At 34.3% G+C, this 72,089-nt stretch overlaps 1 protein-coding gene across 2 annotated transcripts; it reads left to right on the top strand.

The window, feature by feature from the left end:
• The first annotated feature begins 6,987 nt into the window (after nucleotides 1-6,987).
• LOC141400742 (paired box protein Pax-6-like) lies at nucleotides 6,988-34,577 on the top strand. Of its 2 annotated transcripts, none has more exons than XM_073980196.1 (5): nucleotides 6,988-7,768; nucleotides 21,272-21,469; nucleotides 31,903-32,043; nucleotides 32,622-33,151; nucleotides 33,221-34,577. In XM_073980196.1, exons 1-5 carry the CDS (start codon nucleotides 7,606-7,608, stop codon nucleotides 34,043-34,045), a joined length of 1,857 nt encoding a protein of 618 aa, XP_073836297.1. In that variant the 5' UTR covers nucleotides 6,988-7,605; the 3' UTR covers nucleotides 34,046-34,577. The 2 variants fall into 2 exon arrangements, with proteins under 2 accessions (XP_073836297.1, XP_073836298.1); XM_073980197.1 differs by lacking the exon at nucleotides 6,988-7,768 and adding an exon at nucleotides 20,492-20,608.
• Nucleotides 34,578-72,089: the final 37,512 nt, after the last annotated feature.

Here is a 72,089-nt window from a genome sequence, read left to right on the forward strand (position 1 = left end):
CAAAATTAAAACGAGATATGTCAAAAATCATAACGCTTGAAATAATTAAGCAAGGAAGGCCATTTACGGATGGACCTTATATCAAAAAAATTCTAACTAAAACAATGGAAACTCTCAAATATGGTGTAAAATTAATAGAATCTGTGCCATTATCTCGTTTCAGCGTAGCTCGTAACTGTCATCAACTAGGAGCAATTATAGCAAATGTGTTATTAGATAAAATAACACGCTGCGTATTTTATTCATTTGCAATTGACGAAAGCACAGATATAAATGATGTTTGTCAGTTGGTTATCTGTATCCGGTGCGTAGACAACGATTATAACGTCTTTGAATCTATGTTTACAATTGTTTCATTACGTTCTAATGTAACTGGAAAAGTAATTTTTGATATCGTAAATCAAAAACTAATTTCTGTTGTGGGTCCAAGTAAATTAGCTGGTGTTTGCACTGATGGTGCTCCTGTTATGTGTGGAAAAAAATGAGGGTTTAATCGGTAAATTGGCCAAACAAGGGTTACAATTCAACAGTTTCCACTGTATTATTCACCAGGTAGCCCTAGCATCGAAATTTATTTCAAACCACCACGCGATGAAGTCGGCTGAAAATATCATAAATACAGTTCGAGGCGGACATCAATCCTTAACACACCGTAAACTGGTGACATTCTTAAAAAATAAAGGATCACCTTATTGTGATTTAAAAATGTTCACAGATGTAAGGTGGTTAAGTCAAGGGGAATGTCTTAACCGGTTATTTGATATACGCGAAGACCTTATAGAATTTTTAGAAGCAGAAAAACTGGTCCAGCACGTAATACTTAAGGACCAAAGTTTTATTAGGGATTTAGCATTTTTAGCAGATATATCTGCCTGCTTGAATGTATTAAATTTAAAACTTCAAGGTAAAGATTCCAGTTTGACTAATCAATGGACCATTCTTGAAAACTAAACTATGTTTGTTGAAAGAAGAGTTGGAGTCAGGTTTGTTCAATAATTTTCCGAAAATTGCCCAACTTTATAACGAAGGTTGTTACATAAAAACCCAAGGACATATTTCCATTATTGAAAATCTTGTATATAATATGGAACAACGATTTCAAGATTTTGTACAAATAAAACCAATGCTGGACATTTATCAAAATCCTTTTAATTGCGATGTTTTACAGTACGAATTAGAAATTCAATCTGAATTAATATTAAGAAGTGAAATGGAGACACCACCACAAGTGGACCCTGCAATTTTTTGGAAAATCATAGATGGATCTGGGTTTCCAATTTTGAAGGAAATATCTTATAAATGTGTATCGTTCTTCGCTTCAACATATCTATTGAACAAATTTTTTCGGATATGAAGTATATATGTATGTTCGAAGGAGAGAAATTATTTAAGTCCTTCACAACTAAGGAGTATTTTATTAATTAGAAATACCAGCAAATGCATATCCATTGAGGCTCACTTTCCATGGTTTTCCAAAACTGTTCAGCTTGAAAATGTACAGGAACGGTTTTAAGCTTCACTAATGGTATTTCGTTGTATCATATAAAAATATACATATTCATGCTTTTATGTAAGAGCAGTTCACAACTTCACAAAATCAATATTAAAAATAGTGTACGAAAACAATAAAATATTTACATATATAACAAGTATATAATTTCTATTTTAATGAATGAATCGATTGAAACGATGAATTGATTTTTTAGTTCTTAATATTTTTTCAAATAATTTTTTTCAAAACCAATATTAAAAATAGTGTACGAAAACAATAAAATATTTACATACATATATGTATGTATAACAAGTATATAATTTCTATTTTAATGAATGAATCGATTGAAACGATGAATTGATTTTTTAGTTCTTAATATTTTTTTTTTAAATAATCTCTATATACGTTCATTTAAAAATTTTTCTAACTAATTTTTATCATTTTAATTTTTTTAATCAAAATATAAATAATATACAGTGAATCACAGTCAAAAGTATCCACTTCAATTTATTTCATAAAATTGCTAAGAGTTAATTAATGATAGCAATTTCATTCTTTTTTAAGTTTTTACATTAGGGTCTTAACTTAAATATAATACAATAAAATTAACGAAATTTGGGTAAATTTATATAAAAAAATAAAAATTGTTAAACAACATCGATTTCTACCTCACATCGATTTCTAAACTTTAAGAAATCCTTTTTGTTTCATAAAACTTTTAGAGTGGATAATTTTCACTGTGAGGTAGAAATCGATGTTGTTTAACAATTTTTATTTTTTATATAAATTTACCCAAATTTCGTTAATTTTATTGTATTATATTTAAGTTAAGACCCTAATGTAAAAACTTAAAAAAGAATGAAATTGCTATCACTAATTAACTCTTAGCAATTTTATGAAATAAATTGAAGTGGATACTTTTGACTGTGATTCACTGTATACTAAACCTCACTAAATGGTTCCAAAAATTTACGTAAAACTCGTGTATTTTCGCATAGCTTTTGTGGGTTTTTTGCATATTGTTATAGTATTGTCTGTTATCTGTCATCCCACGCCTATAAAGTTTCATTTGTCCTACGGATTTCCATGTATTTGGCTTAAAACTCACAATTTATTCAATAATATAAACACATAAATATTTATAAAAAGTAATATAAGAATATCCAAAGGTTTGCATTATTTATTAATATTTGTTTTATAAATTAATAATCATATTTTATTCGTTAAAGAAATGTCGCATTCATATCAACCACTACACTCTGGGAAAAGTTGCAACTTAAAAATAAGATCGAGCAATCTTAAATCTATAATGTTCAATGTAACAATGAAATAACATTGAAATACATTTAAAAGACAATTTTCAATCTTAAAATAATATTGTTTCTATTTATTTCTTGAATTTTAATGAAACAACATTGATTTAAAGTTGAAAAATGTTATTTTAAGTTGAAATTTAAGTTGAACAATATTAGATTAAATTGTTTCTACCCAGCAAACCAATCGTACCGACTTCGTAACGAAATCGGAACAAAATGTCGGACGTATCGTCCGAAATCGTAACGATATCTTAACGAAAGTTGTATGAAGTGGTTGACATAATTTCGGAACAAAATGTCGCAGCGACATCGGATCGATTTCGGTCCGATTTCGTAACGAAATCTGAAGAAAATCCTTAAGAAATTCGGAAAGGAAATTTCTATCCGACATTCGTTCCGAAATCTGAACGAAATCGGTACAAAATCTGAACTATTTCCTCTTCGAAAAATCGTTTAGAAATCGGAACGAAATCTGAACGACTTGGCTTCCGAAATTGTTCAGACGTGTCGGACATCAGACATTTGGTTCGCTGGGTATTTATTTCGCGGATTTCTTTGAATCAACATGAAATACACCTTAAATGAAGGACGTACATTGTTAAATCAACAAGGCAGCATTTTAAATAACTGTTCTTAGTTGATTTTTTTAAGTAGTTTGTGAAAATTCGTATTTTGTGGACGCTTAAAAAAAATGTCAGTGAAATTAAATTTAGTTAATGGTGTATTGTACTCAGAAAGTGGAGAAGATGTGACAATTGTAGATACTGAAACTACAAATAATGAGACATTAGTGTCTGAAAACATGGTCGTCCCGCAAAATGTGGATGTGCAAAGCATATGTACTGAAGCCGCTGTAAGTTTTGTGGAAAAAAGAGTATGAAACCAAACAAATTTTGCGAAAGCAACTGAAGATGAAGACACCAAAATATTCGTCGAGTGGCTGGAAGAGGACGGATTGTCCGAAGTATTCCCTTATTTAAAAGGTAAGTTTGATTTGTATCATCGCACAGACTCAAGTTTTAATATTCCTGAGTAGCTGCCAAGGTTACTTTTGATAGCTTGCAGTACTTAGACAGGGAGGATATAAAGGAGGCTATTCCAGCCATAGGAGGCCGTGCAAAGTTTCGCAGCAAGGTCTTCGCATGGAGAAAAGAAATGGTAGGTTTTGTTTTCAATATACTTAAAAAACTTTTCAAAAAATTGACTAATTTATTGTTTTTAATAATTTCCAGTTCTGAATAGAAGACGAAGCAGACGGGCTCAAGTCTGAAATCCGAAAACAGCAGCAACACTTCAGTGGCATCCCCTGTAGTTGAAGTATCACGTTGGAATGGCTGTCTCCAAAAAGTAAGTAAAATAAAAACAATTTTAATGTGTAATCTATGTTACTGTTGTATTTTTGTCTTGTTTAGGACTTGGCATCTTTATTGGAAGAAACATCGAAGGGAAGATCGTTACTGGAGTTTATTCTACAAAACAAAGTTTCCACAATTCTATACAAGAAGAATTCTGTGAAATAGATGATTCAGGTGCTTCATCACTTAAAGCATCGCTAAGCAGATACATGGAATTGGTGTGACGTTAAGGAGAAATGGCAAAAAACATTCAGTTTAGGCGCAAAGACCTGAAGAAGCTAAACAGTATTGCCTTTTTAAAAGCTTTGCCTATATATACCGATGCCAGAAGCCCAGACTTGGTAAGTTAGTTTTTATTTTTTAACGCCTTGCGGGCAACGTGTATCTTATATTTTAGATTAAACAAGACTTTGACAAATTATATCCAAAAAAGAACATATGCTGTATTATAAATGGGACAATTTTAAGAAAAAAAAAAAAATACAAAAATTTTATGAAACTGAACTGCGCAACGACTATTGCAAGGAACTTTTCCGGATAGCAAAATTTACGCAAAATAAAGGTAATTATTATTAACAGTAAATGTAACACATTTGTCTCCGAATTCGAATTTTGAAAACACAATTTTAAAACACATTGATCTTTTCGGATGCTCAAGATTTTATCATTGCATCATTGCTAAACTGAGTATTGCCTTATTCAGCACGATTCAAAAATAATTCCGGCTAATGTTGCAGAAAACCAACAATTACAGATGCACAGGAAAGTTTCGCAGTACGTTTATTATGCATCAACGATTACGAGAACACAATTGAAGAGCTCATAGCAAAATACTACTCCGCTGGACTAACCGTGCACCCATTCTTGCTAGTAGAAGGACATTCTGATGGAGAGGTAAAAGGGTTTTATATATACTTTGACAAAACGTTGTATAAATTTCACACTTTTCTTGAAAGCTTAGATACTTGCTTTAAATTATGTCATGCTCTAGATCTGAAGTATCCTGTAGCATCTGCTTTAACGTGGATTTTTATCCAGCAATATTTCTATAGTTTCCATACTACTTTTGACCTGAAATCGCCAAGTTTGGCATCTTTAACTAATTTCATTAAAAATATATAATTTCAAACGTATATTTGTTTTAAGTGCCACCGAGAATTTAAAGACCCAAGTACTCTAATCCAACATTTACGAAGTTGGATCTTCAATTGATTCTTAAGAAATAAAATTATTTTCAGATTTGAATTCTTCACCCCTTCATTTAATATCTACTATGTAATGGTAAAACATACGTTAGACAAAAATATGTATCTTAAGTGTATCTATTTATGTACATATGTATGTAGAATGATATTGATATATGTAAGTATTTTTTTTTAAATAAATATAGTAATACTGGATTAAATTTACATTTATTGTGTCCATTTATTACCTTTATCTAAAATATGGTAAGTTACTTTTTGCACCTAGTGTGAATATACAATTTCATAATAGTTCAATATAAAATCAAAGTAGAAAACCCTTGTTGTAAAATTGTTTCATTCTTAATTTGACATTATTTCAATGTTAATTATAAAATGAACTACCTTAAATTAATAACATTTTCACATCGAGTCAAGAAGAATTCAATGTTAATGCAAAGAGAATTCAATATTAAATCAACATGGATTCAATATTAATTCAACACCGAACAATGCTAATTCTAAGTTGTTTCCATATTAGATTTAACATTTTAAAATCAACATTTTTCAATATTGGAATAAGAATTTCCTACGTTGCTAGACTTTCATTAACGTTTCATCTTGATTTGACATCGTTTTTTTTTATTTTAAATTGTTTTTTCTCTGGGTGTAGCTTCTGATCAATTTCTTACATTGCAATGTTTGCTACTCTCACGCATACTCTCTCCGTCTGTGTTTTGATCAGCCCTGATGAAAAGTGTTCGTTTTCTCAGTTTGAAAACATTTCCTTGGCAAACTGTATGTACTAATTTATGATTCTATGATTCTATTATGTATGTACATAGGTAAATACATACTGTGAAGGGAGTTAAATTTGCTATAATCAGAATTATCGGGCGTTTTTGCAAAGTTTTTTTGTTTCTTGTACGTGTGCAGCGAAGTGAAGAATTTGCAAGTTAGTGTAACTTTAATTACCCATCCAATGTATCCGTCAATAGGCGAGCGGGAGGGCATAGGCATAGCGGTAAGTGTGCTTTATTTATTTGATTATATGCGATTCTTATGAAAGTATGAGCGAGCAAAAAGGTGAGACCAAATGATTGCGCGCACACACACTCATACATTCATTTACTTATTCATTCAGTCGTCATTCGTTTGCTCCCTCATTCGGTAATATTAATTCAGCGGCAAGCTTGCATACCACAGATCACACATTCAGCCACACTTCGAATCGATTTTGTTCTTCAGATTCTCGCACATTCTCATAAATATGTGAACAGAAAAGTGCTCACACTCGCACACACACCCAAGTCAAAATCAACACTTGGTGTTACTGGTGGGCTGCGGCGCATTGTTGACATTCAAAAAGTTAAGCATGTGCAACTGGCACTGCCCACAAGAGATATTACAACAGCGATAATTGTTACCCTAACATTTTGTGGGATGGGCTTCGGATAGTAAAAATAAACTAAAAGAAACTAGTTGTCTCTGTCTCCCTCTAGCTGATTCATAATGTTCGAGAAATGAATGGCCGCCATTACGGTTCTTGACTGGAGCTGAAACCAGAAAAGCGATTGTGTGTGTGTGTGTGCAGAACCAGTTGCTGTGTTATGACACTTGCTTTGTAAATGGGAAATTGAAATGAGTAAATGAGCATTCCCGAGTCACTCAAAACGTAATAAAGTCAACTTCAAAAGAAAACAGACGCACGCAGATGTGAGTGAAGAAGCGCCGGAATGCCTCAGTTGATAAACTGGTGGTTTCGTGTTTGGATCGTGATTGCGCTTCGATGAATTGAAGAGCGACGGCAAGTTGAAACAACGAAAAGCGGAAAAGTGAAGTAGTTTAACTTGAAAACGGGAAATGAAGAACATGTTTGACGTCTCGTTTCAGTCGGGCTGCTTCTGTGTTAATGACGATTTCAACAAATAAATGTGTCCCATAAATTAGTGAACGAACGATTGATTAACTAAATGCGAATACCTAGTGAATACAAAAAATTAATAATTTAATTCAAAACACAATCTTTTCATAGATAAATAGCAGGGAATAAGAAAACAACAAATCACCTATACTGTAATAGTTCGAATAAAAGAAAAGAACGGTGGCTTAGAAACTGTCAAAACCGTGAACTACATACCTAATATTCGTTTTAAGTATTTAAAAAAACGCTATAGGTAGAACAAAGATTTTCAAAATAAAAAGAACGCGACAAAAAAACATTGCGCTTTACATTAGAAAAGCGAAGTAAATAAATTGTCATGTTGATTGAATCGGGCATCAATCGAGACTTTGGATCTATAGCACCAACCAGTTTCAATATACCAGCACACTGGAAAATGGATCCTCCCAGAATTCCTGCTATGAATACACCCACAGCTGGTGGCATACCTCCCGGTACAATGCCACCACTACATCCAAGTGGTAAGTTAAATAAAACGGTCTGTGGAAGGAAAAACATTATCCGACGGTTTTTACATTCTTTCAATGGCAATCATTATTGGCCAAAATAGAGCTTTGCAAACAAATTAGTGAAATGCTTTTCGGGCTTGGTATTGTTTAGGTGGATGTGGATCCTCCAAATTGAAAACATGTATATTACTTAATATTTATTTCCGCCGCATGTTAGTGTTTCCCCCAATAATCCCAGTAGGTATGTACATATATCAAAATGCAGTCCGATTTTCAAAATTTTTGTTGAAATCGTTTTTTAGCCATAATCGGACCATAATTGTGTCATTTAGAGAATTCTCGTGAAATAGTACCTTTGGCCCAATACAAATTACTATGGAAACAGAGATCGCAAGTTTGGCACGGGTTAACCTTAACCGATCGCCATAAAATTTCATATGTACGGTTTTTGGATCAAATGGAAAAAATTTGGAGGGTAAGAAATCCAAAACAAAAAAAACACCATTCAATATGCCTGATGATCGGTCTAACCACCCGTGAAACGTAGCATAGTGGTTGAATGTGTGGGACTTCGGTGGATTCCTAATTTTTCAATGTACCTATTAGGTCTAAATAGCTCAACTCGAAAGAGAATTAATTCAAATATCACTCTAAAAATGACCTTCGCCTTAATAAGGCAAAACAAAAAAAAAAAAAGTGTTGTCAAAAAAATGTCACTCTGATGTACATATATGCATTTTTGGATGAGAATATGCATTTTTGTAAACATTTTTGGTCATGTTTGAGCAGTACATTTGTATTTGTAAGTGATTTTTATAACTTCACTCAATTTCGATCGTTATTTTTGTCCCAGGAAAAATTTTGGAGCCACGTGGGCCGAGCTCATTACAAAGTAATGAAACTAGCTACTTCCTGCATTACCAGTAGGTTGAATAATGGGTTAATTCTTAAAAAATTTACCAAGCAAACTACTTACTTTACTCCTTGCTAAGTAATGAGTACGGAGGCACAGAGCGTGTGTGTCCGAATACAAAACCGATTGTTGTGTGTTCAACACTCACCGTCGGCAAACAATTTTTTCTTTTCCAAAATTACGAAGAGTTTGCGGTGCACATGGAGCTGTTTCAACAATAATCAATGTTCATACGCGCTTCTCAGTAGAGTTGTGTCCAATGAACTATATGGAACTATGTATCTAGCTCAGTTCCAATGGCCCACATCATATGAACAAACGGCTTATAAGTAATATCACACTTTAGGTTTTATGACGATACTCCTACGTTTTGGAACTAGTACAGTCAACTAGGAACTTAATTACCCAACTCTATTGCACAGTGTGTAGTGTGTTTGACAACAAATCTAAAGTTCGCATGTCCAAATTCAGCAGAGAGAAAAAATAAAAATGTAAAATTGAACATAAATTCACCTCAACTGTACTAAAAATATAACATATTCGTCAATTACTCAAAGAGCGTTAAATTTCAAAAATTTAGTTCCGAGAAAACTTATTTTAAGTTGCCGTGTAAAAATATACTTCTCATGTTAAAAAAATTATTATACAAAAAAGAAGTATTTTGCAAAAAGCAATACTTTGAGTAAATGAGCGATATGTTTTTTAGCTTATTTTTCTACTTCTGGTCAAAGAATAACAAGTGAGCCAAGGCTAAAGTCGGGTCGGGGCCGACTATGTGATACCCTACACCACTACCCCTGTGCATAAGCCTTTGACTGGTAAAGTTAAAAAATTAAAATTGGGATAGCTTGGCGCTTTTGCTCCGAATGTCTTCATTAATACAGGTAAATTTTGTTGAAACGCATTTAAGTGCATCGTCAGTACAACTCAAATAGAAAAATGCAAAAGTGGGATGTACACCAACCATCAATAGGCTTCTTTCTCTGTGAGACCCGACCTGTATTGTGATTGCACAAAAAATGCAAAAAGGGATGCATTACCAACTATTACGATATCTCTGTTGTTTGAGCACCTATGACAACCTACTTCACATCGTTGTAAAGGTGATAATTTCTACTTTCCTTGCCAGGTTTTGCTACAAATTGCTTTGAAACAAAACGTTGGCCTTTCCTCACATTCCAACCCCTGAATAATATCCGACTATTACCAAAATCATTATGTTTTTTCCTCTGTGGGACCACCATTAACATCAAAAATTTCGTGATGATCCAATCAAAATTGCGAGGTGTAGCGTGATTACAAAAAAAATTAAAAAATGGGATGTATTACCGACTATTGTGATATCTCCGTTATTTGGCTACCTACGCCAACCTGCTTTATATTATTGTAAAGATGGGGTTTTCTACTTTCATAGCCAGACTTTGCTTGTAGAAGGTCCCATACCAAAGCTGTGATATTCGTCATTATTATTAAAATCGCAAAATTAAATTTTGTGTTCTATTAGCAGCTATTGCGATATCATCGCTGTTTGATCACCTACGACCACCTTCGTTATATAGTTGCAAAGGTGATATTTTCTACTTTCATTAGCATGTTTTGCTTTTGATATACCCCTTATAGAAGCGGAGATATTCGCTTTGAAATAAAACTCTTGAATTTTCTCCAAATAGGTTTTTTGCCCATTCCGACCCCTGTGTATTATCCGACCATCACTAAAATCAATAGGCTTCTTCCCCTGCGGATGTGCGTGAAGATAAAATCGATTTTGACTAGCAGAGACAAAAACCACATTGGTGGTGGTATAACAGTATAACAGTTGTATAGCAGATTCGTACGAAGGTAAAAACGATTTTGAAAAACGATTTTCAAGAATATATGTATGTTTTAGAATATTGCTCGGTATATAAAAAAAGATGAATGCATGCATAGCACTAAGTATTTCATTGTGGAAATTTTGAGAAAATCGGAAATTTTTAAAAAAAAAATATTACACAAGAAAGTTAAACAAATCGACCGATGATGAAAAGCCTCCATATATGGGATGGACCTATTGAGGGGCCTCCTAGGCGAAATCTGTGGGGGTAGAACATTTTGGCGTATGCAGCTAACTAGAGCATTGGCTTGGCTATCAGAATATGCTGATATCCAATGGATTCATTGTAGAAAGTTAAACAAAATCGACCGATTATGAAAGTCCTTCATATATGGGATGGACCCATTGAGGGGCCTCCTAGGCGAAATCTGTGGGGGGTAGGAATATTTGGCGTATGCAGCTATTTAGAGGATTGTGTCGGCTACTAGAAAGTGCTGATAGCTAATCATTTGATTGTAGAAAGTTAAACAAAATCGACCGATTATGAAAGTCCTTCATATATGGGATGGACCCATTGAGGGGCCTCCTAGGCGAAATCTGTGGGGGGTAGGAATATTTGGCGTATGCAGCTATTTAGAGGATTGGGTCGGCTACTAGAAAGTGTCGATTTTGTTTAACTTTCTACAATCAAATGATTAGCTATCAGCACTTTCTAGTAGCCGACCCAATCCTCTAAATAGCTGCATACGCCAAATATTCCTACCCCCCACAGATTTCGCCTAGGAGGCCCCTCAATGGGTCCATCCCATATATGAAGGACTTTCATAATCGGTCGATTTTGTTTAACTTTCTACAATCAAATGATTAGCTATCAGCACTTTCTAGTAGCCGACACAATCCTCTAAATAGCTGCATACGCCAAATATTCCTACCCCCCACAGATTTCGCCTAGGAGGCCCCTCAATGGGTCCATCCCATGTATGAAGGCATTTCGTAATCGGTCGATTTTGTTTAACTTTCTACAATCAAATGATTAGCTATCAGCACTTTCTAGTAGCCGACCCAATCCTCTAAATAGCTGCATACGCCAAATATTCCTACCCCCCACAGATTTCGCCTAGGGGGCCCCTCAATGGGTCCATCCCATATATGAAGGCATTTCGTAATCGGTCGATTTTGTTTAACTTTCTACAATCAAATGATTAGCTATCAGCACTTTCTAGTAGCCGACCCAATCCTCTAAATAGCTGCATACGCCAAATATTCCTACCCCCCACAGATTTCGCCTAGGAGGCCCCTCAATGGGTCCATCCCATATATGAAGGACTTTCATAATCGGTCGATTTTGTTTAACTTTCTACAATCAAATGATTAGCTATCAGCACTTTCTAGTAGCCGACACAATCCTCTAAATAGCTGCATACGCCAAATATTCCTACCCCCCACAGATTTCGCCTAGGAGGCCCCTCAATGGGTCCATCCCATGTATGAAGGCATTTCGTAATCGGTCGATTTTGTTTAACTTTCTACAATCAAATGATTAGCTATCAGCACTTTCTAGTAGCCGACCCAATCCTCTAAATAGCTGCATACGCCAAATATTCCTACCCCCCACAGATTTCGCCTAGGGGGCCCCTCAATGGGTCCATCCCATATATGAAGGCATTTCGTAATCGGTCGATTTTGTTTAACTTTCTACAATCAAATGATTAGCTATCAGCACTTTCTAGTAGCCGACCCAATCCTCTAAATAGCTGCATACGCCAAATATTCCTACCCCCCACAGATTTCGCCTAGGAGGCCCCTCAATGGGTCCATCCCATATATGAAGGACTTTCATAATCGGTCGATTTTGTTTAACTTTCTACAATCAAATGATTAGCTATCAGCACTTTCTAGTAGCCGACCCAATCCTCTAAATAGCTGCATACGCCAAATATTCCTACCCCCCACAGATTTCGCCTAGGAGGCCCCTCAATGGGTCCATCCCATATATGAAGGACTTTCATAATCGGTCGATTTTGTTTAACTTTCTACAATCAAATGATTAGCTATCAGCACTTTCTAGTAGCCGACCCAATCCTCTAAATAGCTGCATACGCCAAATATTCCTACCCCCACAGATTTCGCCTAGGAGGCCCCTCAATGGGTCCATCCCATATATGAAGGACTTTCATAATCGGTCGATTTTGTTTAACTTTCTACAATCAAATGATTAGCTATCACCACTTTCTAGTAGCCGACCCAATCCTCTAAATAGCTGCATACGCCAAATATTCCTACCCCCCACAGATTTCGCCTAGGAGGCCCCTCAATGGGTCCATCCCATATATGAAGGACTTTCATAATCGGTCGATTTTGTTTAACTTTCTACAATCAAATGATTAGCTATCAGCACTTTCTAGTAGCCGACCCAATCCTCTAAATAGCTGCATACGCCAAATATTCCTACCCCCCACAGATTTCGCCTAGGAGGCCCCTCAATGGGTCCATCCCATATATGAAGGACTTTCATAATCGGTCGATTTTGTTTAACTTTCTACAATCAAATGATTAGCTATCACCACTTTCTAGTAGCCGACCCAATCCTCTAAATAGCTGCATACGCCAAATATTCCTACCCCTCACAGATTTCGCCTAGGAGGCCCCTCAATGGGTCCATCCCATATATGAAGGACTTTCATAATCGGTCGATTTTGTTTAACTTTCTACAATGAATCCATTGGATATCAGCATATTCTGATAGCCAAGCCAATGCTCTAGTTAGCTGCATACGCCAAAATGTTCTACCCCCACAGATTTCGCCTAGGAGGCCCCTCAATAGGTCCATCCCATATATGGAGGCTTTTCATCATCGGTCGATTTGTTTAACTTTCTTGTGTAATAATATTTTTTTTTTAAAAAATTTCCGATTTTCTCAAAATTTCCACAATGAAATACTTAGTGCTATGCATGCATTCATCTTTTTTATATACCGAGCAATATTCTAAAACATACATATATTCTTGAAAATCGTTTTTCAAAATCGTTTTTACCTTCGTACGAATCTGCTATACAACTGTTATACTGTTATACCACCACCAATGTGGTTTTTGTCTCTGCTAGTCAAAATCGATTTTATCTTCACGCACATCCCCTGCGGGACCCCCATTAGATTACAAAAAATGGGATGTTTTACCGACTATTGCGATATATTCATTGGTTGACCACCTACGACAACCTACGTTACATCGTTGCAAAGGTGATATTTTCTACTTTCATTAGCAGGTTTTGCTTTTGATATACCCATACAGAAGCGGAGATATTCGCTTTGAAATAAAATGTTGACTTTTTCTCCAAATAAGTTTTTGCCCATTCCGACCCCTGAATATTATCCGACCATCACCATAATCAATAGGCTTCTTCCCCTCCGGGTCCTTCATCAACACCCAAAATTTGGTGACGATCGGATTAAATTGCGAACTGTGGCGTGATTACAAGATTTAGATGGACAGACGGACAGACACACATAGCCAAATCGACTCATCTCGTAGAGACATTCATTTTTGTATATATATATATGTATGGGTCTTCGACCATTATTTCGATGCGCTCCAAACTTTTTGGCCAAAACCAACTTATAATACCCTCCCCACATAGTGGTGTAGTATATAACTAGTTATTCAGTGCGTCGCTCCCTTGTTAAAATAAAAGGTTAGTAAGTTGATTTGTAAGTAAAGGATTTTTTGCTTGGGTTGAATCCTTCTCTAAAGACTCATTTTGATTTTTGATTTATTCGGTTATTTATTTTCAATTTATTACCAGACTCCACATTTTTATTTTGTCCTATGCCAGAATTAAACATGCGAACTTTTGGCTTGCAGCTAAATACACTACACACTGTGCCACACATACGAACATTAAGGGTTGTTGATATATCAACAAATTTTCGTATTTTGTTATTAAAATCTTGTTTACCGACGGTGAGGGTTGAACTCATTCTTGGTTTTGTAGTCGTGCACATACGCTTTCTGCCACTCAATCAGGCGATATTTGAGCAAAGCTGTCATTCAAAACTGACAATGTGTTCCGAGGTGTACCTTGCTGTATTACTGCAAACTTTCATCTTCTGAAAGCTATTTTTATAGCGATATTTAAGTGAGATGTTGTTACATTCATTTCTGTGTGTTAGATTTATTACACTCAAAAGGTAATCAAATCTAGCTTTGGAACATGTTGACGAAAAACTGTCGGCAACGTTGGTTGTATATCTTATGTAGTCAGTCTAATTGTCATAAATATAAACGAAAAATTCAAATTAAGCGGTAACCAAACCTAGTTTTGGACTTTGTTGACGATTTTCCAAATTTTATTGAAGATTTGACGATTTCCGATCAAAAAAAGTCGGGAACGCTGGTTACAGCTCATGTACTACGGGTTTGGCATAATTCAACAAAAAAGTTTTTAGAGTTTATGAAGCACTAAAACGCTTCAAGGCACTGATATCTGGAAAGCTCTTTGGAAAAGATGGTGAAACTAGTGGACCCGGCGAACTTAGTCTCGCAGACGTGGAATAATTTGAAGATTTGAGTTCAAATATCTATTCTTTGAGATCATGTTTCAGAGGTCAATAGCACTTCGGAATTGATTGCTTGATTTTAAATATTTATTTAGACGATGTAGAATATGCACTAAGAGATATTTCGAGTAAATTGTGCAGTATGAATTATGGTAATATCTTCTCGTCCCCCGTTTGTGTTTTGAAATGAAAATTAAAGCTTTGTTCAAGAACTAACAATTTTTTACAATTTTTACGACTTTTACACATTTTACCCGAAAACCCGTTCCCGTACACAAAAAAGTTGTAAAATGTCAACTTCTCTTTAAACAAAAATTGCGCCGAATGACGCCCTCTTTAAAAACTTTTTACTTGACAAATTTGAGCGTGTAAAAAATAGTAACATAGATGCCGGCGTCTGATTGGCGGGTAGCCGACTTTGACATTTGTTCCAGGTTTTTTAGGTTTTCTCCATTTTTGCGTTACCGAACTTTTTGAAAAAACTTTTGTGTGAGAACAATTTTTCTCTCTTTTACGAGTTTTACTATTAAAAAGTACGGGAACAAAGCTAAAGTTCGCAACATTTATAATAATTAATGCATAGAAATACCAAACAAAATTATTCATTCGCCGGGGTGAAATCATGATATTAGTAGCGATCAGTAAATTTTGCAGGCTGTCAGTGCGTTTTGTAAATATTACTCTCAAAGGTAATGGTGAAGTTAAGCTAATGGGGGAATACTCCAGACTTATGCAATCATATGATTGAATCTTCAACTAAAACAAAACAAACAATTATTCATAACAATTTTTTCACTTTCTCTTCGCTTGTTAGTTTGGTTAACTGTTACAAAATAAACGACTGTGGATGAATAAATCCCAACAACAACAAACAACGTAATACACGCGTTTGGCCGCATATCGCATACACAAACTTTTTCACCCTCCCATCGTCGCTCTACGTCAGAATTCGGCACCTCTTTACTCGCGAGCAAGCAAAGAGAGCTTCTGTCTCCACTCACTAATTGAAAAACCATGCACTGACAACAGTGTTTGCTCAAATTGTTGTTGTTGTGTGTCGAATGCTGCTCTACGTCTTCTATTGCACCATACACATAGCTCTTTATTATGAAATAAGCGAGAGCCCTGTTGTTACACTCTTTGATAAAAATGCTCTCTACACCCATAAAAAATAACATAAAAAATATGTTGGTACCCAAACAAATAAAATTGTGATATGTTATAAAATGTTGCAAGCATATATGTATATTGTTTGCAACCAGTCCCAAACATATATTTGTTTGGATCCAAACGTATGTCTAACATATATTTTTCTGCGTGCAGTGGTGAAAAAAACTTATCTACCAAAGACATACTCAGACAAAAATAATGACCAAATAATGGGTTTTATATTACAATACACCCTACTTATCCAATTTTTTAACAAGAGAATGTCGCACTGAATAGCCGCTAGAATAACTATAGTTATTCTATGACCACTAGAAGTTGAAAAATAAGCTAAAAATATATTCTCTATTTTCAAAACAGATGAGGTGAATTTGTTTTCAATTTTAACATACCCCATATTTTTATTTTCTTTATCATGGTCTCTACGGGTTTTGATCATTCGGTACAAACATCTAGGGTTGTTTAAACGCTTTCATGTGCACCACCAACTGTTAGTTATTTTATTAACTAAAAACTCCAACTCCGATGGTGAGCGTTGAGCGGTGGCTCTGTGCCACCGTACTCATTATTTGGTAATGAGTAAAATAAGTAAGCCTTGTAAATTTTTTAAGAAAGAACCCATTACTTCATCCTATTGGTAATGCAGAAAGTAGCTTGTTTACATTACTTGGTAATGGGTTATCCGGCTCATGTGGCTCTCACATTTTTGCTGGGTAGGTTCAGTTTTTCAGGTATTTTTAAGATGAAGTTTTTATATAATTTTTCGGTCCAATGTTGCTGTAATTGGGAATTAGGTTTCCCAGCGGTCGGAAAACTTTCCCACCATATGTTGTGTACGTTGGAACTTTCGTAACAGAAAGAAAACTAATTACAGGATAATGTCGATAATACGGAAAACCCATGTTTCGGCGGTGTCCGATTTGTATCCGAGTGTGTAAAAAATAGTGATGTCCGGATTATCGAGTAAAAAATCTATGAGAGAAAAACTCTTCGAAAGATCTATGGACTTATCTGTGTTGACGGTGAATATCGACGTCGTATGAAACACGAGTTCTATCTGCTATACAACGACATCTGTATAGATAAACGCATCGAGATGCAACGATTGCGTTGGCTAGGTCAAATCATAAGAATTAGCCAAGATGAACCCGCTAAAAAGGCGTATACAGTTCGACAACAAATTTATTGCAAAGGCCAAAATTGTAAAAATTTTCATATTAATTGTTCGCTTATGGCAACAAATTATGTAAAAACTATATGGTTTTTTGTTCACAACTCTGTTGCTGTTTGTCCTCAAAACAATAGTCCGTCGAAATATACAAAGTTTATAACAAATACGGATTAAATTAAGAATTACCTACTACTTTGAGGTGACAATAAATGTATTGCGTAGTGGCTTTGAGTTTAGTTGTATTACTTTAACAGATGTATCACAAAAGTGCTTTGCCATTTCATCCAGCGCTGTCGGATTCGACAACGTTCATACCAAATTTTTAATAATATTACTGCCAAAGATTTTACGCCACATTACACATATATTTAATACTGTACTCACCACGAGCCAATATCCAAGTGTCTGGAAACATGCTAAGCTAATTCCCGTGATCTTCCACAGCAACTCCAGTAGTCGCGCTTACACATGTACGCTGACGACGTCCAGGTTTACAATGACGCGATTTTAATAATAATGACGGATATCACACCTTTGGCTGGGGACCTTTTTAAAGCAAAGCCTGACTAAGAAAGTAGAAAATCCCATCTTTAAAATTATGCAAATTAGGTTGGCGTAGGTGACCAAATAACGGAGATATCGTAATAGTCGGTAATGCATCCCTTTTTTCCACTTTTTCTGCAATCAAACTACAGGTCGGAATTTTCATCGGATCATCACGAAATTTTCTCACAGAGATAGAAGCATATTGATATTGGTGATGTCGATAGTAGTCAAATATAAAATTAAATATTAATTATTTTGGTTCAGTTCGCCTTAAGTCATTTGGTATAAAATCCAGATAGGTGAAAAGTTTCGTATCTCCCTAAAATAAATGTTTTCAAGTAAAAAGATTATGCACAGAGGGAGTGGTGTAGGGTATCAAATAGTCGGCCCCGTACCGACTATAGCCTTTTCTCACTTGTTTTAATTTAGTTTTGCGTATTTGCCATATACCCTCGCTTTATTTGCCATATACCCTCGTTAATTCTTATTTTTGACCGTATTTTTATAAATCGCAAATAAACTTTGCATATTTTAACGGAATATTGTTTTGGGGACCAATAGCAAGAGATTTGGACAAAAAACCGTATAGTTTTTACATAATTTGTTGCCATAAACGAATAATTAATATGATTTTTTTTACAATGTTGACCTTTGCGATACATTTGTTGTCTAACTGTAAATACGTGCTACATGGCGGTGCAGAAAGTGAAGCAGCAAACTGAGAGGATTGGAGATCTTTTCTTAGTTCGGCTTATGGAACAAATGTTCTGTAATGGGCCAACTAAGTAAGTAAGCTATAATCCGAACTATTTCAGTGTTCTGATTACAGCGTTGTCCGTATTAACTAGTGCCCGGATCATCAAGACTATACTGTGTTCCATTTTAGTTTAGAATATTCCATGGTGGAGGGTATAAAAAGTTCGGTCCGGTCGATTTTGCCGCGTTTTTACTTCTTATAGTATCAATTTATAAATTCGTGGTAATTCCATAACCTTCAGAGTATTCTTATGGTATGCCAAATATAATAAAGGCACAGAGTAGGCGACGACCTTCAACTAGAGTCCGTTAAGGATTTAGAGACTTTCGGTGAGTTACTTCCGTCTTACAGCGTGTTTTTGTAAAAAGTTTTTGCCCATTCGTTAGTCGATTTTATAAACGAAGACACAATTTGGTTTTCATAGCGGTTGACATTTGTATTAGTGTGACAAACAAGTGAGAGCTTTTTATTTTCGTAATTTTTTTGGTTTTCGTAACAAAATCAGACGAACGAATACGTCAAAAATAAACGAATGGAAAAGACCCATCGTTTTGAATGAAAATTAAATAATTTGAGTAATAAATGGCACAAAACACACGAAAACTGGAAGGGAATGCAGTTTTATTTATTTCCATATATGTACATCCGTTTCTTCATAATATCTCAATTATTTTTGGACAAATTTGATTAAATTTTTTCCTTATTTTTTGTTTGTCATCTGTTTATCGTTTGTCATCATTTTACGTGCAGATGCCTATGCAAAATTCACAAAATAAGTATTAGCAAAATTTACGCTTCTAAGTCTCGGTCCACACAAGAGTGATTTCGTTGTAAAAGTTTCATGAAACTATGCGTTCTAAGATCAAGTTCCATACTAAAGTAATTTTATGAAATTACTGTATTGGGGAACTCGACCTAAGAACGACAAAATAATGGGAACATTTCGTACGAAAGTTTCAGCGTGTGGCTTTAGAGTATCTTGGAAAACCTGAAATATAAAAGCTTTTTATAAAATAGACAAAAGCTTTCAGATAAAAACGAATGGTTCGTAAAATTTTACAAGAACCAAATTTTGAACGTATACGTTTTAGTACGAACGGTTCGTGTGAAAGGCAAGCATTTTTACAAAAACACAAATACAAAGGAACTTCGATTATCCGTCATAGTCGGCAACCGGCGCATTAAATTTTATCGATTTCCGATCGAGTAACAGCGGAATCTCCAACCCTTTTAAACGATTTATATATAAGAGAGGTTCAACTGTATTAACATTTACGGGGAATCTTCAATGGAATTCACAATAACCCCCTGTTTTTGTAAAATTTTTTTGGTTGGTTCGTCTATATTCGTAATAATTAAGGCATCAATAGCTCTGCCCCCAGATGACATACAGACCTAATTTTTCGAAGATGCGTTCCGTATTTAGTAAAGAATTCCTCATTGAAAAATCAGCGCTCTACATTTTCTAGTAAACGGATCTACAAAATTTGACAATTCGTGTGAGAAGAATATTTTTTTTACAAAAATAGGGGGTTAATATCCGGTACACGACATAAGTCGATTTTTATTGCCGCAATACATTTCTAAAGAGTTTATTGAATATTTTGACTTCTTCATACATTATGACATAAACTTTATGAACATAATACAATACATATGTACATATATATGTATATATACATATGTATGTATGTACGTTCGTATTTTTCTTTTCATTTGTACTTCATTACAAATGACTCATTACATGGGGCATCTAGCTCGCAGTGTTAATTGTGGCTGTTTGTAAGTTTTTGTTTGATCAAAAATATTCAGTGAAAATGAGTGCCGACTCAGACAACCACGCGAATAGAGCGAAAGAATCGTTGTCGCTTGGAGTTGAGTGGAATCGATTTGACATAAATTATTTTGTGTGTGACACAAATTATAGGTATTCAATTAAGTAATTATTTATTGTAGTAATTTTATATACACATCCACATAACAACGCACACACATGAACACGCACATACTCGTACTGTAACACGCAACACAACTTTGCTTGTTTATTCATTATACCTACCCAGCAAACCAATCGTACCGACATCGTAACGAAATCGGAACAAAATTCGGACGATACATCCGAAATCTGATCCGAAATCGTAACGATATCTTAACGAAAGTTGTATGAAGTGGTTGACATAATTTCGGAACGAAATGTCGGAGCGACATCGGATCGATTTCGGTCCGATTTCGTAACGAAATCTGAAGAAAATCCTTGGGAAATTCGGAAAGGAAATTTCTTTCCGACATTCGTTCCGAAATCGGAACGAAATCTGTACAAAATCTGAACTATTTCCTGTCCGAAAAATCGTTTAGAAATCGTAACGAAATCTGAACGACTTTGCTTCCGAAATTGTTCAGACTTGTCGGACATCAGACATTTGGTTTGCTGGGTATGAGGGGATGGATACGTGTACGGGTATGAATGGCCAAGAGTGCTGTATACATTCCCGAATTGGAAACCGCGTTGTGTCAGGGCTGTGTGTGTTTCTGTGTGTAATGGCCCTAGGTAATGAGATTGTTTCATGTTTTTGTTTTTTTTCTTTTCCAGTGGGCATAGTTTCTTCCGGACAAATACCGGGATCTGCTATATTTACAGGCGGAGCCAATGGCCAACCATCCCCCAGCACTCTGAGCGCTCTGGTATCTCAACAACGTCTACTGGAGTTATCACGATTCAGTGGTTTGCGAGGATATGATATCGCCCAACACATGCTGACACAACAGGGTGCGGTATCAAAGCTATTGGGTAAGTTTGAGCGGTTACAGTAACCATTCCTGTTATTCGAATTTTTATTTATCTGGTCGTCAAACTGACTGTTACTCTAGCTAAAGAGAAACATAGTGGTGGTGGAAAGTTAAACAAGTTCGTAGACATTTTCCATTAGCATTAATTATGCATAACTCGAATGTCACTGGTTAAATGAACAAAATGGTGAACGAAGGATAGAGCTTGCAATTATTTTCCATGTCTACTTAATTTGTTTTGGATAAAAGTAAACCAATACAAATCCAAATCAAAAGGGCGTCGAAAATGCATTACGAAAAAATGGGACTAACTATTTTCAATAAAACAAGATGCTGTCTTGTCGGAGTCTTTAACCTGTGGTCTACAGAATACAATTTTAAGCTATTTTGTAAAGTATACAACAAAAGAAATTTGAGAAAAAATATGCGAATAAAAATAAGTAGTATCAACCATTCATTTTATTCATTACATCAGACAAGTTATTACAATTGCCCTGACGACTAATTCACAAGAACAGTTATTATTATTATATTTGAGAGGTCCCGCACAAACCAGTTTTAATTTTTATGATATATGAAATAAAGTTATATATAATATAAAATGATATATGTATGTATATGTAATAATACTATGACAAAATTAGTGAGAAACAAACGGTAATGTCATTTTAGTTATGTCATGTGCCCTTATACCTTGTTTTAGTTAAACATCTGTTTACGGGGACTTCAACAAATTTTTTAAAGTTCTGAAAAATAAAAATTTTAAAAACTTTTTGTGCGAAAGCTTTTTTATCGATTCAATTTATAATTAAGATTTTATGTAATCTTAGGTAAAAACTCATCAAAATATCATACAGGGATACGAGGTTGGAAAATGTCACCGAATATGCCAAATTACAATAAAGTCGGTCCAGATTTGGATATAGCTCGTATATATGTATGTATATGTTCGCCCGATTTCATGTATCTGGGTCACCAAACACCCACGTTCTGTCCAATATCAACGAATTCAAAATCGAAATTAGTTTGCCAAATTATATATAGTATAATCGGTTCATATTTGGATATAGTTCCCATATATATGAACGCCCGATTTCATGTAGTTTGTGTACCAAACACCCAAATTTGAAAAATGTCACCGAATTCAAACTAAAAACCAGTAAGGAAAGGATCAAAGTCGGGCGGGGCTGACTATATGATACCCTACACCACTGTGAATATGTAAAATATATATGGGAGCTATATCTAAATCTGAACCGATTTCGATATAATTAAGTACATTTATTTCTAGATCGAATGCAGCCACACATTCCAAATGTCATCGAAATCGGAAATTTATAGCGTGTTTGGTGCAGCAGATGCGTGAAATCGGTCTGAATATATATGTGGGAGCTATATCCAAATCTGAACCGTTTTTGATATAATTAGGTACATTTATTTCTAGACCGAATTCAGTAACACATTCCAAATTTCATCGAAATCGACCCCGCCCGGATAAAATTGGGATGCCTCTTATAAGACTGACATATTTAAACGCTGAAATGCGTATGAAGTCAATTACTCCGACTTTTCTTAAACCGATTATAAATAGAATGCGTTAGAGATGTGGATGTAGCAACGCGACGGTTTTCCATCATAAAAAAGGAATCAGTGGGCGGAAGAAACGCGGTATTCCACAAAATCCTCATCAAGAGAAAAGCAACCAATCACATTGTATTTCGTATGATTGGGAAGTGAAATGTAATAAACTCATAAAAAATCAGTATTCAATTTTTATTAACTTTTTTGGAATCATCATCACTTTAATAGACACCGACGATAAGTACCGCAAAGGTACATACATTTATAATATCGTAATTTTTAACCATAATTATACCATTTACGCTTGTAACACATACCCATCATTACAAGCCTTCTTTTGTTAAAGTTTGAATTTTACGAACAGATTTATAGCGTTCCGTTTAACTTAACTTAATTTTTAAGTTAAGTTGAAAGTGATCATTAAACTTAAGGAGGACCTTCTTGCTATTAACTTTTAATGTGAAACTTATATATTCAATGCCTCCAAATTTGTATATTTTGCGTTTTCAAATCCATCCAATAGTAAAAGAAAACATATATCAGCATAAAATTCCATGTGAATATAACCGTCTGTGGAAATCAAGACACAGCTCGCAATATTTATGATAGAGCTTAATAGGTTGGTACAGAAGTTTATATTACTCCTAGGATGTTCGATATTGCAAATGGGCTATACCGGTCCACGTTTTGATATAGCCACCAGAACGGTGCCTTTCGATTTTCGATATTTTGAAGGTTGTGGCCTCAATATCGCACCGAAATGACTGAAATTTGGCATTTGGTCTTCGTTGGCAGTATAAAACTTTCCACCAGAAATTTGGTCCACGTTTTCATATGCCCCCTATAGAACGATACCTCCCGTTTTTTCGATATTTTTAAGGTTTTAGCCGCATTATCTTACCGAAATGGCTGATATAGCACCCGTAGAACGGTAACTTATAATTTTCGATATTTTGGAGGTTTAGCCACATTAAAATTGGGATGTACTCTTATAAGGTGGTCATATTTAAACGTTGAAATGCGGATAAAGTCAATCAACTACTCCAATATTTTTTTGAAGTGATTATAAATAGAATGCGTTAGAGATGTAGATGTAGCAACGTGACGATTTTCCATCATAAAAAAGGAATCAGTCGGCGGAATAAACGCGATATTTTGAAGGTTTAGTCATATTATCTTACCGAAATTTCAGAAATTTGGTATTTTGTCTTCTTTGGGGCTACACAACTTTCCCCAGGAATTTTAATATAGCCCCATAGAACGGGGACGCTGATTTTCGATATTTTCTAGGATTAACCGCATTATTCTAGATGAATGGGTACAATTCTGTTTATAGTCTGCGGTGCAAATCGAGCCTCCCGATTTTGACTTGAATTTTTTATCAGGTTTTTGTTATTTTTTTATATTTTGGCATTGAGATTTTCGATCCAATACTAAGACGCAAATTGTAGCCAAGATAATAATTAAGAACTTTCTAGTACATCGCAAAAGCATTTTTGTTATTTTATTTTACTTCATTTTATTTTATTGTCGTATATTTATGAAATTCTGGAATTTTTTCCCCAACGGCGTATGATTTATAAAAATTATTTTATTTATGGTACCTCCTAGCGTACAACTATAATTAATTCATCTTACTTCAGAAGCACTTTCAATGATTTGCTTTTAACATTTATTGTCATCTTGACTTTGTAAACTTAGTATGTAACATAACATATCAAATTGTTATATTGTAATATTTTATTTAAACCGACGAAAAGAGATCCAGTTCTTCAAGTCAAAATCGGGAAGCTCGATTTTCACAATAGACATATGGTCTAGTGGACTTCTTTGCTTAATATTTCCAAAGTTTGAGCACAATTGGAAGATATTAACACGTGCCGCTGGGGCCTCAAAGTTTCCATAGTAATTTGCATGGAGCCGAAGGTGAGGTTTCACGCCACATTTATTGAGAATTTTTTTATCAGTTCATTGCTGCGACTAGAAAACGAATCCTATAAAAATTTATGAAAATCGGGTAAAATGTTGTTATTGCTCCAATAGTATATTTGGTCAATTTTAGGTAATTTGCGCCCTATAGTATAGTCTTATATTAAAATCAACAAAATTTTAAAATTTTTTGTAGGATTACTTTTTTAGGCACAGAAATGAAGTGGTAAAATGTTCTCATCGATTGGACAATAATTACGGCCTTTTAAGCAATTTCTTGAAAATTTACCGTTGGCCCCATACAAATTTCTGTGGAAACTATAAGCCCCCGGTGGCACGTGTTAATATCTTCCAATTGTGCTCAAACTATGGCAACCTAAAAAATCTAACAAAACTAAACATTTTATGGGGGAGCCGCCTAAAAAATCCGACATCGATTTTTTCCTTTGAGTTAAAACCAGCCTACTGCAACATGGTATTTCGATTGAGTGATATTCTTCAGGTAGCATATTCAATTTCTAGGAATAAGCTTAGACGTGGCGGATGAGCTTAATACTTTCATAAACGAAAATAAATTGTTATATTTAACTTCAATACAACTCATGGTGGAGGGTTGAAAAGTTCGGCCCGCAGTTTTTACTTATTTTATATCATATTTGTTAATTACTGTTTTAGTGGAATGAGTCAAAGTTGTTAGAAGGCAATTGTTAGAAAAATATAACGCGGGTAGATAGAAAGAAGAAGTATCCCCACTAGGGTTATGACTTTTTTACAACCTCATATCCCTGTATCATAGCGTGATGAGTTTTGCCACAAGATTACATAAAATCATAATTATAAGGTGATTCGGTGAAAAAACCTCACGCACAAAATGATTTTAAAATTTGAATTTATCAAAATTATGGACAATTTTTTGAAGTCACTGTAAGCAGATATACAATTGAAAATAAACTTTAGAGTCACATGAGATAATTAAACTGACATAATATTTATTTCTCACTAATTTTCTTCAATTCTGAGAATCGTAAAAATGTCGTAAACGCTTTTATTCAAAGATATAATTTTTTAACAAAAAACAAAAAATTTAAAATTTTTTCAAAGTGGTTTGTGCATGACCTTTTTCAATATTTGAATGAAATAAACATTATTATAGTTATTAGTAGGCTTATATTTATTCATTAGTGCAACAAAAAAAAAAAAAAAAAAAAATATTGAAATTTTTTTTTTCATTTCATACATTTTTTCAAAAAAATTTATTTTTAAAATCGATTTGTGCGTGAACTTTTTTTATATTTCAATGGAAAAAACGATAGCGTAGTGATTATTAGGCAAAAGTTCATTCATCCCTGCTACAGGAAATCATTTTTGAGAAAAAATGTCAAAAAGTCATAGCCCTAATCCCCACTTAAGATTGTTTTGCTATTCTATTTCATTATTTAAGCGGGATACTTCGAAGTTAGCAAAAGTAATCACTATAGAACGCATGTGGTTATTGGGGTAAAGAAAGTAACCAAGGTTACAAATATTAAATAAAGAAAGAAATAGGACGCGTGTCTTTAGATAGAGCAGAAACAATACTCCCATAATATAAAATTAAGGAAATAAACTATAATTATCCTCATAGTTAAAGCATCCAAATCTAATTAAACACTTTGAAGGGTTTATTAGGCTCAGGGGAGATGTACTTCAATCTGACGAATTAGTGTACCCGTCTTAGACTTTGATAACTGTGACCTAATTAGTTAGATACTTAAATACACAATTACAATTAATGTAATTAAAGTGCATTCATATATAAATATTCTTAGTCGGGGTTGGGAACCGGACCGGGTTCAGCTTGTTAATATATAAAATTTTTACCTTGTCTTAAATAATTTGGAAAGGGTGTTTCCTATGTTGGCTTGGTGTATGTGTATGTATGTACATAATTTTGAGTAATTGCTTTTGCAAGATCACGAGACACCAAATGATTTTTTATACTTTTAAGTGGCGATACATTTTGGAAAACCTGTATTTAACCAATCCACAGTTGTTTACCAAAAAACACACACACATGTATATACATGTATATGTATGTATGTGTCTTGTATTTAGATTATATATACCTTCATGTGAAGCGAATTGCATCCATTATCTTAATTGTGGGTTTTGTTTTCAAGCAACCAATCCAATTATTTACTCTCTTCATGCGGCGGTGTGGCAGTCTGTCCGACTTGTGTAAATGAATTATCACACAATGCTGATCATTTCAAAAAAGGAAGCGAGAAATTATCTTGTCTTCTCTACGGAAGTGCCAAAGGAAAAATAAACACAGTTTATGTACATATTTTAATTGTCATATATGAACTCTTCTTGTCAGCTTAACGAAGCGTTGCCGAAGGTATCACAGGAGTACGTTGGAAGATGCATCTACAAACTTTTGAAGTCGGCATACGAGCAAACATTCTACACACAGAGAAGGCATTTTCAAGAGCATTGCATGTACATATGTATGTATGTGGGCATTTGGACAGACAGTGGATTTAAAAACAAACACGTACCGCAATCGTTTATCAAAACTTAAATCATCATCTTCAATATCTGCGACTGGGATTGGTAGCCACAACTGCCCCTGCCGTTTGCAAATTGTCCAATGTAAAGAAGGAACGAAAAAAACAGTATTGCTAGCACTTCTTCTTTGCATAAAGGCGACGTGGTTGCAATGTTCATACATAAAAACATACATACATACGTATGCCAATTGTATGTTGGTACTTTAACTGTATCAGCGCCCTAATTTGAGGTGTGCGTTGACTGAAATACAACTGTTAGCGACGGGGAGTACGCAACAGAGTTGCTATACGAAGTCAGTGACTCTGTTATGGCTTAATAGTTTCTTACAGCATTGTTAGAGAAAAATATTTTTTTGAATTTCCAATGTACATACATATGTATATAGTAATAAATTGTAATAGAATAATGGTTTGTCATATCTTCCATTTGCAAATAAATGAAGCACACCATTCCACTTTACATCATTTCCTAATAAAGCACGTTTGAAATTTCGAAATTACATAAATATGGATATGGTGTTCATTTGTTTGGGTATACATTAGGGTTATGACTTTTTTACAACCTCATATCCCTGTATCATAGCGTGATGAGTTTTGCCACAAGATTACATAAATCATAATTATAGGGTGATTCGGTGAAAAAACCTCACGCACAAAATGATTTTAAAATTTGAATTTATCAAAATTATGGACAATTTTTTGAAGTCACTGTAAGCAGATATACAATTGAAAATAAACTTTAGAGTCACATGAGATAATTAAACTGACATAATATTTATTTCTCACTAATTTTCTTCAATTCTGAGAATCGTAAAAATGTCGTAAACGCTTTTATTTAAAGATATAATTTTTTAACAAAAAACAAAAAATTTAAAATTTTTTCAAAGTGGTTTGTGCATGACCTTTTTCAATATTTGAATGAAATAAACATTATTATAGTTATTAGTAGGCTTATATTTATTCATTAGTGCAACAAAAAAAAATTTATTGAAAAATTTTTTTTTCATTTCATACATTTTTTCAAAAAATTTTATTTTTAAAATCGATTTGTGCGTGAACTTTTTTTATATTTCAATGGAATAAACGATAGCGTAGTGATTATTAGGCAAAAGTTCATTCATCCCTGCTACAGGAAATCATTTTTGAGAAAAAATGTCAAAAAGTCATAGCCCTAGTATACATACCCAGCAAACCAATCGTACCGATATCGTAACGAAATCGGAACAAAATTCGGACGTTACGTCCGATATCTGATCCGAAATCGTAACGATATCTTAACGAAAGTTGTATGAAGTGGTTGACATAATTTCGGAACGAAATGTCGGAGCGAAATCGGATCGATTTCGATCAGAATTCGCTACGAAATCGGAAGAAAATCCTTGGGAAATTCGGAATTCGAATTTTTACCTCCGAATTTTCGTACAGATTTCTGAACGATTTCGGAATAATGTCGTATGAAAATCTGAGGTAACTTCCGAACTTTCGTAAAGATTTCTGAACGATTTTGGGATAATTTCGTATGATTATTGAAGGAAAAAATTTTTCTCTAATGCCTCTTTTTTATTGATAAATTTGCTTTGTTATGTTTTTTATTGGAAGATTATAATTTCAAAGATATGTAATGATTTTCACTGTTGTTATCATTTTGTACTTATAGTAGAACAATGCAAACTTTGTGTACGAATATGTTGAGTCTATCAGCACTAGCTTGAATTATTATATGTTGCATTTATATTTAAAATATTTAAAAAATGTATATGCGAATTTTATAACCAACAATTTTGTTTTTCGACAACAAACTAAAATGTTGCTTGTTAGATATATACAAAAGGTGGTTGTTGTGCGAAGGGAAATTTGTTTCCGACATATCGGAACGAAATCTGAACGAATTCCCCTACGAAAAATCGTATAGAAATCGATACGAAATCTGAACGATTTTGTTTCCGAAATTGTTCCGATATGTCGGACATCCGACATTTGGTTTGCTGGGTACATACATACGTATGGTTGCTGGAACATTTAAACGTCTTGTTCGCTACTAAGCGGCTAGAAGAAAGCATAAGGTCTTTGTGTACATTACGTACGAAAGACGGATGAGGTGTGCGCCGGCGCATCAATTTGCACATATTTTTGTGCAACACACAACACTGACTGGTGCAGATGACTGCAGTTCATTAATCAAAATGTTTGCTTTAAACGGATATGATTGTTAATACCCGATATTCGAATTGCTGTGTAAACACTTGATGACTGAATGTGGCTGCTTCTGAAATATACACTGAAAAATGTGAAAATTAGTAAATGAATATACCCACTATTGAAGATATAAATGCTATAGGTTGGGATCCAAACCGACTAGAATGTATGAGAACCCGTGTATGATATGATTCGAATTATAGCTATTAAAAATTCTGAGATTTTTCTTTCTAATTTAAAACTTGGAGGTACCGTTCTATGGGGGCTATATCAAAATGTGGTGCTATACTGAAAATTTTCTGAGGGAAAGTTTTGCAGCGAAAAAAAGACTAAATACCAATTTCAGACACTTTATTGTTATAATGAGGTTAAAACCTTCAAAATACCAAAAGAAGAGGTGCCGTTTTATGGGGGTTATATCAAAACGTAGACCTACGTACTGACAAATTTCTGGGGGATATTTGTGTAGCTTCGCAGAAGACTAAAAACCAAATTTCAGGCACTTCTGTGATATAATGTGGCTAAAACCTTCAAAATGCCGAATTTAGGGAGGTTAATTTTGACTAAAAAATATTTCTACAAAAAAAATTTGAAAATCGGATAATATTTTGATATAGCTAAATCAGCCAAATATGCATATTGGAGATATATCAAAATCCCATCCGATTTTCAAAATTTTTTGTAGAAATCGTTTTTAGCCACAATAACGAATTGGTAAGGTTTTTTCATCGATCTGACCGTAATTGTGGTATTTAGGGAATTTTGTTGAAGATGCGCCTTAGGCCCCATACAAATTAATATGAAAACAAAGATCGCTAGGTTGGCACGGGTTAACCTTAACCGATCGACATATAATTCATATATAAGTTTTTTGGATCAAATGAAAAACATTTGGGGGGTAAAAAAACCAAAAAAATGTTCTTTTGGGTCACTCTAGAGGACGTATACTGAAAAATGCCTGATGGAATGCTTATAGCATCAAAGAGGACTAAATAACAAATTTCAGACATTTCGATAAAGGCTAAAGCCTTCAAAATGCCGAAAATCGGCAGGTACAGTTAATGGGGGCTATACCGTGTTTTGGCCCAAACTTTGAAAATTAAGATTTGACGATTTAGGCCCTGAAATTTCGATTTTTCACGTTAGCCAAAATTGCACGAAATAAAACAAAATTTTAACCAAAATTTAATGAAATAAATAATAGAAATGGAGGGTCACGCTGTCAATCAGTGTATTTACACTGGCAGTGTATTTACCTTGCTGCATTGTTGCTCATCTCATCTGGTGAAAGCCTTTTGGTGGCGGTATTTAAGTGAGATTAAGTTAGCTTTACTGCTGTGGGTTGTATATCTTATGTAGTCAGTCTCATTGGCATAACTATAAGCGAAAATTCACATTAGTTTTGGACTATGTTGACGATTTTCCATTTTTGACGATTTCCGATAAAAAAAAAACTGTCGGCAACGCTGGGGCTATATCAAAACCTGGACCTATGTATACTGACAAATATCTGGTGCAAAGTGTTGGATTAGCGACTACTGCGATATCTCCGTTATTTGACCACCTACCATTGGAATACCCCTAATAGAAGCGGAGACATTCGCTGTGGAATAAAACATTGACTTTTTATCCAAATAAGTTTTTGGCCCATTCCGACCTCTAAATATTATTCGACCATCACCAAAATCAATAGCCTTCTTTCCCTCCAGAAGCCCCACCACATGCGACTTGTAGCGTGATTACACGGTTTAGATGAACAGACGCAGCTCGCTGAGACATTCTGTACAATGGTTACACCACACACTCTGTACATTGGTTGCTTTAACTTTCAGTTAAAACTTTAGAATTGCCATTTTTGACAGTGTGTTTCATGCTATTCAAGGTCCGTAAAACAACCTATCATAAATTTTCGACGCGTGGCAATTTGTTTTGTGCCAGATTTTTGATAAAGTTATTTTCGCAATAGGTCTGTAGGTGTATTGGCAGGGATAACAGCAATCAGCTTAATAATCGCTCACACCGGGCTGTGTATTTCATTCCCGTTTTAAAATTACACCCCATCGACTATACTGTTTGTTCTGTTTCAATGAAATACATACATATATTCATAACTACACGAACTACAAATATCTTATTAAATCAAAGAGATAAATTGATATAATTGCCTTTGTTGCAGGTTCCTTGCGACCACCTGGCCTAATTGGCGGCTCCAAGCCAAAAGTGGCCACTCCGACAGTGGTATCCAAAATCGAACAATACAAACGGGAGAATCCAACAATATTTGCATGGGAAATACGAGAACGTTTGATATCAGAAGGTAAGTTCTTTTTTTAAACCTCCATGTAAGATTTTAAGTCATGCCGCCACAATGCAGGCCAAAAATGGCAATAAATTAAAAGAAGCAAAATATAGAATAAAATATTCCCACACACTTGGAAACATTTCATGTTCCTTATCAGACATTGTAATCTTTTTAATACGTCTTTCTTGCTTATTTGTCCGTTTGATATGGTGATTGATCGCGGTCGATTAGTTGGAAGCTTCATTCAATTGAACTCACATCACACAACGTCACAATCATGAGCACTAATATACTAATATGCAAATGCCTGCCATGTAAGTTATATTTGTGTGTGTGTTTGTTTGTTTTGTGTGCATGAGCATTTGTTTTGCCGACAGATATTCTGTGATGTTCAACGTGCTTTGTGGCTTAACGTCGCCATTGATGAGATTTGAGATTATCCCAATAATCGCCTTAACGATTTATGACCTATTTGGTGGCGAACGCCTTCGTTTGGAAATATCGAAGAGCCTTTTTTATCTGGCCATTATCAATATGAATGAGCGGCATACTAATAGATATCTTTGTTTTGTTTGTATTGTGTAATTTTGCAGGTGTTTGCACCAATGCTACTGCTCCCTCGGTATCATCTATTAATCGAATTCTAAGAAATCGTGCAGCGGAGCGGGTTGCAAATGAATTTGCTCGCACCGCGGCCTATGGTCTTTATCCACCCCATCCCTATGGTGGTTTTTCCTGGCACCCGGCAGCAGCTGCAGCAGCGGCCTCAACCGGTGGATCGTCACCACACTTTTGGACTCCAGCTTTAAGTGCTGCAGCTCCTTTGACTACAATGCCGACAGTAAATCATGCAACGTCCGCCATAAATGCCAACAATACAAGTAGGGCAATTTCACCTAGTTCTGGTAGCCATGATACGCTTGAATCTCCGGATGATAGTCGTCACATTGATTCGGACTACTTGGACGATGACGACGAACCGAAATTCCGACGAAATCGCACAACATTCACCCCCGAACAACTAGAAGAATTGGAGAAAGAATTCGATAAAAGCCACTATCCATGCGTGAGTACTAGAGAACGCCTATCCAGCCGTACTTCGTTAAGTGAAGCCAGAGTACAGGTAAGATTTTACGGCGCTGTTGAAGATGCAGAAGAACTAAATTTTGTATTGTTTTCGCTGTTTACACAGGTTTGGTTTTCCAATAGAAGAGCGAAATGGCGTCGACATCAACGTATGAACCTTTTAAAACGACGTTCAAGCCCAACTGGTAATACATCGGCGGCACACTATTCCCAACAGTCGTTGGAGACATGCAGCAATCCTACCTCATCTTCTCCTACTCCTAGCACGAACAGTAATGCTTCAACTTGTCCCAATGACCAGTCATCAAATGTAACCCAGCAATCCCATTCAGCACCTCCATCTTCGGATTCTTCTGCACCGTCAGGTCATCAGTCTGGACCGTCAATGCAATCTCAGGCATCACTTCAAGCTCACCTGCCAAGTATGCATTCCCATCATGCTGATACTCAGTCAGCAGCCGCAGCTTTGATATTTAATCACTATCACCAACAACATCAACAATTAGCCAAAGGCCAATCACCCAGCTTGGCCATGTCATCGACATCGTTTGGCGTATTGGGCAGCGAGTCGCACCAACAATTAGCAGCGGCAATAGCAACGGGATCCCCCACTCTTTCTATGGGAGGAGAACACAGTGCTTTTCGATCTTTGGTTAACGGACCCTCGGCGGCTGCTTTTGCTCTTGGTTTAGCGCGACAATATGCCGTAGCTGCATCGTTATCGGCCGCTGATAACGGAAAACACTTGTCGGCTACCAGCGAACAAATATCCAAGCCGGTTTCGATCAATGACTCCGATTCAGACGACGAAGAAATAAATGTCCATGATGATTCGAATGATGCCGAGGCCAGTTTCTACTCAACGGTTTCGGGGTCAGATGCCAACCAACAACCTAGAGTTCCCATACAGCTGGTTAAACATGAACGCTGATTAAATCGTGCTACCAGTACAGCGAATCCTGGTGCTATTCACTCAGTTTAGACCCAATTGTCAATGTGCAATCATACGCTTATAAACGATATCTTTACCAAAGTTTTTTTTTGTCAAGACTTAACTCAAAAACCTTTCATACGACGGCGCGGGCTTCTGATAATTTATCGAAAACTCCCGATCCTGTCCTGCTTGCAAAGCCATCTCTACACATTTATTCAAGAATAGCTCACTCTATTAATTGTACATAGCCTCTCAAAATCAACAAAGCGATGATCAGAATGGTCAAAGATGTATGTATGTAGATGGCGATGTGGACAGCGAAGTAGGTATGGAAGCAATGGGAACTCTGCCTGAATTACTTAATATGACTTAGATGCAATCATATCAATGGTGTACAGTAGAATAAATATCTTTGCAACTTATAACTATTTAATAATTAAATAACTATTCGCTCTTTTCAATATCTTCTCATCCACATACGTATAAGTAGCAATTGAATAAATCCTATACTTTGAGAGAAAAATATAAATTAATGTGTATGTCTATTTGTTTGTATTAATTTTATATACACAGTAAGTACTGCTGTCCATTAGATAAAAAAACTTATGGGCATGCGCAGTTATTGATGCCGCATTGTTTTAGTTCTGAACCTAAATCTCTCTGTATGAATATATCATGGCTGGGGGGTCAATGTAACCAATCAAACGGCGCTGGGTCAGAATAGCAAAAATAATCATTAAAGATTCGCATATGACATGAATACGGCTATTAAACGAATTTTAACGATGCTTCGACGATGTTTTGTTGTGATTAACATTCTAAGATTGCCGTCTTATCTGGAGTTATGTTGGCAACAATGTTGACGTTTAGCCGTTGCTGTCGTTAAATGAAGATTTTTATGTTCGCACAGAGCAACTTTTATTGGCTTTGACCACATAAAACAGAGCAATATCACCAACTACTTCCCAAATGTAGTCATGTGGACTCGGACAATGGTATTTGTGATGGACCGTAAATGCAACATCCAATGCCCAGTGCCCAATTACTCAAACTGATTTGAAAAGTTTGAAGACATTGTTGCAGCGTTTTATGTTATGTGTGTTTACTGTGCAGCACCCACCCAGCGAAGAGATGTCGTGTAAGCAAAAAATAATACGATGGTGAAGTTGTAAAACCCCTTGCTGTTATATGACTCGGTTTAGCGCCGCTGTTGCGTTGAAGACTATGCATCTACTGAAAGAAACTAAAAGGAGAAAGAGTTTTTTAGGAATTTTACTGATGCCACAAATGGTAGCTGAGTGGTATGTACTTTACAAACAATCGAATAAATTTGTCGTCAGTCAGTTGACTGTTCAACAGTTGAAACTATGTTTTGCGATGTCTACTCTGGAGGCCGTATTTATATATAGTGGCGGCGTAGGAATATGCACTCGAAGTCAATAGACCACTTTTCGATCCGATTTCGATATTTCATTTAAGTGAAGAGTCGATTTTTCGATCTTTATCTTTCGACTTCTACCTTCAACTAAAAAATCAAACAGACCTATTGTTGTCAATAGATCATCGACGTAGCCAGAAGGACGGCCTGCAGAACCGTTAATTGCTTCAAAAATAAGAAAATCAAAATACTTAATGGTCAAAACATATGCAACTGAACCAAACCCTAAGTAAAAATCTTCAATATTTTGTACAATATACTTTTTTTTATAAGATTTACACAGTTAATATTTTTTTTCGAGGTTTAAAAAGTGAGTAATGTTAAAATTTATATCAGCCATACTTACTTCATCGGCAGTACGGGAGAAGCATGAACATGGGTCCAAGGATCAAAAAACTTAGAAGTAATGAAAAGTTCTTCATATTTCAGAATTCGATATAATAAAATGAAGAGTTCATAGTCCCGCTATATGGTTTATTTGCAAAAGCCAGAAGTCCGAGTGTCTAAAAACATATGATCGTGGGGATTATTAGAATGATGAGCGTTATTATTTGTGAAGAAATTAAATAAGACTAATTGCATTTTTTTTTTTTCCTTTATTATTCCACTTGGGAACATAGGGCTTCTATAATACATTTCCATCTTAATCTATCTTGACATATTAATTTTATTTCATCGAAAGATTTATTTATCTGGTTTAATTCAGTCTTTATGGTTCTCCTCCAAGTATTTTTTGGACGTCCGGGTCGACGGTTTCCCTGAGGGTTCCACTCCAAGGCTGTTCTGGTGATGCTGTTAATTGGTTTGCGCAATGTATGGCCAATCCATTTCCACTTTCGTCTTATAATCTGTTGCAGTATTGGATCTTCCTTTGTCTGTCTTAAGAGTTCGTCGTTTGATATGGTGTTTGGCCAAAACACTTTTAATATGATGCGCAAACATTTGTTTACAAATGTTTGTAATTTGTGTGCCACGCTTTTGGTCATTAGCCAAGTCTCGCTGCCATACAGTAATGTTGATTTTACACAACTGTTAAAAAGCCGAAGTTTCGTGTTCTTTGAAATGTGTGCTGATTTCCACGTTCTTCTCATGCGACCGAATGCTGATCTTGCTTTCTTGATCCGATTTTCAACATCGTCGCTTACTCCACCGTCTGCAGACATGATGCTACCGAGGTAGCAGAAGCTTTTTTCGTATTTTATAGGATTGTTGTCAATCATGAAGTTGTTTGCGTTGGTATTATTTATTCGCATCGCGTATGTTTTTGCTGTGTTTATTTCTAGACCCACAGTTTTTGCAATTTTTACTAAGTCGTCTAATTTGCTCTGCATTAGATTAAAGTTGTGTGACAGTAAGCATATATCGTCGGCATAATCAAGATCTTCCAAGTGTCGGTCAAAGGTCCAGTTAATACCTCTTTTTTTGGAACATACATTTACCATAATCTCATCCAAAACTGCTGCAAATAGAAGGGGGGAAAGGGGGCAACCTTGTTTAACTCCCGCATTTGTATGGAAGTGTTCACTTGTGAGGCCGCAGTGACGAACAGTGAGGGTGGTGCTCTCGTACATTGCCTTGATTATATTGATTATTTTTTGTGGCACCCCTTTCGCTGCTAGAGTTGCCCATATAGCTTCACGGTTTATTGAGTCGAAAGCTTTTTTGAAATCAATAAATATGAGATATAGTGGTGTTTTCCATTCTATAGATTGCTCTATTATTATACGTAGTGTGTTAATTTGATCTAAGCAGCTTCGGTTTGGTCGAAACCCTGCTTGTTCGTCACGCAGAGATTTCTCTATGCTTAGCAATCTATCATTTAGAAGAATGGACATTATTTTGTAAATAGTGTTTAATATAGTGATGCCTCTCCAGTTGTCGCATATAGTTAAATCATTTTTCTTTGGCAGTTTTATGATGGCTCCTTTTGACCATGTAGTTGGGAATTGCTCATTTATCCGTACGTCTTTCATATACGGTTCTAAGATTTTTGCTGATGCGGTGGGATTTGTTTGCAGTAGTTCGGGCGGTATGCCGTCTTCTCCTGGTGATTTATTGCGCTTCAGTTTTAATATGGCGTCTCTTATCTCTTCTACAGTAGGTATATGTACAGCTATCGACTCGTTAATGGGGGTATTCGTATTCAAATGAATATAGGAATTATGATTGTTGTCGTGCTCAATATTGCTTATACGTTCAAAGTGTTGTTTCCATAGATGGATTTGATCCTCCGGATTGGTGATTATTTCGCCGTTGAGATCTTTTAGCCCTCGGTTAGCTCGTAAGTTGTTGTTGCATAGTCGGCCTATTACCTGGTGCACTTTCCTGGCATCGTTCGCTCCTGCTGCTGCCTCTGCTTCTATGGCTATATTTTCAAGATATTTTCTTTTATCGGTTCAAAATTCAAAATTGCATTTTTACTTTCAAAAAATATTTTAAATAAAATGTTCTAAAATGTGCAATGTCACAACTGTACGTTAATAAGAGATTTTTCGGTATAACAATATATAAGGGGTTCAAAAATACGACTTAACTTATAACTTCTCATTATTAAGTAACTGGTAAATGGGAATTTCCGGGAATATGGGAAATATAATTAATTGGTGGGGTATATAATACTATATTTTGCATAATGCATATTTTGACTAATAGTATGTGTCACAGCTAAATTACTAACCAACCTTTATTAAAATTTACATGATTATAGGTAAACATTAAAAATCCAAAACGTACTTATTTGTTTGGCCTAGCAAATATAGGTCATTAACATAAATGTGACACAGAAACAAAATGTAACTAAATTTGTTCGTTTTTGCTTGTTGCATGAATGGTTATAAATAGGAGTTTTGAAATGTAATGGAGTACACATGTTTCTCGAGAAAAAAACTGATGGTGAAGCATAACTTCAAACATAGACTATGTTGTACTTATTATTTTGGGCATGACTGTAAGTGTTAAATTACATATATGGAGAATCAAGCCGCATAAATACATTATGAGGCGGATCGGCTAATTTAACTGTATGATAGGTATTTCCATAATCTTCCAGAACCGGGACTAATCCGGTTTTTTTGAATGTGGGCTTTCGGGTCAAATAACCGGATCCACCTTCCACGAAAATTATATATTTTCGCAATCAGCGCAATAAACCCAACAAAAATCGGAGAGTGATTTTTTTATTTTTGCCCCTAAGCTTGAATTGAAGCGGGGTTGTCCGCATACACTTCGGACTTTACATGTTACCACTAGAAAAAGTCTAACGGTGTGATCTTGGTGACCAATCGACCATCCCAAAACCTGAAATTGTCTGCTCATCGAAGTGTTCTCTTAATATATCCATTGATTGATTCCATGTGGGGAAGAACGAAACTGTTGTTTTTTCTGGATTAAGTTACATCTCTTGAAGCTCTTTAGGTAGCTCCTAACTTAAATGCGGCTACTTTCCTTGTTTACATAACCATTAAGCTAGAAATGGGCCTCATCGCTGAACAAAATTTGGCTCGAAACACATTCCTCAAAGAAAGCGAATTTTCGTAATAAAGTTGAACGATTTGCAAAGATTGTTCGATCGTCAGTCTTTACACGGTAAAATGCCAAACAATACTAAACAAAAATAACATCATACCATGACACGACTTACACATGACCAGTCAAAAACAGACTATTGGAAAAATTACCTCTAGTTGGATCACCCTTTATATATATATATATATATATATAATTGTTCCACAAACATCCTATACGGGACAAGGGAGACTTCTCTCATATCAATGAGTGCACCCCGATTCATATTAGCTCAATGATATGGGACCTACTGTTTATCGCCGAGTCCGAACGGCGTGTCTTAAGACACCACTTTGTAGAGAAGTTTTGCATGGCTGAAATACTCAGGAAATGTCGCCAACATTACTGAGGGGTATTTTGCCACCGTTGACAATTTTGATGTTGACTGGCCGGGGAATCGAACCCACGACCTTCAGCGTGCAAGGCGGGTGTGCATACCATTGCACCACGGTGGCACCCCCGGTGATCACCCTTTATAATGGTCCAATATTTTGTTCGACAGATAAAACAATCAACTTACCGGTTAATCAAAAACGATACAAAAATTGCTAAACCATTTTCAAAATCGAATTTCCCATATGTACTTTTAAGGTGTTGTGGAGACCTAGAGACTAGAGTTGTATAGTTCATGAACGAACTAGTTCAATTGAACGATTCATTGAAAAGAGCGTATGAACTAGATCAGTCGATATAGTTCATTATAGTTCAATAGCTCACTGAGCGCAGACCGAAAGATCCACAAAGAACGATCAACGAAGGAACGATTCACAAACTAGTTCAGCATTAGGGTTATGACTTTTTTACAACCTCATATCCCTGTATCATAGCGTGATGAGTTTTGCCACAAGATTACATAAAATCATAATTATAAGGTGATTCGGTGAAAAAACCTCAAGCACAAAATGATTTTAAAATTTGAATTTATCAAAATTATGGACAATTTTTTGAAGTCACTGTAAGCAGATATACAATTGAAAATAAACTTTAGAGTCACATGATATAATTAAACTGACATAATATTTATTTCTCACTAATTTTCTTCAATTCTGAGAATCGTAAAAATGTCGTAAACGCTTTTATTTAAAGATATAATTTTTTAACAAAAAACAAAAAATTTTAAATTTTTTCAAAGTGGTTTGTGCATGACCTTTTTCAATATTTGAATGAAATAAACATTATTATAGTTATTAGTAGGCTTATATTTATTCATTAGTGCAACAATAACAAGAAACAAACGTGAGTATATGAATAAACATAAATTGAACTTTTATTTAGGATTGAAATCAGAAGTGATTTGCATTTGTTTTTCATTTTGCCACTTTGATTTATCAAAGTCTTCACAATTTGCAATTGAAGAAAAAAAATATGATCGGGAACATTGTTTCGAGAATCAAAAAAAAAAATGCATTTCAATATCAACAACTTCTATAACTGTACAAAGAAAACCAGCTTTTCAAAACAATGGTTAGTTGTTTCCCTTTAGGAGGGCAGTTCGGAAACTTCCTAGCCTAGCACAAAAAGCGCGGTATAAACAGAAAAAAGTTAAGTGTTTTGGAAACTTCCATCTCTGTTATGAACACATGTTAAATTTTGTTTCGATCTGGCAACTCCTTCATATAGAAACAGGTGTTCATCCTCAATTTTTTTACAATGGAAAAATTAGAAAAGCGTGCTGTCATTAAATATTTACATAAAAAAGGTTTATCGGGACAAGAAATTCATAATGATATGGTGAATGTGTTAGGTGAAAGTGCTCTTTCATATGCAACAGTAAACAATTGGGTTGCTGAATTTGGTCGTACAAGCATTGAAGATGAACCACGTAGTGGACGTCCAAAAACAGCAACAACAACAGAAATTGTAGCCAAAGTGCATGATATGGTATTAAATGATCGACGAATAAAAGTGCGTGAAATTGCAAATATCATGGGCATCTCAAATGATCGAGTCCATTTAATTTAGCATGAAGAACTACAGATGAAAAAGCTTTCTGCAAGATGGGTGCCGCATTTATTAACAGACGATCAAAAACGCATAAGAATGAACATTTCTCAAGCTTGTTTGGATCGGTTTTAGGCGAAATAAAAAGGATTTTAAGCGTCGTTTCATAACTGTTGATGAGACATGGATCCACCACTATACTCCAGAGACAAAAAAACACTCCAAACAATGGATTGAAGCTGGAGGAAGTGCCACAAAGAAGGCAAAAACAATTCAATCGGCTGGTAAGGTTATGACAACGGTTTTTTGGGACTTCAAAGGTATTTTATTGATTGACGATCTGCAAAAGGGTAAAACAATAAATTCAGAGTACTATTGCAACCTTTTGGATCAATTCGAGAAAAACGTCCTGGCTTACAACACAAAAAAATAATTTTTCATCAAGACAACGCACCTGCGCACAAGAGTGTTTTAACAATGGCTAAAATCAACGAATTAAAGTACGAGTTGCTTGACCACCCACCTTATTCTCCTGATTTAGCTCCCAGTGACTTTTACTTGTTCCGAAATCTAAAAAAAATCCTTGCTGGCAAGCGTTTTACCTCAAATGAAGATGCAATTACAGTTGTAAACCACTATTTTGAAGACCTTGAGGAAAACTATTTTAATCAAGGGATAGAATTGCTAGAAAAGCGTTGGACTAAGTGTATTGAAGTTTCAGGAGATTATATTGAAAAATAAAAATATTTTTGAAAAACGAAACACATTCCTCAAAGAAAGCGAATTTTCGTAATAAAGTTGAACGATTTGCAAAGATTGTTCGATCGTCAGTCTTTACACGGTAAAATGCCAAACAATACTAAACAAAAATAACATCATACCATGACACGACTTACACATGACCAGTCAAAAACAGACTATTGGAAAAATTACCTCTAGTTGGATCACCCTTTATATATATATATATATATATATATATATATATATATATATATATATATATATATAATTGTTCCACAAACATCCTATACGGGACAAGGGAGACTTCTCTCATATCAATGAGTGCACCCCGATTCATATTAGCTCAATGATATGGGACCTACTGTTTATCGCCGAGTCCGAACGGCGTGTCTTAAGACACCACTTTGTAGAGAAGTTTTGCATGGCTGAAATACTCAGGAAATGTCGCCAACATTACTGAGGGGTATTTTGCCACCGTTGACAATTTTGATGTTGACTGGCCGGGGAATCGAACCCACGACCTTCAGCGTGCAAGGCGGGTGTGCATACCATTGCACCACGGTGGCACCCCCGGTGATCACCCTTTATAATGGTCCAATATTTTGTTCGACAGATAAAACAATCAACTTACCGGTTAATCAAAAAAGATACAAAAATTGCTAAACCATTTTCAAAATCGAATTTCCCATATGTACTTTTAAGGTGTTGTGGAGACCTAGAGACTAGAGTTGTATAGTTCATGAACGAACTAGTTCAATTGAACGATTCATTGAAAAGAGCGTATGAACTAGATCAGTCGATATAGTTCATTATAGTTCAATAGCTCACTGAGCGCAGACCGAAAGATCCACAAAGAACGATCAACGAAGGAACGATTCACAAACTAGTTCAGCATTAGGGTTATGACTTTTTTACAACCTCATATCCCTGTATCATAGCGTGATGAGTTTTGCCACAAGATTACATAAAATCATAATTATAAGGTGATTCGGTGAAAAAACCTCAAGCACAAAATGATTTTAAAATTTGAATTTATCAAAATTATGGACAATTTTTTGAAGTCACTGTAAGCAGATATACAATTGAAAATAAACTTTAGAGTCACATGATATAATTAAACTGACATAATATTTATTTCTCACTAATTTTCTTCAATTCTGAGAATCGTAAAAATGTCGTAAACGCTTTTATTTAAAGATATAATTTTTTAACAAAAAACAAAAAATTTTAAATTTTTTCAAAGTGGTTTGTGCATGACCTTTTTCAATATTTGAATGAAATAAACATTATTATAGTTATTAGTAGGCTTATATTTATTCATTAGTGCAACAATAACAAGAAACAAACGTGAGTATATGAATAAACATAAATTGAACTTTTATTTAGGATTGAAATCAGAAGTGATTTGCATTTGTTTTTCATTTTGCCACTTTGATTTATCAAAGTCTTCACAATTTGCAATTGAAGAAAAAAAATATGATCGGGAACATTGTTTCGAGAATCAAAAAAAAAAATGCATTTCAATATCAACAACTTCTATAACTGTACAAAGAAAACCAGCTTTTCAAAACAATGGTTAGTTGTTTCCCTTTAGGAGGGCAGTTCGGAAACTTCCTAGCCTAGCACAAAAAGCGCGGTATAAACAGAAAAAAGTTAAGTGTTTTGGAAACTTCCATCTCTGTTATGAACACATGTTAAATTTTGTTTCGATCTGGCAACTCCTTCATATAGAAACAGGTGTTCATCCTCAATTTTTTTACAATGGAAAAATTAGAAAAGCGTGCTGTCATTAAATATTTACATAAAAAAGGTTTATCGGGACAAGAAATTCATAATGATATGGTGAATGTGTTAGGTGAAAGTGCTCTTTCATATGCAACAGTAAACAATTGGGTTGCTGAATTTGGTCGTACAAGCATTGAAGATGAACCACGTAGTGGACGTCCAAAAACAGCAACAACAACAGAAATTGTAGCCAAAGTGCATGATATGGTATTAAATGATCGACGAATAAAAGTGCGTGAAATTGCAAATATCATGGGCATCTCAAATGATCGAGTCCATTTAATTTAGCATGAAGAACTACAGATGAAAAAGCTTTCTGCAAGATGGGTGCCGCATTTATTAACAGACGATCAAAAACGCATAAGAATGAACATTTCTCAAGCTTGTTTGGATCGGTTTTAGGCGAAATAAAAAGGATTTTAAGCGTCGTTTCATAACTGTTGATGAGACATGGATCCACCACTATACTCCAGAGACAAAAAAACACTCCAAACAATGGATTGAAGCTGGAGGAAGTGCCACAAAGAAGGCAAAAACAATTCAATCGGCTGGTAAGGTTATGACAACGGTTTTTTGGGACTTCAAAGGTATTTTATTGATTGACGATCTGCAAAAGGGTAAAACAATAAATTCAGAGTACTATTGCAACCTTTTGGATCAATTCGAGAAAAACGTCCTGGCTTACAACACAAAAAAATAATTTTTCATCAAGACAACGCACCTGCGCACAAGAGTGTTTTAACAATGGCTAAAATCAACGAATTAAAGTACGAGTTGCTTGACCACCCACCTTATTCTCCTGATTTAGCTCCCAGTGACTTTTACTTGTTCCGAAATCTAAAAAAAATCCTTGCTGGCAAGCGTTTTACCTCAAATGAAGATGCAATTACAGTTGTAAACCACTATTTTGAAGACCTTGAGGAAAACTATTTTAATCAAGGGATAGAATTGCTAGAAAAGCGTTGGACTAAGTGTATTGAAGTTTCAGGAGATTATATTGAAAAATAAAAATATTTTTGAAAAACTAACTATTCTCTTTCATTGATAGGCTAAGAAGTTTCCGAACCGCCCTCGTAGATGTCTAATTTCCGAGCAACTACACACTTATTTTGGAACAATTTTCGTTCTAAAAGCGCTGATAAATGAGTTTTGCTTCTACTTTTTAATGTTCACTTCAATAAAAAGAGCGTTATGAATTTGTTTCTCATTTATCAATAAGACAAAGTTTGACAAAAATCGTTATAGAGAGGTTATTTTGTGTGAGAATTCCCACTTTTGCAATAAAAACAATTCGTTATAGAGAAGTATTCGTTAAAGAGAAGTTCCTTATAGGTAGCTTAAAATATGTGAAAAATCGCTGGAAAAGCTGTGTTTTCAACTTTTCTTCGTTATAGAGAAAAATGCATTATAGGGAAGTTCCTTATAGAGAAGTTCGACTGTAATTAAATAAATACAAAAGGAGATATTCCTTTATGTGACGAAATTAGAAAAATTTGGACTTTCATTCGTCCATTCGTAGGTTGTTTCGAAAAACCATCGGCATCGTGTTTTTATGCAACCCGCATATTGATCGTGAGCTTAAGTTTTTTACTCTCCACCATAATATGGAGGGCATAATTAACTTTGTCATTCCGGTTGTAACAGATCGAAATATTCGATACAACCATGTACCATGTCAGCAGCATTGATCTGATTGAAAGCTATGGAAAGCGGAGTACATGGGAATGTTTTCTCAAAATCCCTGAATCGACGTACCTTCAACAAATTCTTTTCATTATTCACGTGCCTAATTACGTGATTCGATTCGATCGAGAATTTGCTCGTGAATACGTTTTCGACACGATAAAAAATGGCATGACAAGACTCGATCTAAAACGTTCATGCAATGTTATCGATTTTTTCGATAGTAACCTGTAATCGATCAGGTAATCTTCAGGGAATATTATGAAGGTAGACGCCAAAAATGTGTTTATTTTAAAACAAACTCTAAAAAACAAAATTATGAATGAAAAAATGTAAATATTTGTTGAATTTGCTGAATAAAACATTGAATAATAATTTCGGAATGAAGTAGTGGTAAGAAAATAAGAAAATTATCTATGTTTACAAAACCTTTCTGACATTGTTGTAACAGATTGCTAATACGAGTACACCTACATTAATAGTTCTCTCTCAAAATAAATGAGAGAGAATTTTGAGGGTTTTTTGCTTAGCCTCTCTGTGAGAGTCTTTCCTTTGGTAAACAACGGAGGATGTATTCTATTAAATGTTGTTCACCTATAAAAACGGCAATTAATATTAACTTTTTTTTCGCGAAAATGCTTACATTTTTCAAATTAGTTTGAAAGACTGCAAACAGTAAATTTTGGCTAATGAATGCATAAATTTGTATATTTATTTTAATTCTAATTTTATTACTATTTCTTAAACGAGTGCAAAACAATTTTTCCAATTTTTCTTCTTATTTTGTGTAAATAATGCTGAAATTTATTTTCTAATTTTATTTTTCTTTTATAAACCGACAACAAACAACAATTTTTACATTTTAAACAAAAAGACAACAAAAATCTTTTATTTTGTTAGCTTACGATAGGCAATTTAGCTACGAGTAATTTCTCGCAAATTTATGCTCAATAGCTCGATAATTTTACTCGATAACGAATATTGGCATCCCACATTTGAGTACTCGCTTCGAAACAACTCGATATCGAATCACATAATTAGGCCCCAGGTCTTTCATATCATCTGCATGCGATTTGTATATTAATTATCCGCCTTCATAACCATCTCGGTTTCGCATTTCGTTATTCCCCAGCAAAATGTTCGATGCCAAAGATGACATTCAATCATGGGTGCAAGTGATCTAGCATGTCATCTTTTTAGCATCTTCATCGATGAATTTTATATGAGCGTGGACCCCAAAAGATGACGTTCTTTTCTGGATCCTAAGCATGTCATTTTAACCAATGCGTTGACATGCCATTTCCACCAATGCTTTGGCATTTCATTTCCACCAATGATTTGACATGTCATTTTCACCAATGCTTTGACACGTCATTTTCACCCATGCTTTGACATGTCATTTTAACCAATGCTTTGGAATGTCATTTTCATGAAATTTTCATGTCTTGGCATGAAATTTTCATGTCTTGTTTGGAAAATGGAAATGCTGTATTAAAATATGGTTTTCATGAAAAACAAAACTCTTTATTAATTCAAACGAATTCATGAAATAGCTACAATTAATTTATCAGTTTAGTTTTTCAAAAGTTTACATCCAAAATTGCAATGTAATCACCACCGCTGCAACGCAAAAGATTACTTCCTCCGTTCTCCGCAACTGATATTCTTTCATCTTACAAAAGGTTTTTTCAATTATCTTCCCATCACCAGTTCAGATTTCGACATGGACTCCAAATGCACTCCTTTAAGTATTTTTATTTCGTAAATTACTTTTATTTTATAATTTCGTTATTTTATAACAACATTTTGGTAATTTATACTCTTTTGTCTAGTGACGGAAATATGTAGGGATCTACAACCCGGCTTGCTTTAGGGATCTCTAAGAACAAAATGTAACGAACGGGGAGGAGAGACTTTTTATGGAAAATACCATTTATGCTTAATTAATTTATTTTTAATTGTTTATTTCCAAAAGTAGTTTCTTCTTTATTTTCAGATTCTTGTTCCTTTTCGTTTCGGACTTTTTTTTCAAATTCCAAGAAGCGAGACTTGATTGATTTCATTCTATGTCAGATTTAGAACAGACAAGGGAACTTTTAAAATAGCAATGTGTGCAGTCCGATTCTATTTTTAGCTCGATGGTTGGGACTTCATATAATACCAATTGTTTAGAAGTTTTAGTTGTTTGATATGTAGGAAATGTAAGACAACATCACGACGACAGTTCTAACAACTTTGGTCTGTTCCAGAAACTGCAAGAATCTACTTATTTTTACTACGATAACAATTTTTCCTTTATGTTATCGGAAAAAATAGTAAAAATTAGTAGATTTTTGCAGTACTGGAACATACCAAAATGAAAATAAACAGGTGTGTAAATAAAAACACAAACATCATCTCTATTGGATCGATGGAATGGGTACAAATGCTGATGAAAAGATCGGATCTTTCACGACTTCCTTTGCATTGGTTCAAATCCTAATGAAAAGATCGGATCTTTCACGACTTCCTTTGAACCAATGCAAAAGATGACATGAAATCACGTCATCGCAAAGAACCCCTTCCGTCAAATTTTGCTGGGTCATATTAAAATAGGGATTCCTTTATTAGACACGAACTCGATGCAATGATGATAATAATGCAAGTTATTGAATTAATAAAGATAAAAGTGTAAGAAAAGATCCAATTCGATGTTGAATTCGGGCATGGGTCTGTAGGGTCGATATCAACATATACATACATATATCAATTTTAGTTTATCTAAACATGTAATAATAACGATATCAATAGAACAGCCAGGTAATGTCAGGTTTAATCCGCTTTCTTCAATAATCATTTGAAAGCTACCGTTATATTTTTAAGCGTTGGGTACACAATTAACTAAGTCTTGATTCCCCAAGGAATACAACGAGTTTGGCAACGTAATCCAGCCGTTCCCCCGTACGTATTTCCTGTTAGATTTTCCAAAAAACCATGCAGAAAATTTTAACACCGATTGAAGCTGCTAATTCCTCTTACAATTTCGACAAAATTCACATCCTTTAAACTATTTGTTTCGCAATTAAATTCCACAAAGAATTGTTTGAATAAAATGAAATCTAAAATTTGTTTAAATAAATAAAACAATTTTATAGATCTTTAAAAAAGTGATATAGAGATGCAAGAAAAAGTCAATGGCACTTAGTGCGTAAAAAATTTTCACCATAAGCGCCTCTACATAACACAAACGTCTTAGTGAAACAGACCATAAGTTTGTAATTTTCTATTCATCAATTTGAATTGCAATCCTCTTTGACTTTTATGCACATTGACGTGTCCCGAGAATTTGATTGTTTATCGCTTGGAATTGATGACGAATGACATTTTCTCTTCGCAATGCAGTAGAGGAATGGACCTAATTTAATAAATAATGAAATCTTTTTATATATGTAAGTACTCCTATTTTGTTGACTTTTATTTCGTCTTTTATATGGATTGCCTATATTTTTGAGTAAAAAGCACAGGCAACTGGATTGATTGACTGTTGTTAGTACTCAACGTATGTCGGGCCCTATGACTGCAGAATACACTACAGTGTAGCATAGCTTGTTGCTGTCACTCGCAATGGACTACGACAAGAGTATTATCGAAAGTGTCAAATATTAAATTATACCACAATTATACGAACGACTATGCGGCTAAAACAAACCTACGCGTATGCAGATCGGAGTGTTATTTTACTGCAGGACTGCTTCAATTTACAATTTGCAGTAAGTGTGAAAATCCAGATGTGCATTAATTATGGCCGCCCGACTGGTTGGCTAAAAGCCTAGATGTTTGAGCAGCCAACAGTCGTCAATTCACGCCTTGGAATCTGTGGCGGTATTTTTGCACACATGATGAACACTATGCCCGGCAAACAAACAAGCGAGATACTGCAACAGTCGAGGATCACAAGAGTTCGCCCTGTTTTCCAACATTCATTGCAAACGTGTATGTTTGCTATGCTGTGCTATGTGTTCGATAAGAGATAAATATAAAATTTATGCATCCATTTAGCATAAAGCTCGAACAAAGTAAGCCATTGGGGTCCTAATTTAATCGATCGATCGACAATCGCCGATGCGGTATCATAAAAATCGGTATTGCTATTTATTTCCGATACGCTTGCTCAACGAAACTTTTCTCATTTCCTTAGTTGTCTAACCAGAATGACGATGTTGCCATGTTGGGTTCTGAGTGGACAGCAACATCGTTTTATGTTGATCAAAACTCGGCATTCCATTAGTGGCTGACGCTGCCAACTATGCTGCTGCATGAACTAAACACAGCACATCTGGAGAATAATAATGGGTGTGACAAAATTTGCACAGATACTCGTGTGTAACCGTACGCAAACATAAACATAGACGCAGTGTTAATGAATACAGCCATCAACAAAAGTATTGATGAACTTGAATAAATATTATATTTAAAAGGACAACTACATATATACAAAAAACAAACAAATTTTTGGAACTCCTAATTTTTTCCAAATGATCCAAAAACCGAGCGATCTTTGTTTCCATAGTATGGGACCAAAGGTGCATTTTCACGAAAATTCTCTAAAGGCCGCAATTATGGTCCAATCGATGAAAAACTTTACCATCTCATTGTTGTGGCTAAATGGGATTTCTACAAAAATTTATGATTATCGGTTAACGATAAACCGTGGCCCTTACCGATCTTTATTTTATTGTGTGAGGGCCAAAGGCAACTTTCTGGAAACCGCTCTGCAGGACAGAATTTTTTTTCAATCGACGAAAAAATTTTACCACTTAATTTTTGTAATTAAAAGCGAATTTGAAATTTTGTAAATTTGATAAAAATCGGTCCAGATTTTCAGATTACCTGTAAAAAATATAAATTTTATGCTTATAAACTTATGATTTTTATGTTATGTGCTGTAGACTTCATTTTAACAGTTTTTGTGGTAGTATTTATTATCCATAGGTTTATTTTTTTATTATTAATTTCTAAGATCTCTCTGCGAAATTCGTTCACAATAGTTGGTAGAGCGACATCAAGCGAAAGTTTGCCATATTCAATTTAAATTTTGGTACTTTGTAGGGTTCTTCTAGTCGCCTCCTTGTGCTCTGTTGATGATTTATTTTACTTGCTATGTTATAGTCATTAGTGAATTCTCCAGCAACTCTCTGTTTTGTATGGCGTAATTCGAATAATTATGGGAGCGCACAGTGGTCGAAATCAAGGGTCTAGCGGCTCGAAAATAATAACTTGCAAACGAATGGAGATATGTTTCTGAAATTTTGCACAAACGTATGTGTCCATGGACTAAATATGAACAACATCGGCTATAGCCCCCATATAACGGTACCTCCTGATATTCGGTATTTGGTATTTGGAGATCCCATTTGCCACAAACATTCTCCAAAAAATTTGTTGACATATGTAGGTATACTGTTTGACATTGCCCCCATACAACGGTACCTCCCAATATTTTTGAGGATTTTGTCCACATTTTCAGACTAAATAAGCTGAGTTTTTGCATTGGAGCTTCTCGTTGGTTATACATCTTCTTGTGAATTGTGAAAATAGGTCAACGTTTTAACATAGCCCCCATATAACTGTACCGCTCGATTTGAGGATATAAGCTACATTTTCCATGCATTTATCAGCAAGATTTGCGGCTATTTGCAGCCAAAAGTTGATTGTTTGAAAGCTAGGAAGTCTAATTTAATTTGTCGAAAAAGAATTGGACTTGACATTAGAGAACTTTTGTAGTTACGTTCCATTTAGCAAAAGTATATTACACTAAAAAATACAAGAAAAATAATAATTTTTGAAGATTTATTGCTATATAACTGTAACTACAGGCCCCAAACAATTTTTTCCATTTAATTTACACCCACCTCTATTAATTAAAAATAAACTTTGTTTAGTTTTATTAAGAATTTATTTATTTAACAATTAAAAATATATGAAGTTAGATATTTTGCAACAATTTTCATAAAATCTGATGCACCAAAATTTCTTGCATTGGATAGTGAATAGATGAGAGAATATTTACAACAGCAACAAAGTAAAAACAAAATATTAGTCACCAAAGTGTCTGTAATAGATACAATGGAAAACATTTCTCAGTTATATATTTTGATTTTTTGACTTCCCCCGCTAGATCAGTAAATTCGACCGGTGTGGAGCGGTCCGATTTTTTATGAAGAAATTTAACGATGCGGTCTTGTGTTTCTTGTAGAGTTCTGCAACACCTCGCATTTCCCCAAGCTGTAATACCATGGCGCAGTCTGGATTCTACTAGCTTGTTTTAGTACGTAGTAGGGTACACAGTTTCCAAGATGGATGGCAAATGCCGATTTTCACAATTTATTCTTTAGATTTTTGATGTGGTTTTTCCATTTGAAGTTGTGGTCCAACTGAGTACCCAGGTATTTGTACTCTTCAACTATTTCTAACGTCGTCGTACATTTTTCTTGATATTGTTGTTCGTGAAGGCAGTTGTTGTCATGGAAAACAATCTGTATGTTGTGTCTTGGGACTCTTCTAGGCCTCATGTGCATAATCTTTGTTTTATTTGGATTTATTATGAGTCCGTAATCGTGGCACCATTTAGTGATTGTATTAAATTCCTGCTGCATTGTGGAAGTTGCTTCTGTAATCTCTTTGTGGTATACTATTATAGCAGTATCATCAGGATATGTGAATGAAGTACTGTGTATTATGTACAGTATTGGACCCAGTTTTGATCCCTGGGAGACTCCATATTGTGTGGGTAGCGTAACGCTGTTTATCTTGTCAATTCTGACGCAAATAGTTCTGTAGGTTAGATATTCTTGGAACCATTTTAGACAATTACCCTTATCCCTGTTTTTTGATGGGATAGTGTGCCGAAGGCTTTGCTAAAGTATATAAAGGGGGAAATGCAGTGTTGTTGTTGACTTAATTTTTTATTAACGTGGTTTGAGAAGTATCCTAATAGCTGATTTGTATTTATATTTTTGTTTTTGGAAACCATTAATAATTTTATATTTTATATTTTGTTAAAAACCCGGTCAGCCTTCTCACTATACCCTCTTCCAGATCCTTTTCTAATATTGGGAGAATTGAAATTGGTCTGCAGTTTGCATAATCTGCCCTGCTGTCTCCTTTGTGTATGGGTCTGATTATTGACTGTTCTGAGGTATTAAGGATTCATATATCCTCTGATTTATTAGTTTTGTGATTATTGGTGTGAGATATGTTGCATTATTTTTAATATCAATGGTCCTGATATTATTTATACCTTTATTAGTATTACATTTATCTTTACTTCGGTTGCATTATCAATGAAGATTGAGTTTAATGTTATTATGTCACCTTGGTGCATTATGTTCATAACATTTTGTCCAAAGTTTGTAGCAAAGTTATCAGCGATTTCTTTCATGTTTTTGCTAGCGAAACTGATCCTGATATGTTCATCAATATTTTTTGTTTTTCTTCCAATTATTTCATTAATTACCTGCCAGGTTCCCCAGATATTATGCTTGTTTTTAATGAACTCATTATATGTATGATCGTTTTTAGCTTTGATTATTATTTTATTATATAAAATCTTAATTGGTGATATACCATCGGATTTTCTAGTATCATCAGTCAGAATAAATGTTCCGTTCGGGGCTTCCGAATTTGAAATCAGTGCTCAATAACTGCGCCTCATCTACACCTCCCTCTGCGGAACTACATAGTACAGCTAGAATCATTGATTCGTCATATTTTTGTTTTGCCTTAATCCACATTTTACTCAATATGTATGTAATATGTTGTTGTTATAATTAATAATTGAATACCCAATCTGTAGCCGATAATATCCGATGACTAACCCGCCATGGTCCAGCCTATGGTGTGTACGAGCTCCCTTAGTATGAGAAGGTGGCCTCCTCGGTCGGCAGGGGCGGGTATGAGAGACGTGGGAACGAACAACAAATACCTGTAATTGGCCATATACACATATTGGAGCAATATCATAATCTGACCCGATTTTCATACATTTTTGTAGAATTCGTTTTTAGTCACAACAATGAACTGGTTAAATTTCTTCTTCGTATTTTCGTAAAATTTTATTAAGACGAGGGTCATTTTATAGTGATATTTGAATTTATTCTCCTAAGAAGTACATTGAAAAATTAGGTTCCTCATTTCACGGGTGGTTAAGTCCGATCATCAGGTATATTAGAATGTTATTTTAGTGGGAAGACGAAGGCTAAGCTTGGTAACTACCATTTATACGTAAATCATTCGACAAATATATGTATATACGAATAATGCCAGTTATTTAACTCCAAACTTTGCTGGTAACCCTATATTTCAATGCTCACGAAAAACTCTATAGTAGGTTTTTCCACCTTGGTTTGCCCTTCTGTATTAGATGTTTGTTTTTTGATTCTGACGATAACTTTTGGAACTGTCTGTATGGTAATATCAAATAAGAGAGTATTTATTGCGTTAAATTCACGCCAAGTTGGATGGTCGTCGACAGCCAAAGTGTACCTGGGCAAACTCTAACTCGAATACGTGGTTTTGCATGGGAAGTGCGGCAGAATCAGCCATAAAAGAAACAAGTTTTGGCTTTTATGGAGATGAAGTCGTCGCTGTGTTGACAATTTGCTAATTTGTTTGTAAATTATGGCTGAACATTCAAGTAAATAAATAATAATTAATTTCAGTTTATTGAGTTTTTCGAGTCTATTTAAAAGTGCCACATTTCATTTAATCATTCCAATCAATGAACATTTTTCGATCGCTGAACCCATTACATGCTTCAAAATAAAAAAAAAAAACTATAAAAGCGGCAGTCATACATACTGTCTTCACCGTTAACATAGTTGATGTTTCTTTCTTGGCTTTTATATTAGTTTGTTAACAATGCGTGGATAAAGGCATTAGATATAGTGTCGCATGCATAGCTGGTTGTTTGTTTAAATGCTCCACAATGCACAATTTAAACAATTTTGCGTTTTTATGAAGTTGAAAAAATTTCTGAAAATATTTTTCAATGAAATGAGAAAAATCAATTCTTCAAACTAGATTTAACATTGGCAATAAGCAAAAATAATGTACAAAGTTATTTTATGGAAATTTATAAAGACGATTTGATAGGTTTTTCGTTATGCTATAGAATCTCGATATGGAGCGAAGCATGGGTACTTACACATGTAGATAAGTTCTGGCGTATTTTTAAGAGAGATGTTCTTTGAGGGATAAATTGGCCAATTTGGTTTTACAGTGAGCAACAGAGTCGTATTGAATATTCTTAGAAATATGAATGCATTTCAAGAAAATTATGTGTTTTAGGAAGCATCTCGTATTATCAACCATAAACAATGGCTGATTTCTGGCAATCAGCGCAGTGTGGTTCTTGGATTAGTTATATATTCGGAGGTTGCAATCAATCAGATAATAATGTAGACGAGTGTGCTCTATACAGCTTCCATTCCATATACATCCTGTATGTAAATTTTCTTTAAAAAAATATTTTTGTGTTTCAAATTTACACAGGACATGTAGTTTCGTTGAATCCCGCTTGATTTTAGTTTTTTACGCTCTAAATCTATTGAGCAATTCTTTATAGAGGATTTTTATATTCGTTAAAAATTGTATCTTCAAACATTGCGATACGGGAGTAAAAATAGTACTTTATCAAAACGAAATGTGGTGGCACATCGGCGGTTCTTAGAGAATATTTGAAGCCGGGGTCACTAGATCGCGTACACAGAAAAAAAATTGTACCCATTTGATAAAAAAATTCAAAAATCTGATTAATTTTTATTTGATATTTTCCCGATAAAACTAATGTTCATATTGACAATCGTCGATAAAAAATTGTAGTTTTCGTTAGAACTTATTTTGATAAAGCAATTCTCATATTAACTAAGAATTTTGTTGAATTTTATTTTTTATTTTATATGATAAATTTTTGAATTTTTATATGATAAAAAAATTGTCACATATATAAAAAGATTTGTTAAATATCAATGTAAATGTCGATAAAAATATGTTCATATTTACAATTATTTTGTTGATTTTTTTGTTAAATACAAACTAAAAAGCCACAATAAATAGATACATACACACGCATTAATAAATGGTGGTGGTTGTTTCTTTTATTAAAATGTATAAAAAAGCAACAACCGACGCGTTGTTATATTATAAATCGTACAAGAAATAACAAATGAAAGAAAAACGGAATGGAACAATTTACAACGAAAGTAATAATTTTGCGTCAAACTTGAGTTTAAATAGAAGAAAACAAATAAAACACTTTTAAATATAAAAAAGTGAGCAAAGGCTATAGTCGGGACAGGGCCGACCATGTGATACCCTACACCACTACCCCTGTGAGTAAGCTTTTCATTGGTAAACAGTTCTTTTATTTTTCTTTAATATGCCTCTTTCTCTCTGGAACCCCATAAGCAACCAAAATTTCGTGACCATCCAATAAAAATTGCGACCTGTAGCGTGATTGCAAAACACGGAAAAATGAGGTATATTGCTGACTTTTGCGATATCGCCGTTGTTTGCCCACTTACGCTAACATACTTTGCATCAATATAAAGGAGATCTATTTTCTTCCATTGACGGGCTTTCCTTTTGGAATATTCCTACCAGAAGCGGAGATATTCGCACAAGAAAAAAACTTTGACTGTTCTCCACATAAGCTGTTTGCTTATTCAGACTCCTGAATATTATCCGACCATCACCAAACTTAATTGGCTTCTTTTTCAGTGGGACCCGCATCAACCCCCAAAAAATTCGTGACGATCCGATCAAAATTGCGATCTGTAGCGTGATTACAAAAAATCGGAAAATGGGATGCATTACCGACTATTGCGATATCTCTGTTGTTTGACCCCCTACGACAACCTACTTTACATCGTTGTAAAGGCCATATTTTCTACTTCCCTTGCCAGGTTTTGCTCTTGATAAACCTCTTAAAGAAATAGAGATATTGGCTTTGAAATAAAACGTTGACCTTTTCTCCAAATAAATTTTTGCCCATTTTGACCCCAGAATATTATCCGGCCATCATCAAAATCCATAGGCTTCTTCCTCTGTGGCACCCCCAATTGCCTTTGGAAGGTTCCCAACCAAAGCTGTGATATTCGTCATTATTATTAAAATCGCAAAAATGAAAAGTTGGGTTGAAATAGCGACAATTGCGATATCTTCGTTGTTTGACCACCTACGACAACCTACTATACATCGTTGTAAATGTGATATTTTCTACTTTCATTAGCTTTTGATATACACCTTATAGATGCGGAGATATTCGTTTTGAAATAAAACGTTGACTTTTTCTCCAAATAAGTTTATTGCCCATTCCGACCCCTGAATATTATCCGACCATCACCAAAATCAATAGGCTTCTTCCCCTGCGGGACACTCATCAACAGCCAAAATTTGGTGACGATCCGATCAAAATTGCGACCTGTAGCGTGATTACAAGGTTTAGATGGACAGACGGTCGGACGACCATTATTTCGATGCGCTACAAACTTTTTGGCCAAAACCAACTTATAATACCCTCCCCACATAGTGGTGTGGGGTATAAAAAGTTAAAAACTACTAGATTCGCTTTATTATGGCGTATTCTAGTCTAATCGACAAAAATATTCCCTTTTTGGGCATAAATATGGGAATAAAAAAATTGTGAAATTGTGGAAAGGGAACAAATTCCACACGGAATTTTTGTTTATGATTGCACTGTAACCATATTTTAATACCCTAATGGTATTATGTCTTAGTGAATGAGTTTGTAACATGCAAAAGGAAATGAAATATACCCATATATCCTTTTGATGATCTGCATAGATTCACACTTGTCCGTCTGGCCATGTATTTTTGAAAACAAAGTACAGGTAATATTTATTAACCAATTCGCATAAAAATTGGAGATGATTTTTTGTTTGCCCTACACTACAGGTTTCGCCGGTGTCCGAATTATCAAATTGTCCGGATTAACGAATTTTTCGAGTAGTTCCCATTCTTACATTGCTTGAATAATACATTTTGTTTTTGTTTTTAGATTCACTTTGACAGTTTTGTTGAGATGTGTGTTTTACTTACTATAATCTCATATTTGTTGTTTTCAAATTTAAAAAACAACAAGTTTAAAGTGGGATGTAGTTACAATTGATTACTTTAGGGGATAGCAGAGAAACCTAGTTTCGTCCAACGCCACTTGGACTCATCAGTTCTCTTAGTTCTTGGTATTGAAACAAAGAATCCTTCCCCAATTGTATGACGACTCGAGCTCAAGAATAAGTGTGACTGATGAATTCGTTTAAATGCGAATTCATCCGAAACACCTAAAAACTCTCGTAGCCGCATATGTAAACCAAATTAATTACTCCCACTGTCATGTGTCTCCTTATTGCAGAGAATGCACATAACTATTTTGGCAGTTTTCTTTTTTTTATGTTTTATTTTCGTAATACCATTAAAACAAAATATTTCAATAGTTTTATAACAAAAAATTGTATTTCTTTTTGGAGTAGTTTAACATCCCTTCCCTTCCTGAAGTGTCAAAATTCAATTAATCAAAATGCTTGCTTTATTTAATTTTTATTTATATTTATTATATCCCCTTTTTATACATAGTAGTTGTTGTTTTGGAGTAGTTTGAACATCCCTCCCTTACTATATTTAGGATACTTTCTTATTATAATTTTAAATTTGTTATTTTAATATTGCAATGAGAAATTAAATAAATAAAAATATAGTAAAGAGAACAACTTTTTTTCTATGATTAAATAACTCGTGGTAGTTATATAATAATACTTTTCTTTATATTGGAATTGCTAATACCGAACACTTAAATGAAATATAGAAGTAAAAAGTGCTCTACGATTTACTATGTAACAAGACTCAATTTTCACAAATTACACAAAAACCCAATCAGATTGTGAAAGTAGAGCTAGAAATATGACGTTTTTAAAGTTTACATCAGGACGTAAGCAAAACACAGGACAGATGTGAAATTTTATCTTTTTTGGATATTAAGATTCCTTGAAATCTTTGCCTTTTAGGTGTATAGTGAGTGCCTTTGGCAACTTTAATGACAATATTGCGGCGAATATGTTTCTTAATATATTTATTTATATGCTATACAACAAGACTAACGTGTCATAAAAGGTTTGTCCTTGTACTCGATAATTTTTACTAAATGTTGCTGAAACAATTTTTCAGCAACTTTTCCATTAAACAACTGTCAAAATTCGAAGCATTTGTAATAATTAGTATAAATTATCGAGTACACGGACAGGCATAAATTAATTAATTGTGTATACAAAATGGTTATGCATTCTCGAATGTGTTATCAAAATTGTTTTCCTGTAGCAGGAATGAATGAACTATATTTTTATACCCTCCACCATAGGATGGGTGTATATTAAGTTTGTCACTACGTTTGTAACTACTCGAAATAATCATTGTAGACCCCACAAAGTATATATATTCTTGATCAGCGTGCAATTCTACATCGATATAGCCATGTCCGTCCGTCTGTCCGTCTGTGGAAATCACTCTAGCGTCCGAACGGATTGACGTAGGTTGATGAAATTTTGAGAAAACATGTTATATTTACGTAGGACTTTTGGTATTGAAAGCGGGATATGTAGGTCCACGCTTTCGTATAGCCCCCATACAAAATGACGCATGACGCGTCGTCTTTTTAAGGAATTTTTAAGATATTTGGCCCATTTTACCACCGAATTGGTTGTAATTTGGTACTTTGTGTCTCCAGAGGCCAAAAAATATTCCTACCAAAGTTGGGTTATATAGGTCCACGTTTTGGTATAGCCCCCATATAAGGCCCCATATAAAGTACGCGTCATTTTAATATATTTTGAATGTATCAGACCCATTTGACCCCAGAATTGGTTGTAATTTGGTATTTTGTGTCTTCAGAGGCCAGAAAACATTCCTACCAAAGTTGGGTTATATAGGTCCACGTTTTGGTATAGCCCCCACATAAGGCCCCTTATAAAGTACGCGTCATTTTAATATATTTTGATTGTATTAGACACATTTGACCAAAGAATCGGTTGTAACTTTGTATTTTGTGTTTCCAGAGGCTAAGAAACATTTCTACCATAAAATGTTTATATAGGTCCACGTGTTGATATAGCCCCCATACTACAATATCTCCCGATTTTCGATATTTTGAACGTTTTAGCCTCATTATCACACTGAGATGGCTGAAATTTGGTATTTAGTTTTCTTTAGGCGTATAAAACTTTCCCCCAGAAATTTGTAGGTATAGGTCCACGCCATCATATAGCCCCCATAGAACGGTACCTTCCGAATTTCGGTATTTTGAAGGTTGTGGCCACATTAATCCACCGAAAGGGCTGAAATTTGTGGTGGAGGGTATAAAAAGTTCGGCCCGACCGAACTTAACGCTTTTCTTACTTGTTTAGCATTCCAAATGCTTTTCTAGCAGAAATATGTTGGTGGTTTTGACATGTTAAAAACAATTCCAAGGTTTTTGACTTAATCTACCACTACCACGGTATTGTGTGGTTTTTCTAAGTGATGTCATTTTGCACTAATCATTGGGTGTTCTTCATTTTGCTTATTATTCATCGTGGATGGGTATAGCAATAATCCATTACTTTTCGCCGAGGAGTGAAAATTTCCCAATTCTGCATTAAGTGGTTGTAAGCGTACAATATAGATCGATATTATAAAATTATGTATTTGTAGTGCATTAAACTAAAATCATGTCATCAATATTAAAGCGGTAGTTAGAGCATTTTTCCAAAGAAGCGTTTTGACCACAAAGAAAAAAATTGCCAATGTTTGTATATACTGAATAAAAGACTGAACACTATAAAATATATTCAAATCTAATATGTGGATATTCAAAACATATACTTCTAATTATAGTTATACTAGGGGACCCGGCGAACTTCGTCTCGCAGTCTGTTAGGTACTGAACATGATAGCTTGGTTCAAACCTATTACCTTGTAGCATTCCATTTCTAATATTTCCTGGTTTTGAATTTTTTAGAATGATCTTTGAAGCAGATGCACATTAGACAATTGTACTTTCGACAATTGTCAGTTTGTCTAAAAGGGAGGGTGCTGAGAGGCACGGTGCTTCTATTTTCCTCGACTCTCTCCTATAAATTGAAAATTGCCGCGAGAAAATTAGGCAACTTTAAATCGTTACTAAGATATATTATTTAATCAAATATCACATTTTGCGATATAAATAAATATATTCGGTAAAACAGTTGAAGCAATGTAATAACGTCCCAATCGTTTCATAATCGATGGTTTTCTGAAATCCTTATTTTCACCACTGAACGTGAGATTTCAATCAAGCAATTGAATGCGAAGGAAGGAATACGATCGTAGGGATTTTAATTTAATGCCAAATAATTGTTTTTCAATGGCGAATGAGCGAACTGATTAAATTGGAAAAGCGTGGTCTTAGACTGTGTCATTTATGAACCAAAAATCATTCGAAAGGCGATGAAGAACTAAATGATAATAATTTGCTTTGATGGATTCTTATCATTCGATAATTTATTATTGTCATGTTACATTACGGGTTTGGTGCCAAAGATAAACACTTCTGATTTGCAGCATTGTAAATAACATAGTCAAATTAGTATCACAAACTTTTTGTCGTTTAATACGTATTAACTTAGTTATGTCGCCCGATATAGAATATTTGTCACATAATTCGACCAAAAAATCTTCAGTATCTCCGATTTCTTGTTTTTTCTTTCCAATTGTTAATATCGTTCTTTTTCGATATACATATGTATGTATTTGGCCATTTGTAATTGCCTTGAAGTTCTGCGGGAACTAAACCCCGGTATTCATACTCCTTTGCAGTGGGGACATCATTTTTTTAGTATCATGACAGGACCTAGACAGTATCAATATGTATATTGTACTACACAAATTTTATACGACATAAATCGGACGATTCAATCATGGGTGCAAGTGAGCTGGCATGTCATCTTTTTAGCATCTTCATCGATGAGTTTTATATGAGCGTGGACCCCAAAAGATGCTATTCATTTCTGGATCCAACGCATGTCATTTACACCAATGATTTGACGTGTCATTATCAGCAATGCTTTGGCATGTCATTTCCACCAATGCTTTGGCATGTCATTTTCACCAACCCTGATATTATCATTACGACGAGAGTTTTGACAACGTTGGTTGTGATATCGAGTCTCGGACAACATCAAGCCTATTGTAAATAAGTAATCTTATATATTTAGAAAAAAATGTATAAATAAAAACGTCAGTCGTCATCTGACTGTGAAAGCCATCGAACGTCAGCGCTGTTAAGTTATTTTTCTGTCAATCTAAAATGAATACCTTAACTAAATCCGCAATGTTTGATCTCGATAAAACCAAAATCTTTAAAAACCTCACTACCGCACACTGGTCGAAACCACTGATCTAGCGGCGCGAAAGTCAAAAAATCGAACTATAAAATTGCGAAATATTTTCCATTGTATCGATTACAGACACTTTGCAGACAAAGATTTTGTTTTTTCATTTTTGTTGTTGTAAATATTCACTCAGTTATTCGCTATCAAATACAAGAGTTTTTGTTGCATCAGATTTTAAAAAATTGTTGCAAAAAATTAACTTCATATTTGTTTAAATGTTTAATAAATTCGTAATGAAAATGGACAAGATATATTTTTAATTAATAGCAGAGGGTGTGATTTAAATTATAAAAATTAGTTTGGGGTCTGGAGGTACTTAGTTATATAGCAATAAATTTTCAAAAAATTAAATTTTTTAGTGTTTTTATGGATTGTACGCGCTTGTTCCATAGAGTGCATCTTGTAAACTTGGCCGAACTTAGGTCCGATTTGTTTTTGGGGAATGAAATTGGACTCTCTGGATACTGAATAACCACATTCGGGGTGCAAATATTTGCAAATCTTTTGATGACTGCACATTTAAAATAAGGGATTTTGCGTGAAATTTATACAAATTTAGCTGTGCTTTTGTATGGGAGCTAAATCAAAATATGGACCTATCTTGAGAAATGTTTGCAAGGAGGAATTCTACCCCCGGAGACACTATAATACCATATTATAGCTAAATATGTTATTAAATATGGGATAACAAGTACAAATTCAACGAATCGGGGGTACCATAAAAGGGACTACATCGAAACATAAATCCGTATTGAAAATGTTTTGCAAGAAGATTTTATACGCAGTGAGAACACGGAGTGCAAAATTACAGCCAAGTTGAATTAAAAATGTGGCCATGATATTCAAAATACCTTAAATTGGGAGGTACGGTTACATGGGGGCTATATCAAAACGTGGACCTATGTTCATAATGTTTGGTGGAAATATTTTGTGACCACTAGGAACCCTAAATACCAAATTACAGCTAATTTGCTGCGAAATTGTGGCTTAAATCCTCAAAATACCGAAAATCGGAAGGTACCGTTATATGGGGGCTATACCAAAACATTAGCCGATATTGTTCATATTTGGACCATTATTACCCACAGGTACAAGCTGAGTTTGTGCAAAATTTCAGTGACGTATCTCAATTCGTTTGCAAGTTATGAATTTCGCGCCGCTAGATCAGTGATTTCGACCACCGTGTACCGGTCCTAAATTCTTGCTTATGTCTAGAATTAATAGCGAGGAAACATTAAAAAACGTATCGCCTTTTCTTATTAAAAAAGTGATAGACAATGTTTGTGGCGAAGTTGATTCGTGCAAGAAATTACGCAACGGAGAACTTCTCATCAAAACTAAAAATGCTACTCAAGCAAATAAACTTATCCAACTCATTTCTCTCTCGAAAGAAATAAGTGTGGAAGTGAAAGAACATAATTATCTCAACAACAGTAAAGCCAGGTCAGGCACTTTACTTTTCTATTTCATACTTTACGGGGCGTCATTGTGTGAGTGCATGCTTTTTCAATGGGTTGAATTGTGTGTGTGGAGAGAGCAACGCTAAATGAGCGCACACGGGCACCTAATTGCCTGACCTGGCAGTAAAGGTGTCATTTATCATAGATGGGCTTTCTCGCACGCCAGCGTTGCTGTGGTTTGTTTCTCTTTTTCGTTGTTACCCAGATAGCATTTAGAAGACTGTTTTTTCAAAAATCACATTGAGGAGTCTTTTTAGAGTCCTTTTGGTGATCAAAAATTGATTAAGTCGCTTGTGTGATCAGAAAGGGACTCCCTGTAATGATTAAAAAGAGTTCAATTTAAAATACAACAACAAATGTGTAGCAATCACAAATAAATCATTGAGGTGTTTAAAATGTGACAATTTTTTGTTATTTATTGTCACATTTTGATCATCTGGAAGATTGAAAAATGCTTAATCAAAAAAGGGTCATACAGGTGTTTGAAAAGTGATTATAATTATGTATACTCTGATCATATTTTGAACAGTTAGGTGATTAAAAACTGATTGCTTTGTTTTATTTTTATTTGGTTGTAAATAAAAAAATAAAATTCTCATATACACTTTCTACAAAATTTTGATATAAATGTAACGTATAATATTAAAGGTACAGACAAACACAACACAACAGGTTTTGCCAAGTGAAATGAAGAAGCAGTATACTAACCACCAAGCAACATAAAGGATAATTAAAAGACATAACAAAGCAGAAAAGACTATGAAACAAAGGAAAGAAACAAAGAAGAATAAAAAGAAAATTTTTTTAATTTATTTCGTCTAACAAAAAGACTCATAAATGACTCCCTAAAGACTCATAAATGATTATAAACATGACTCTAAAAAGACTCGAAAAAGGGTCCGAAATTAATCAACAAAACACCAATAAATGATTGAAATACGACTCGAAAAAGACTCATTTGTGATTTGTTTAGAAGAGTCGCCTGAGGTTATGTTTTCCTACCGACAAAGGAGTCATTTATGATCAGAAAATGAGCTCATATTCTAGCTTTTTAATCGTGCAGTCGGATCAAAAAAGACTCGAATTTGATTAAAATTTTCAAAAAATGCTGACTGGGTACAACATAAATAAACATTTACGGGTTGTTTTGTTATTTTATTTTTAATAAAATCGTTTTTTGTAATTGTTTAGATGTCGTCTGTGTGTTAAAAATATTAAAACAGTAAAACAATTTTAACAAAAACGCTGTTTTATTTTTCCCTTAAGAAATATTTAAGAGTAATTTTGACCATCTATGCATTTATAATGACGATCTACGTGGAATTTCCGAAGAGGAAATTCTAAGAGAATTAAAACCTCAAAACGTCGTAGAAATCCAAAAGATAATGAAAAAAGTGGATGACAATTTGGTAGACACTGGATTAATTATCATAACTTTTTCTTTAACCAATTTGCCAGAGAGTATTAACATTGGGTACGAGAAAACAACAATTCGTCCCTACATACCATTACCCCTTAGATGCCGACAATGCCTACAATACGGACATTAGGGCTATGACTTTTTGACATTTTTTCTCAAAAATGATTTCCTGTAGCAGGGATGAATGAACTTTTGCCTAATAATCACTACGCTATCGTTTATTCCATTGAAATATAAAAAAAGTTCACGCACAAATCGATTTTAAAAATAAAATTTTTTGAAAAAATGTATGAAATGAAAAAAAAAAAATTTTTCAATAAATTTTTTTTTGTTGCACTAATGAATAAATATAAGCCTACTAATAACTATAATAATGTTTATTTCATTCAAATATTGAAAAAGGTCATGCACAAGCCACATTGAAAAAATTTTAAATTTTTTGTTTTTTGTTAAAAAAAATTATATCTTTAAATAAAAGCGTTTACGTAAAGAAAGACTTTATTTGAGCTTGAGGCCAGATTTTATTTTTTTTATTGGTTTCCAATATTTCGCAATGAGTTACATTGCATCTTCAGGGAATATGTAAAACCGTATAAACTAAGTGTCAAGTATTTCTTAAAAATACTATTGGAAACCAATAAAAAAAATAAAATCTGGCCTCAAGCTCAAATAAAGTCTTTCTTTATATAAATTTGGAAAAGGTCGAACGAAAACAACACTGAATAAAAGCGTTTACGACATTTTTACGATTCTCAGAATTGAAGAAAATTAGTGAGAAATAAATATTGTCAGTTTAATTATCTCATGTGACTCTAAAGTTTATTTTCAATTGTATATCTGCTTACAGTGACTTCAAAAAATTGTCCATAATTTTGATAAATTAAAATTTTAAAATCATTTTGTGCGTGAGGTTTTTTCACCGAATCACCTTATAATTATGATTTTATGTAATCTTGTGGCAAAGCTCATCACGCTATGATACAGGGATATGAGGTTGTAAAAAAGTCACAACCCTAACGGACATATTACTAAAGTCTGTCAAAACAACAAACTATGCATAAACTGCGGAGAACCCGAACATTTGAATGATAATGAGCTCTGTAAAAAACCAACAAAATGCATCAACTGTGTGAAAGAGAATCAAAACGACCATATGCACTCTGTTCTAAATAAAAAATGCCCAGTTTTTCGCAAGTACAAAGAGGTTCAAACCATCAGAACAATAGGCCCGAAAATTCACAATTTTATTAGGAACTTTTTGATCAACAGAAAGATAAGAGTAAGAGTAAACTCTTATCTTTCTCAAACAAGAAATCTCCAAAATGGGATACCACAAGGATCCCCTCTTTCTGTTGTGCTATTTTTAATATCGTATAATAAGCTGTCAAAAATACTGGAATCGCACAAAGACATAAAATTTGTAGCTTATGCTGATGATTTCCTAATAGTTAAGAAAATGTGCAATAAAAAGTAACCAATGATTAATATGGACAGTGTTTTTAACGACATCGAGAATTGGTGCAACTTTTCTGGTGCACAATTATCATTAGATAAATGCAAACATCTGCATATATGCCAAAAACATAATTGTTCTCCTAACCTAATATGTAATAATAACACAATATCTCTTGTAGATACTTTAAAAGTTCTTGGCATAATAATCAACAAAAAATATCGATGGGATTCTCATATAAATGAATTAATCATATCTCTTAACAGTAAATTGAATATAATTAAGTGCTTATCGAATAGAAGGTTCCAATGCAATACATACACGTTAATTTCTGTAATAAGATCCCTTATTATTTCTAAAATACATTACGGACTCTTCTTACATGGATACACTTCAAAATCGACCTTAATCAAAATTAAGACCATATTTAACTCTGCTGTGCGAATCGCTCTGGGAGCACATCGCACTACAAGGATTAGTAACATGTTATTTGAAGCAGATTTAATGCCAATCGAATCCTATCGGGACCTTTCTACTTCAAAGCTGTTCAAGACAATATTAATAAACGACGGTTCTCCTGTAATTGAATTTTTAAAAAGCGCAATTAAAACCAAAACCTTTTTTTGAAATTGATTCTGCACTATACAGAATTAAGAATTTTTGTGATGAATATAACTATCCATATAATCAAACAATTTCTGTAAAAAACAAACCATTCTGGAATTCTAACCCATACCCTATTGATTTTTCCCTTCGAAAATATCGAAAGGAAAACACAGTACGGGAAGTTTATATAAACGAATTCCGTAATCTTGAAGAAATTTTTAGAGATTATCAATTTATATATACAGATGCATCCAAATCTGACAACTGTGTTAGCTTTAGCATAGTAAGAAATGATAAAATTATAATGTCATCTCTTCTCCCAAAATATTCGTCTATATTTTCTGCGGAAATTATTGCCATATATAAAGCAATTAAATATACCACCAATTTAAGAGGAAAATTTGCAATAGTATCTGATTCGTTGTCAGCATTAGACTGCATAGGAAATCCTAACAATAACAATATATATGCTTCCCTTAATAGGGAAAGTATTAATATTCGGAAACACTTATTATTATGGGCCCCAGGACACTCAAGTATAGAAGGAAATGAATTTGCTGACATGGTAGCAAAGGAAGCCCCCAATTATCCACTTACCACAACCGAAAATTTATCTGTAAATGATATAACTAAATTTACCAAAAAGGAGTTTTCTGGCAAAAAGTTCATAATGTGGGAAGCCTCTTCTGATTGGTATAAATATATTAATAATGCGAAAACCAATATTAAATCATACCTACGAAATGAAAACTTACCAAGAAAAGATCAAATAAAAATAATTCGACTCAGATTAGGACATTGTCATGCAACCCATGATCACATTTTGGACAAAAACGTTAAAAAAGAATGCCAATTTTGTCACTCAAGTATATTTGATATGAATCATTAATTAACAAACTGCCAATACGTGAAACAATTTACTAATACCTTTTTCCCCAACAATGATCTTATTGCTATTTTACGAAATCCATTAAACTCATCACAAAAATTGAATATAATAACATTTTTAAAACGAAGTAACCTTTATAACTCCATATAAATAATCTAGATATTTTTCCTTTCAAAATTAATTGTACATTTAAAAAAAACGTATCATTATCATGTTTTTCTTAACATACATATAAACTTGTAAATTGTAAAATCTTTTAGCTTAAGGCCTAGTAGCCAGAGCTTCTTTATGATTTTATATTTGTAATTTATTTATAAATATAATTGTTAATAAATAAATAAATAAAAAACGCAAAATTCATCTCTATTGGATCGATGGAATGGGTTCAAATGCTGATGAAAAGATCGGATCTTTCACGTCTTCCTTTGCATGGGTTCAAATGCTGATGAAAAGATCGGATCTTTCACGACTTCCTTTGCATTGGTTCAAATGCTAATGAAAAGATCGGATTTTTCACGACTTCGTTTGAACCAATGCAAAAGATGCCAAGAAATAACGTCATCGCATGGAACCTCTTCCTTCAAATTTTGCTGGATGAAGATGTTTTTACTTACAATTTAGTATATATATATATATATATATATATATGTATATATTTAGTATATATATGTCGCATCCTCATTTCCAATGAAATTTTCTCCGAGCTCTTGATTTTTCAAATAACCCACCAATTTTGTGGGTTTTTACTTTTTTCCTTCAAACTGTGGAGTTATTATCTTCATTATTATTATTTTACAAACTCTAAACAAATCTCCCTACTTTGTGAACGATAACTCTTGAAGCGAGCAATCGATTTGGTCCAAACTTTGTAAATCGTATTATTCCTTCCAGGTATAAATCGGGTTCGAATATGGACTATATCTGTCCACTCCTCCCACACAAAATTTGTATAAAGTGAATTTTAAGAGCTCCTCTCGCTTCGTTTTGACCTATTTTTAGTAGGTTGTTCTAGCGGCTTCATTTACAACATTTTTCCGGAGTAAGTCAACACTTCCTGAGATAATGACCAAAAAGCTCCAAAACCCTGCCGGCACATACTAAAATGGCTATAGTGCAAGATAACTGTAGAAGTTTTTCAAAAATTTCTTTCAAACTTTAGTTTACATACGGATTTTAAAGCAAAACCGTCATACAAAATCAATATATTTTATACACATCATTATTGTGTTTTTTTTCTTTTTTTGTCTGTGGCTGAGGTATATCTCCGTCAGCAAAGCTGACTGATACTTTCTCACTTGTTTCGCTGTCAATTTCCTAAAAAGACGTTTGAAAATGCATGAACATCGATTTGATGGTGAATAACAAATTTTTATAAAACCTTTAAAAATTAAAAAAATACAGTTTTTGCATATACAATTTTCGCCAAAAAGCTGTCCAAAAAGTGTTTAAGTACACTCCAAATGCAAAGAAATAGAAATTTGTGGAAAATTGACTTAGTTGAAAAAATATTTTTGAAATTTGTTTGCGGATTTTCGCGATTTTTTTAGGTTTTATCCTTTTCTGTCGTGAGACCATTCTGAATTGGTTAGAATTGTCAAAATCTGTTCAGCGGTTCTAGAGTTATACGGTTAGTAACTAACATCATTTCCTTTTATATATATGTACATAGATTCCAAAACCTGGAATCGTAAATGGTACTCTAGTGCTTTTTCCCTTATTCCAAAAACAAGAAAAATTGCGCTTTTATCTAAACAAAAATTGCGATGATTAACTCTAGCTCCTTTTTTTCTGCTAGACAATTATTGCCGAGTAGAAACTATCACCATATTTGGACACGTTGATTTTGACATTTCTGATTGAGTTTTTGAAATTTTAAAAATTTTCCATTACCTACATTTGTATAGGAAAGCAACATACATATGTTGTAATCACGGCTGCCAGATTTGACGATTTTTTGGTCAAAAATTTATAAATGAAGATTTGACGATTTTTACGTAAAAAATTACGATTTTTGGTATTATGCTAATACAATACAATATTCGCATTGTATGTAGTATTGTTCTGTTATCTGTCATTCCACGCTTATAAAATTTAATTTGGCCTATTCATTTCCACGCATTTGACCTGAAATGCAAGCAATTCAAAAAAGCGACATTTTTGTAATTTTCGTCATTTGATGAAAAATTTAAATTTAATCATAAATGTTACATTCGCATAAATTCACGGATTTTTTAGGAATGCAATAAGTGATTTTATGTAAAAATAAATAAAGGCCAGATTGCAGGAAAACTTTCAAAAACAGTAGACTTATTCAATTTCTGGTAAAGAGCAATGAACTGCGTGAACTTTTATTTTGAGCTCTGTACACATATTTTAAGATTTAAATAGATTTGATTTTTGAAGCAATTTTATTAATTTTTCGATATCCTTAAGCGGGGCACTCATTTATCAGTCTGTCCGACAGCATGTATGTATAAATTTTCTAAAATTTGAGAATGTATGTGTTAGTTTTTGAAGACTGATGAAAATCAAATAGTTTTGATTTCAAAACAAGTAAGCAAAGACAATAGTCGGACGGGGCCGACCATGTGATACCCTACACCACTACCCCTGGAAATTAGCTTTCTGCAAATCAAAAGTCATTTATGGAACAAATAAACTTATTGTAAGAAATAACTTTGTGAATTCTGCCACCTTATCACAGCAAGCTTAAATAATAATATAATAATTGTTCCACAATAATCCCATAAGGGAAAAAGGAGACTTCTCTCGTATCAATGAGTACACCCCAATTCATATTTCCTGATATGGGGACCTACAGTTTATCGCCGAGTCCGAACGGCGTGCCCTAAGCCACCACTTGTAGAGAACTTTTACATGACTGAAATACTCAGAAAATGTCGCCAATATTACTATAGGGTATTTTCCCACCGTTTGAAGTTACCTGGCGCGGGAATCGATCAAAGGTGGCGAAATACCCCTTAGAAATGTTGACGACATTTCCTTCAATAGAAAGTTCAAAAGTTATTTTAAAAAAAGTTATTTTCCAAGTATAGCTTACCCGGAATATGTCTTCCAAGAATAAAGATAGATGCTGTATATTAATAATTTTCACAATTTTCACACAAAAGTTGTGGTCCATTTAACCCTCTAAATATTATCTGATCATCATCTCAAATTGCAAGCTTCTTCTTCGTCATATACCCTTCTTCTTTATTTACTCATCCGTTATCCGGATATAAGTGATCGTACAATTCATCTTTTTTAATATTTATCGCATTTTAATTATTATCTTATTGTATAATGGTTGCAGCTCTCTGTGTCTTGCAGCATTCAGCAAATCAGTTTCGTTGGTATAACCTGTCCAGTCCATGATGTTTTTGAGCCAGGATGTTTCTTTCCTTCCTCTAGCTGGCCTTCCTTCAATTTTTCCCTTCAGAATTGCTTGTAAAATTATGTATCTGTTGTTCCTTAATACATGTCCCAGATACGCTATTTTGCGCTTTTTATAGTTGTTATTAATTGCCGGCTTATATTCATCCTTCTTAGTACTTCGCAGTCCATGGTATTTTCAGTACTCGCCGGTAAATCCATATTTCAAAGGATTCCAATTTTCTTTCATTAGAGGATTTGAGCGTCCAAACTTCTGTTCCATATAACAGCACCGACCAAACATAACATTTTATAAAACGTATTTTTGTTGTTATGTTTATGTCATGACTTTTCAGGGCTTTACCATATTTACAGAAAGCATCTCGCGCCATCTCTATTCGACTTTTTATTTCTTTCGAGGGATCCCATTTGACGTTTATTAACATCCCAAGATATTTAAAGGTTCTCACTCTTTCTATTTCTGTACCTCGTACTTTTAAGTTCACCTCAGCATGGTGATTTTTTCTGCTAATGATCATGTACTTCGTCTTCTTCATGTTGATTTTAAGACCATAAATCTCACTTACACGTTCCAGTTTCTCTACTAGTTTTTGTAGACCGGATGTAGACCCTGCCAGTAACGTAGCATCGTCCGCATACCTTATATTGTTGATTAGTTTCCCATGAATTCTGATTCAGATGTTTTCTCCTTCGAGTGTTTCTTGGAATATTTTCTCTGAATACACGTTGAATAACAGGTTAGATAAAAGGCATCCCTGTCTAATACCCCTTGATGTGGCAATTTCTTTTGTGGGTTCTCCACTTACGTCAATTCGTGCCGACTGATTCCAATAAAGACTTTTAATGCACTGGAGTTCGTTTTCTGGTATTCCAATAGTATTCAAGATTTCTATTAATTTGTCATGTTTGACGGTGTCGAATGCCTTTTCATAGTCAATAAAACACATGAACACATCCTTCTGGACATCTCTACATTTCTGTGTTACAACTTGAATGCAGTATAATGCTTCTCTTGTGCCCATTCCTTCTTTAAACCCAAATTGGTCACATGTAGTATGTATTCTGCTATGAATTATGTTTAGAAATATCTTCAAAGCATGACTCGTTAAGCTAATGAGTCTGAAGTCACTGCATTTCTTTGCATTATTTATCTTGGGAATTGCGATGAAGGTGGATTTGAGCCATTCTTCTGGATAGTTTCCAGTGTTATA

This window comes from Musca autumnalis, unplaced genomic scaffold (assembly GCF_047663935.1).
Source record: "Musca autumnalis isolate F117 unplaced genomic scaffold, ASM4766393v1 scaffold_4, whole genome shotgun sequence".
Taxonomy (NCBI): Eukaryota; Metazoa; Arthropoda; class Insecta; order Diptera; family Muscidae; genus Musca; species Musca autumnalis.

Excerpts from the sequence above, each read along its gene's own strand:
- LOC141400742 (XM_073980196.1), top strand. The coding sequence starts at position 7,606 with ATGTTGATTGAATCGGGCATCAATCGAGACTTTGGATCTATAGCACCA. Across the intron at positions 7,769-21,271 it reads GCCACCACTACATCCAAGTG|TGGGCATAGTTTCTTCCGGA; the intron begins GTAAGTTAAATA and ends TTTCTTTTCCAG. Across the intron at positions 32,044-32,621 it reads AGAACGTTTGATATCAGAAG|GTGTTTGCACCAATGCTACT; the intron begins GTAAGTTCTTTT and ends GTAATTTTGCAG.